General features: G+C 34.4%; 1 long non-coding RNA gene across 3 annotated transcripts; it reads right to left on the bottom strand.

Moving 5' to 3' along the window:
• Positions 1–36,769: 36,769 nt before the first annotated feature.
• Positions 36,770–59,738, bottom strand: LOC144366949 (uncharacterized). 3 transcript variants are annotated; one of them, XR_013426163.1, is made up of 3 exons: positions 59,611–59,738; positions 49,584–49,748; positions 36,770–36,873 (listed from the first exon to the last, which is right to left on the bottom strand). It is a non-coding gene; the product is annotated as an uncharacterized LOC144366949 (long non-coding RNA). The 3 variants fall into 3 exon arrangements; XR_013426162.1 differs by lacking the exon at positions 36,770–36,873 and adding an exon at positions 45,844–47,636; XR_013426161.1 differs by lacking the exon at positions 36,770–36,873 and having other exon boundaries at positions 48,582–49,748.
• Between the last annotated feature and the right edge of the window lie 12,351 nt (positions 59,739–72,089).

Here is a 72,089-nt window from a genome sequence, read left to right as displayed (position 1 = left end):
AAATAAATGAGGGCACACACTGAATTTGGCTTGTCTTTGTCTGTGGCATTACTGGGCTTAGATTATGGATTCTATGCTTGAACCCCTATGGCTTTTTACTCATATATTTAGACTACAAGTCATCTGAAAGGAGGACCACTCTTTTACATGTTAGTGCAATATCATTCTCTGATTTTACATGCTTACTACAGTAAAATCAAGGATGTTGTGAAAATTACAATATGGCAAATCATGCAAGAATGAAGAGTTTGGACATAATTAAAAAATATTATCAAATAAAATTGTAAATCATCTCATTAATGAGGTAGTTGAGCCTCTCTTTTTAGGAGGTTACTGGTGATTGAACTCAGGGACACTCTACTACTGAGCCACATCCCCAGCCCTATTTTACTTAGAGAGAGAACTCACTGAGTTGCTTAATGTCTTACTGTTGCTGAGATTGGCTTTGAACCTGTGAGTCTCACTGGGATTATAGGTGCACCACAATGCCCAGAGATAATTGAGCCCTTTGAGGAAATATTATATAATAGTTGGACAGCAGACACATGATAATTTGGGTGTCTGGAAGAAGCTTAAAGATTTGCCTAGGAGCCATCTATTTCCAGCAAAGTTATCATGAAAAGCATTGAAGGGTTGCTCCAGTCACTGATTCATACAGCAGCTCTGGCCATGCTTCATAACCAGCTGGTTGTGTTCCTATTTGGCTATATGACAAAATAAGTAGGACAGAAGGATGAATATGCAATATTGTGAGAAAACTCCACTATTCAATTGAATAATTGAAGCAAAAGTGGTTAAAAAAATAACCAGATTTTCTATCCATTTATGACTTATCTCTCAAGTGGAATATCACAAATGTATTTAGAGAATAGAACGGATAGATAAAACTTCCCACATAAATGTACCAATTGTCAAATTGTGTAATGTGAGACATACTCAAGAGATTGCATTACAAATTTAAATTATACAATTTTTTTTTGTGTGTGTATATTTAGAAAATGAGTACCAAGAGGCTGGACTTCTAGCTATGGCCAAGTGAGGATATTGGTAGGCCTTAAATATAAAGCTGAATAAAATTTGAAAAATAATAACCATTTTAATTCTCTTGGATTTGATCAAGGCATAAACCAAGTAAGAAGGTTTTTTGGTTGATAAACTGCTGTTTGGGGGAAAAAAAAAACTGCAGGAATGTATGATACCTAAATTTCATTCTGGAGCTCCCAGAATAAATCAAATGCCAGGTGAGAAAAATCATCATCTTTGCATGATTAAAGGGGCCTGTTTGACAAGCAGGAATGAGCAATGCCTATGTCCAGCATCAGTGCATGAAACTCTTCAGGGGCAACAGAAGGATGGAATGATCAGCTCATTCCACTAGCTGACAATGTCGTCATGATTGGAGAAACCATACTACTTTACACTTAAGCAATATAGAGGAATGAAGGACCGATCTGTAGATAAACTCCTTCGTGCTCAGTGTCTGTCCATATGTGTGCAAAAGGTATAAAGGACCCAGAATAAACTAATGTCCAGTGATGATTGCAAAATAGCATCAATATTAAGTAAGCTCTGTCATTTAAATGCAGATCCACTAAAGTAAGCTGGAAGGAATATTGTCTAGAGTTTTAGACACAAATTCTTTGTGGTCATTGGCTGACTATTAAATCAAGTGAAAGGAAGAGAAACCATAATAAAATTAGGCTTACATACAATAGCAAAAATTATTAAAGAAAAAAAATATCCAGACAGACATCAGGAATGTGCATAGCAGTAGAATCTGAATCCATAGACTTAGCATAGGACAATTCACTAAAAATACATCGAAAAATAAAAATAAAAGAAAGAGAGAAAATGAGTCTTGAGAATCAATAAAAATATTTTACCTTAAATACTCAGTTTTCAAACAAGGATATTATGTAAAAAACAGGAAGATTTCAGCCATACTCAGAAAAATAAGAATACTTTATGGAAATCATCCTTGTTCACACAGAGTTCAAATAAGCTACTGTCAGTACATTCAAAGAAAAAGAAAAAAAAAGGTAAAGAAATAAAGAAAAGTTTGCTAACAATGTATCAATAAATATAAATTTTTAATAGGGTATGCAAATTATAAATGCTACTAAAGTTGAGATGTGAAAGAAATTTAAAATTATAATAGCTAAAAGGAAAACTGATAAAAGTTATTTTAAAATTTGTCATTTCAGAAAAGATTTGGTGAATGTGAATAAAAATCAATAAAAATTGACCAAATGAAGTACAGAGAAATTTACCAACAGGAGTTCAGAGAAAAAAAGAGTTTGAGAAAAAACTAAACAAAATCAGAGACCTGTAACACACTATAAAATGTTCTATTATAATTGCACAAGGAGTCCCAAAAGGTGAGAAAAGAGAAAAAGGATACTTTTTAAAATTCAAATATTTCAAATTTCTTAAAGTTAATTTACTAATTGCTAATATGCATGTGAAATTATATTCAACATCACTAATTATTAGTGAAATTTTTAAAAATCACAATTAGATATCATTACACACTACTAGAATGCTTATGAAAACAAACCAAAATAAAAATCATTGTGATTTATAAAAAGATGTAAGGAAACTTCAACCATCCAATTCCAGTGAGTAGAATATGAAATGGCGCATTCATTTGAGAATATTTTTTATTTTTTTTTTAAATGTTAAATAAAAACTTACCTTACAACTAAACATATGCCCACTCAAAGCAGGTACAGAAAATTTCAGAATAGAATTTTGAACCAGAGTTGTACAAGTGAACACAATACAAATTCTATCATCTCAGGAGTGAAAAAACAAAATGTAGTATATTTACACAATGAAATTGTCTTTGGCAAATTAAAAGAAATCACTTACCAAAACCAGATGACTTGGAAGAATCTGAAGAATATTCTGAGTGAAAGCCGAAAATACAAGACACTTTATATGACTAAAGAAAGCAAAGCTTTTGTTGTCTAAGACCAGGAGAAGGAGGGATTGACTGCAAGTTAATTCAAGAAAACATTTTGAATGAAAAATATTTTAACCCTGAATAATGTTGATAGTTGCACAAATACATTAGCTTATAAAAATCATTGAACTGCACACTTGTGATATAAGTTATATAGAAATAAAGCTATATAAAACTTCTAACAGTATTGTAACAGTAATAAAGAGTTTGAAGCATAAGGGTGTCCAGATTTGGGAGGACAACATTGATACCGCAGACTTGAATTTCCTCTGTCGGCTGCAACATGTGGGACATGCATACGCAATGCTGAATTGTGAATTCTTTCACTGCTGTTAGACAAAGAAGGTGAGGGCTTTTGAGAGGCTTTTAACCTCCACCCAGTGCAGATGAAAAAAAGAATATGTCTATTCGAGAGGAAATATTGTGAACTTTCTCCAGGAGTAACAGAACTTTGCTCATGAAATTGCATACAGTATATTATATACATCAACACAATTTCCCTTAAAAAGACACAACAGAAATTTGTTCTATCTTATAAATGGCTCTCAGTGCTTCTGAACTTGATGCATGTTAATTATAGAAAACTGAATTAAAAGTAAATGTCAGAGTTCATTGTAGCATTATTCTTCTCAACCAAATTAGAAGGTGTAATGAAAAGATAAAAATGTGTGCCTACTTAATAGAGCAGAAAATATTCTAACTTGATGATAGTTTTTCTAAAGAGTATTCAAACCATTGCATACAAGGTGTGCATTATTAGGCTTTTCTCATCTTTCCACCTAGACTGCTGGAGCCTACACAGCAAGCTTGTTCTGTCAAACTGCAACATTGCTTCACACAGACATACTGTATTTTCTACTAGGAGTGACTCCATGTTCTGATTCAGAAAGAAGGTATCCTCCAAAAGCTCAAGTGTGAAATGATGAAAGAATTTTCAGTAGTGACATGATTAGATCATGAGAGTTGTACCTAATCAGTGGGTCAACCCACTGATGTGCTTAACTGGATAGTAACTGTAGGCAGGGATAGTGTGGCTGGAGGAGGTAGGTCATGGGGAAGTGCCTTTCGGGTGTACATCTTGTCCCTGGTGAGCAGAGCTCCGTTGGCTGCATGGCTGTCTTGGCCTCAGCTGTTTCCCCCCACCTTACCCTTCCACCCTGACACTCTGTCTCACCTGAGGCCCAGAGCAATGATGTCAGTCATTTCTAGACTGAGACTTCTGAAACTGTGAGCCAAAACAAACTTCTTCTCCTCTATATTGCTCTCGTAAGATCTTTTTGTCATAATGACAAAAATCATGACTAAGAACTACACTTTATTTTTATTTATTTTTATTTTATTTTTTTATTGGTTGTTCACAACATTACAAAGCTCTTGACATATCATATTTCAAGAACTACACTTTAGATTCCTTGTTGTATAAAATAATCTTATTTATGAAGATTCTTCTGGTAGATTTCCACAGATGAACAAAAATATTTCAACCAGAAAATTTCAGGAATAGAAATTTATTAAATAGGCTAAGTAGATGCAGTTCAGGGAAATAAAAGTAAAAATAGAATATATGAGTCGGAATATGTTTATATAACTCCCTCAGGAAACACTTATTAACAATTTTTTTAAAAATATTTTTTAGTTCTTGATAGACTTTTATTTTATTTATTTATATGAGGTGCTGAGAATTGAGCCCAGTGCCTCACACATGCCAGGCAATACGCACTATCATTGAGCCCAAGTCCTAGCACCTGTTAATAATTTTAATGTCACCCAACTTCCTAAATAACTCTTGATGTGCTGGTGAGGTATAGATGCTCCATGAAGCTCATGCTTATTTAACAAAGGTGAAGCAAATACACTGCCACCTGATATGAAGCTGAGATAAAGAATAAGCTGATGGAAAGCTATCCAGCTGTGATAGTTACTCACTGTGCTACAGTGTAACAACAACCAGGCTGCCTGAGCTCCAACAGCAGAAACAACAGTTCCCTGAGACCCAGGTGTGTACAGTGATTGCAGAGCAGATATGAGTCACGCTGTGGAATTCATACAGGCAAAAATCTGTGGGATCACTGTGCATGGGAGATGGAAACTTCATTGTTACAAAAGAATTCAATATTAAATGATCAAAACTGCCCTTCAGAAAAACTTAAAAAGTCATAAATATTATTTTAATGATTGACATCTCACTATGTTAATAAAAAATAAATAATTATTTTTTGTTTTTGTTTTTTGTTCTACCACTGTCTGATGTTTCCTCTATAGTGGGCTTAATCACCCAAATTTTTGCTCTCCAAGGTTCCCAAGCAAATGAAAGGAAAAAGGAAATATCCCCAGGGGTGGTTTCATGGGCCATCTAGGTGGTGGTGTTTATGACATCAACATTTCAGAGGTCAGACAGTCATGTGGCCACCCAAAAGAAAGGGAGATTGCAATGGGTGTCAACTTGTGTGTCTACAAAGGTAAGAGAAAGAACATTTTCAGATAGAACTACCTTAAAAACATGTTGTGTTTGAGAAATAGATATATAAAAATATTTGAAAGTTTAATCCTATATTTTTCTATAATTTTAGAATATAATTATGAGTCACATCAACACCTAAAGTTAGAAATTAATGTCAGAGGCTCTTTAACATCTTGTAGCTCTGAATTCATCTTGATATGCAGATAAACAACTCATTCCCAGGTCAGCCTTGGGTTCCTTCTTGAATATGTTCTCTAAATTTCCCAGTTTAGTATCAATAGTCCATAAAACTAGTCTACCAGTTTCATCTCACCTCTGTCTACCATTGGAGCAGAGAGACTTGACTCCTTCTGAGTTCTTTATTTCTCTTGCATGTTTTTTGTTTATTATAATTTCCTTTTCTAAGTAATGCTTTCACTCAGTGCTAAATTGGTGTCTGGGCAGAAGCAATTATCTTTCAAAACTTCTCAAAAGTTCATGTAAGTCCTTCGAATAAATTATTTTATCCATGTTTATATTTACAAGGATATGCTATTACCCTAATAAAAAATAGCTTTTCATTCACTGACACTCTTAAAAGATTTAAACTACAAAACAGATTTACTTAATATGTAGCGAAGTCCACAAAGAAAAATCATACCACTTCTATAGTTGTGCATAACAATGAAATAATGCTATTTTGAAATTTAAACCGTGTTCCTCCAAATATATAGAATAAAATATATTTGAAAGGAATAAAATTATTTTTATAGAGAGAAATAATTTTTTAAATTCTTATAAGACCCATGAAGAAAAAATTGTCAACTTGTTAATTAATATAGTATTCAAACTATTGAATATTTCTCAAAAATCAAATCCAGTATCATCAAATATTTCAATTGTACATTGGCAAGTGTTTTTTAAATTCTAATGTGGCTACTGGCTGGTACCGGCATCTAATAAATCATATTATATTATATAATTTTTTTCATAATGAATTTTAGGTGATTAGTTCACATGACAACAGCTTCAGTCTTCAATACTTCCAATATGACATAGTAAATAAAATAGAAGTCTAAAAGCTACCAATTCAATAATGTGTCATACATTTATTCTTATTATTGTGTATTTTTATCAGTAAAATAAAATTTACATTACATTTTATGAGAAGTAATTTGTAATATTTTGCATATTAATTTTCAAAACAATAAAATTAGACATTACTTAAGTAATTATACTCATTAGATTTTACCTGTTGAATAACATCCCAAGGTGTACATCTTAAATTTGATGAGGCAAACTTGTCCTTGAATATTTATTCTCAAGTTTAATGAAGCTTCAAATATATTTACTATTCTGCTTTAACACCTGACTTTATATTATTGAGCCTACTAATAAACTTGTATACTCTATAAAATAAACCTTGTCATCTATTGTTTCAAACCTCAGAGGTATGATTTAATTAGCTGTCTATTCACATTATTGTTCAATGTCTCCTACTTAGCCAAAATATAATTTATAACTTAAGTAAAAGAAATATTTAATTTTCCCTTAGAAACTGATATAACTCTTCCTTCCTAATATATTTTATTACATACCTGCTTATGACTCAGACTTATTTATAAGACTGGAAACTCTATATGTCATAATATTTAAAATAGTGAATAATGAGTAAAAAGATACTGATTTTTGTTTTTGATCTATATGATATGAATTTTATGCTATTTTATCAAATTATTTAACCTTATCAAGATAATTTCTTGTTATATAATTAATTGGTAATGATATGCACCTGCAGGAGATTTGGTGAGGAATAATTAGAAACTTCTTATAACAAGATTCTGTAAATTTCAAGGATTCATCCAATTTAATAATCACTACATTTGTAATCGTGTAATGATTGTGGTCTGTACTCAGCATTAGTGAAGTGAATTCCAGCCTGCCTGCCTGTTTTTTGATAAAGTTTTATTGGAACGCAGTCATGCATATTGCTTACACATTGTTCACAGTGGCTTTCCTGCACTTACACTATCATTCTCCCATCCTATGTAAATCACAAGCCTTTAATTATATAATATATAATACTGGTTTCCTATAAAGTTAGACAATTTTAAAACTTCAATAGGAAATAATTATATACTTTTAAAAGTAATATCAAATATTTAAGTTGCTGAATATTATAGCTAGACCAAGTAACTTCAAAAACAGCTTGTCTCCGTAATATAAAGCTATAATTAGACATTCAATTATACATACATTAAAATATTTTATGATCTTTCTGTAAATGAGAAAATAATTACTTTTTTAATTGTACTGTAAGATGTCTTTGCAAATTATAATATCTACACTGGGGATTAAAATTAATATTAGTTCCAAACCATTTAGCAAATTATAAATTAAAAGTCTTGCACTTGTCTAGCTATATACCTGATTGGAGGATTTATTATTAATACATGTTTTCTTTTAAACAAACTAAAACAATAAGATTCAGGATTTACAGTGACATACTAACTGCTTTTCAATAAAATGTTAACTTAGAAGCATGGACTGAAATTTCAGGAGTTCTAGAGTCATAAAATCATGAACATTTATTTACAAAAATAATATCAAGCCATAAATAACTTGTTTTAATTTCAGACCCAACATTCTGAATAACTCAAAGTGCATATGTTCTGAACATTTTATGAATATAAAAAAGATTTGGAAATTACCATAGTAATATTTTGGACATCAGAGCTCATGGATATTGGTATAAATTCCAGGTAACAGGGCTAATTCATGGCATCACAAGGATTCTAAACAGATATACACTGTGGGTTGAAACCCAGGTTTTATTAATTGTCCTGAACACTAAAAGTGGTTTATCACCAGTGCTTTGAAGATCAGAGGGGATAGAGTTAATTAATTGTTTTGGATCAGCATGCAATTTCAGTCCACACAAGGAAAAGAATTAGTATTAACGATGATGATGGACAGGCATCTTGTCCCAGGTCAAGCAAGATGCAGTGCCTCCTTCTCTAGATGCCATCTAAGAGTTGTACAGGCAGACCCATAAACCAGTGTTCCCTGCATATTGAAGAATGGCCTTGTGTGGTGATCCATAGCTACTTGTGAATGTAGCTGTTACACAAAGTGGTGCTTATTATTGCTATGAGTCATTGAAGTATTTTCCCCAGGAGTTATTATGACTTATTCAGCTAATTATTTCACATTTGCTCTTCATTTTTAGTTTGTAGTTAATTTTATCTTGTAGCACTGTTTCTGTAATAATTATCATGGACATTTTAAAGACACTTTTAACACTTTTCATCTACTACATGACTGATGGGAATGACAGACTCTCCTGTGGATTGCCCTTTTTGTTATATTCTCCTTTTAATTACTCCTAATAAATTCTCTCTTTGGGTAGGTAATATAGCAGCATTTCTGAACAAATCAATTCTCCAAAACTGAATACATGAGATTGCCCTGTTTTTTATTTGATGCTAAGATATATCTAGTTAAGTTAAATTCAGATTGTTAATGATCCATTTAAAAGCTATAACTGAGTTGCCATCTATAGCATAATGTATATTGCAGAATATAGAATTATATATCATGGTGTACATATAAGCTTTCTGCTGTAAAAAAGAAACTAACACGAAAGTTTGCAACTGTGCCATCCAATGAATTATTTAAAAAGTGAGTCACTTTACACACAATGAATATCACCAGATTCAAAAAGCTCCAGCTTTTAGTATGCCTAATTTGAAACTCTTCCTACTCCCCAAAGAAAATTACTATCTTAACTTCTAAACTAATATACAATCATTGGCTTTTTTGAAATTTATTTTTTATGTAAATGAAATTGCTACATATGTTTTCCCTTGTCTTTTTTCAGGTGATATTATTTCATTGTAATTCAAAGACATAAGTTAGTAACTTAGGATTTTTTTAAATGAAAGTGTCTAGATCCAGATTTGAAGCCCTGTCTGGTGATTGGTCACTTACCCTTCTTGAGCAGTGAAGTCTACTGTCCAGCCATTTCCCTAATTAGCGTCTTTTACTCTGGGTCATGATGGACCTTCCATAATCACCCCAGGGCCAGGTTCCACATTTCTAGGTGCAACTCCTATACGCCAAACTCTGCTGCATTTATTTAAATTAAACTAACCATTAGAATCTCAGGAAACCTCTCTAACCCCACCCACTTGCCACAGGTGAGCTGCTCCTGCAGCTCCAACTCACTGTTACCTCGTCCCAGGTACAACCCCGTGTGGCCCTGCCTGTTGACTTCTTTCATTGGGGATCATAAGCAATAAAAAGTTCTTCCTTTCACCCACCCAGAGTCTTGTGTGTTATGCCTCACTATCAAAAGAATCATTAGATCTCATAAAACAATATGATCCTGTATAGAAAGAGTCTAATCATTTGTCCTTAGTATTCATTTTTAAGAATGCACTAAAACATCTGTATATGCTTCGGCTGTTGTTATTTGGAACAATCATAAACAACTTTGTCATGGGTGTGCTTGTCCATAACATCTTGTTGTATATGTATATATTTCTCTGTACATAGCCTTAGTAGCAAACTTGCTACATACTTTCTCAAGTGGGTTTTTAACCTATTGTCAGTCATGGAAGCAGAAGATGGGAGTTTTATTGCTCTATATTATCTTGTATTAATAATTTCAGCAACTCTCAGGGGTAGCTATTAGGACCTCATGTTGGATTTAATTCACATTCCCCTGATGATTAAAGTGATTGTGCTCCTTTTCATAGGTTTATATTAAATTGCATATAATTCATAAAGTTCCAGTCCCAGTCTGTCAGCCATTTTTCTTTAGGGTTTGTGGCTTTTCTTTTCTGTGTGTATGAGAGATATGACTTCTCTTGTGATTTATTTGTTCTTCATATGTTAAGTCTGTAATTGGGCACATATGTTACAGTTATGTTCTCCCCATCAATGGCTAACATCCACCTTTTCATTCTCCCATGAGCATTAATGAAAGAAACTCTTCATTTTAATGTTAGAAAATTTATCACTTTTTCCTTCCATACTTTCATGACCTCATTTGAAATAAATTTTCTTCCTTTAAAGGCATGAAAATATCCTCATATATTACCCTCTAGGATTTTGTTATTTGGATTCATGCATTCAGACTATAAAACCTAGGAATTACTTTTTGTCCACCATGCTGTCTGTAAGACATAGCTATAGTCTCTTTCTTTCCTTCACCCTTGTTCAAGCTCAACTGATGCAGCACCATTGTGGAAAACACCTTTCCTCTACTTCTGTGGAATAAAGACTTTATGATAAATTGAATGTGTTCATTTGTGTCTTTTAATTTTTTTCTGATCTCCCTTAATCAATAGCTGTTCATATTTGTGGCATAATAATACATTCTATCCAATCAATAGATGAAGTTAGAAGGATTGCATTTTTATAATCTTGAGTCCTAAAAACTGGTAAAAATTGGAACAATTTTCAATTTGTTACTGGCATGTAAAATACAATTAAATTGTGTTGATCTTGTATTGGAAAAGGAGCTCACTTTGCCAAATATTATGATTTTCCTTTGGATGCTTTAGAATATTCTACATGTAATGACACATGGTCTGGAAATAATGATAGTTTTAGCTATTCTTACTAATCAATTTTTCTTTTACCTTTTTAACTTTATGTTACATAGAACTTCTAGATGAAAGTGAAGGCCCTTACTAGGAAGCTACATACCCTAGTCAAGGATGGTGACATTATCTACAAGCACAATAAACAATTTTAACATTAATGTTTAGCTCGGTGTAAGATTTTCTGTATGTCTCATTTATGAAATAGATATTGAATATTATGAAACACTTTTATCTATATGTTGTAATGAGCATTTTTGATCTTGTTTCTCAAATTTGATTGTTAATTTTTGATAGTATAAAATTTGCACTCCTCAAACAAACACAATAAGTCTTCATTTTCCTTTTCTATGTTACTATATTGGTTTGATGTAATTTTGTGAGAATTTTACATTGAGGAGTATATTTTAAAATTTTATTTTCTGCCACATGTCACATTTTTACTGATTCAACAAAGCATTTAAATAAATATTTTAAAAGAAAATTTCACAAATAGGTGTGTGATATTGCTGTTTTTAATTTTAGGAAAAGACACTAACATCTTTGATCTCCTTTGGGCTTCAATATGAAGTCTTCTTTCGTGGGAAGATTTTGAAAATTAAATTTTAATTCATCTCCTACTCATAGGATAAAACATACATCAAATTACTAATATTTTCTTGTGTTCATTGTGATAAATCACATTAAGCCAGGATTTGATAAATTGCTCACTTCACTGAAAGTGTGAAGAAGAGATGTTAACTTTTAATCTGTTCATAATGTGTAAAGCATATATAATGACAGCTCCCTTTTTACTCATAATACTGGTTAAAACATGCTCTAACTTGATTTTTCCATTAGTATGTTTATTATTTTTTATCAATTTATTCATGTTTTTAAAAACTAAAATTTATTATTTTATACACTACACTGTCTATGTTTTCTATTTTGTTGATTTTTGCTCTCTGCTTTATTGTCTAGTTCACTTTCTCCCCAGGCACCTGGAATGGCCTCTTAAAATTTTCTTTTTCACCTCTAATCTCTCTGTCTTAAATTGATCATGTGTCCACTTATGTTTACCATCCACACTGTTTTCAAAATGTAAATGCAATACAAACACCAGTAGTGCACACTTCATTGTCTGGCTACTGGCTGTCCACTGAACTTTCTCATCATGGATGGCCATTCTTGTACCTGCTGAACCATCCAGCTCCCTCCACATCCTGTTAGTCAAGCACCACTTACTTACCATCATGTAAAAAGATGCCTTGCCCTTCACAGCTGCGAAGCCCTTTTCTGCCCTCTATTTAATACATGTTCTTACTCTTGTCTCCTCCCAGCCTTCCCTGATTTCCATACCTGCAGTTACAATACTAATCCACTCTGCCACTGTCCTTCAGTTTCTTTCCTAAATTTCCCAGGAGGAACTGAATTTTATTGATCTCATTGCTATGACTGGATGCATATCCCTTCAGAGTTTAGGAGTTGACAGGTGGGACTTGAAGAAGTAAGCAGACTTTAGGGCAATCTTCCAGTGAATGAGATCAAGGTGCTTACTAGGAAGCTACATACCCTAGTCAAGCTTCCCCTCTGGCCTTATCTTTAACCCCGCGAGGACATGCTCCTTCCTGGAGAATAGGGCTATCACCAGACTATAGAAACTAGTGATGCCTTGATTTTGGACTTCTCAGTCTGAGAAGTGTAAGAAAATAAATTTCCATTCTTTATAAATTATCCAATCTCAGGCATTTTGTAGTATCAACACAAATGACTAAGACAATACCTCTACTTCTTAACAAAGACCCAGGGAGATAGGTCAGGCTCCCTAAACACCTGTGAAAGGAAGTAAAAAATGAACAATATAAAAAAAAAGGAGCTAGAATACCGGAAAATACTGGCATTTCATTACTTTTAATTATTCCATAATTCATAAAATACTATTTTTTAAAAGTTTATAATATTCTCATAACTTTTAAAATAGGTGGGAATTAACCAATTTTATGATTAGGTTTTTTAAAATTACATTTCAAATAGTGTCTTTCCTGAGGATATGTAATAATATATTTTAATTCTTAGAGTAACTGATCCTCAAAATAATGTTGTTTGGCTGTTTCAAGTTCTGTGAAATATTTTCCTTATTAGTACAGTTTGATTTTATAGGGATTTTAGATATATTTTACTTCTTTCTCATATTTTAACTATGTACACTCAAAACAGGGCTTTGTAATCAGTCAAACAAGTTTTCGGGGTTAAATATATGTCCATAACTATTTACAAACATTGTGACTTATTATTGACTATTAACTATTTCATTCAAGCTTGCAATTCAACAGAGATTGTCCTGGACTGATTATATAAAAATAATTTATTAGACTTAAAACTAGAATGTTTATTGTAGGAAACCACAAACACTCCATAAATCCAAACTAACAGATATCTTAACTTTTCAATAATAATGTCAGTCACAAGGTTATGATTTATGTCATAATCTGATGATTGACTAAGAATACCACAAAATATTATAGGAGTTTAACTCATTATTTATAGACACTGTTTTCTGCTTATTACTTTTCTGTGTGTCATTTTTGTTTGTTTGTTTTGCTTTAAAGACCTCCATCTTTCATTTACTGAATTATGGTCCATACCATTTTATATAAGCACATCCAGGAATCAAAGTCATTTTTAAATACTAAATTGTAATTATGTCATCTTTAATTTTTACCAAAAAGCTTGTATTTAAGTTCACTGTCCTATTTTCTATGTGCTCCATTATCTATCAAATATTATGTCCCTTTACAAGAGCAATAATAATTCATTCAGTCTGTTTTTACTTTTCCATTATAATTAGTGTGCACTTCCTTCTCACTGTCCATTTCACTTTTATTTAATATCAAGACATGAAATTATCAGCATAATTTAGGACTCAAACCAAAAGATTTATTTAAAAAATAGGTTATGCATGAGTACTTTTAATTTAGAATCCAATTCCATGTTTATTTTCTTTTATGTAAAAAAAAAACAGGAAAGGTGTAAAGAACTAGTAAGGGCACAGAGGGATTTAAAATGAAATGAAGAAATGCTACACTTAATTTTTAAAAATCATAATAAACATCTCTGATGTTTTTCTGCAATTAAATATAAGTTATGTGTGATTATGACTTGAAAATACCCAGGAGAGAAATTTTTTATGTATATTTTGTTAATTTAGAGAGATTGACAGTAAGAGAAACAAAGGTAATGTACTTGTAATGATAAAATATGTATGTATATGTTGTATAACTTACATGTGTGATACACATGTATTTATTATAATTTTATAATATATAATATGTATTGTACATAAAATAAACATGGATAAGATACTCCATACACATTCACTTGTGTACAAAATGTACAATGCATTCCTACAATTTTGAAATATTCAGGAACTCTTGATTCTTTTCCCTGTTTTCTGACAGATTTTTAAGACTTTCTAAAGGTCTTGAAACTTTGGGTCCACTTAACTTTGACTACTTCGTCTCTCAGATGCTGTGATGGATGCCCAAGTTCTCACTGCTGCTGAGTGTCCCCCATGGACACTGAGAAGAGGCCACGTGCTCCAAGGCTCTGGGAACACACTAAACTCATAGACACATCTGCAATCTATCCTCATGTAACTCTCTGACTCACTCACTGTCCAGGCCCAGAAATTATTCTATTGTTATCTCGCTCCCTAAAGATTTTCAAGAAGCATCTTTCTGAGTATTTCACCTCCCGATAACCAGGAAATACCAAAACAAATCAAACCAAAACAGCTCTCTAATCAGCCTGTACTTTCCCACCAAGCGGCATGTGACATAGACTCTGTGCAGAGGGCCCTGTTCATTCATATTCTAGGTTACAAAGAAATGCCTAGGTTTTATTTTAAATGCAAAACCATGAGTTTAGAACTATGATTTATGTTATGAGTTCAATAAAGATCTGTTTATATACTTTATTGTGTGCATTTTCTTGGTTAAATTTGTGTGTTTTTCCCTGTGACAGTAAGTCTTAACCTCGTCATCTAATATTAAAAGTTAGAACCCTATGAAGTATAAAGTATCAAAGAATAAAAAAATAGTTAAAGATAAATCAATTTAGATGATAAATATATTTCTAATCATTCAAATATTTTCATGGGAAAAATTATGATCGTGTCCATCCTTTTTTATTATACTCTACTTTTATTACTCTTTACCAGTAAAAGTGAACATTCCATAAACTCAGATACAAATCCCTTAAGCTCATCTTGATTTTTGCCCATTCCAGGATTTTCCCTAGACACCCCTTATCTGTCCTAAGTGCTCTTTTCATTCTCTATGTAGACCCAGTACATTATTTGTAGAAAATAGAAGTCTATGTTCCTGAATGTTGTATTCATAGTTTCCATCATTCTACCACCCTCACACCAACCAAATTCTCTTTCTCATTACTATCTATCATATCTTGGAAAACTCACAGCCATTTTAACTTTTTCAATGAAAACATCATGGCTATAATGTTCTATAATAATATAATATAATGTACTCTTCTATAAAAGAGATTATTTTTTTATTTATTTAATACAATATATTTGTGCATTTATATATTGATATGCTATGGGTTCTAGCAGACTAAATAACTTTGAAGTTGAGAGAATGTCTTGGTTAGTGTTATATAAATAAGACAAAGAACATAGCAGATCTAATGTAGATAAAATAAAATGTGTGCTAAATTTTAAAACATGAATGGCTTCTCTTGGATTAGTTAACTTTTGTGGCTATTTCCTCCTAAAAAGTGATACAAATAATAGAATATTATGGTTTTTAAATTTTGTTATATATCTTTTAAGATTAATGCACATGAGTCAAATGATGATGAATAAGTGGTTATAAAACAGTGAGTCTCTAACTGGAATTAATTGGCTTAACTCTTAGAATGTTAAGAATGCATGTCCTTGGGGATTGTCCCTGAAAGAAATGTAATTACTGATTATAATACAAAAAAATCAGAAGATGAGGGCATGTCTAAAAATCGCATACAAATTGCTTCATTGCACATACAATCTAAAAAAAAAATGTTGCTTAACAATCTTTGTATTTATTGCTCATTGAAATGTCCTGTATTTTATTTCTTTGTTAAAAACGCAATATGCTATTTTTATAGAAAACTAATACCTGAGATTTCTGGTAATCTCCAACTGGAGGCAAAACTGTAATGAGAACTTTGTAGGCATAGTATCAAAGTAGCTGGGCTTACAGAGTTCAGAATTCCTGGATCTCAAGGGCTTCATGGATTCTAATTATCTTCTCATAGTTCATTCTTCTTAATGTGATCTCTCTCTCCTCCTCAACATCTCTCCTTTTCTGTCTATTTTTTCTTCTTTAATTTTAGATGGGCTCAAAATTCTTATGAGAAAAATTTTCACAGGAACATAAATGAGAGTGTAGAACATGAGAATATTAATAGGAAAGACTAAACAGGACTGACACCTGAAATTTCAGCTTTAATTGTTCACTGAAAGTAAATCAGCATCGGGTATTGTCTCAGCCCTTCATAATACTGAGCAGAAAAAATACAAACAATAAATGGATCAATAAAACATAAACAGTAAAACTATTATCTGTCTCTGAAAATTAAATTTTTATGAAAATGAGTTATTTTAACTAGGAGATGTGTATAAATAAACTATAGATTTTAATGCACTTAAATATTTTTTGTATCATTTAGCCACTTTGAAATCTCTTCTGCTATTTCCTTTTCCTATATTGCACACTCCATATGAATGATATCACAATTTTCCTTCATTAAATCTCATTCTTTTTCTCAGTTCTACATATTATTTTTTCAATGGTAACTAACAGGGCTATCCATGCATAATGGTCTGTATCATGATTTCCAGAGCTTTTTTCCATTTGGAAGGAAGGTATATAGCTTGCAGTGTTTTCATAATGTTGTAAATTCACAACCACTGCCTTGAAGAGAAAACAACAGACTTCCCCTTATGCTTTTAAATTTATGCCATTACAGTGGACTACGGCTCCATGGGAAAAATCTATTGCCCAAAAATTTACTGGAACTTTATTTTCTAAAAATCTCCAGGGATGAAAGTGACTAATTCTGTGCCCAGTGTGTAGATATATTTAGAGGTGGTGGGTTCCTGTGATGCTGCCTGTAGGGGAAGGAAACTGCCTTCAGATTGGCAGACTGGATGGTGAAGCAGGAATTTGCAAAAGGAGACCAGCTCCTAGTGTTCCGCCACCCATGAAGCACTACCAACACTGTGTCTTCAGCCTCCCGCTCAGGCCTAATATCTCAATTTTCCATGTGGACTTCTTACTCCTTAACTTTCATGAAGTGATACATGTTATTTTAAGGAAGTATATATTCCTTTCTTCAGACTCATATTTTTCCAGAATTATTTATATTCTTAATGATTTTAATATATTTTAAAATGTTAAGTATATTCCTTTATGTGTAACATGTTTTAGGGCTAGACCTAACAAAATAAGACATCATCTATCTAGAAAATAGTTGTTGTTTTTTTTTTAATGTGAAACTGCCCTGCTTATGCCAGACCTTATAGAACTATTGGAGTCTGGTTAAGAGAGAGAGAGAGAGAGAGAGAGAGAGAGAGAGAGAGAGAGAGAGAGAGAGAGAGAACCAATAACACTTACATAAAAGAGAGAAATGCAATGAATTGTTAATAGAAGGTTGCAGGGGATGGATAAGCAAAGGGGGAGTCAAGAGAGTCAAGTAAGAACCAAGAGAAGTCCTGCCCAGAACAGGAACCTGTAGCTGCTCCAGGCATGGGCCTTAGCAGCCCCCAACTGCTCCTGCGCTGGTGAGGTGCTCTCATTACTTAGGTCAACCTCTGGGAAGGTGGGAACTTCACAAGCAGCTAAGTCGCTTTAAAGACTATAGAGCTAACATTACAATCTGCTGTCACCAGAGAAACCATCAGCTACTACCATGGCCCTTGTGCTTGACACTCACGTCTTGTCACATCCTGCACCATGGGATGAAGGATGGGCTTGTACCATACGCACATTTACATTTCCTTGCTTGTGCACATGTTAGTTCCCATCTATAATCTTTTTCCAAACCTCATTTGCATGCAACGCTTTCACAATTTTCACTTTTCTTTCCTCTTTGCAATACTTCTGTCATCCCAGCGGATGAGATAAACAGTCCTTCCTGAGGCTACCGCTTGCTGACTGGCCACGTGACTTGACTCCTCTCTTTCTTCTGCAGGAAGCTGCTTCTCTTTCTGCTTCCTCCCCATGTTGTGACACAGCCAGGAGGCCTTCACCAGGACACTGGTGTCATGCTATTCAAACCTTTCAGTAACCAGGACTGTGAGTCGAATAAACCTCAGGTGACTCTTGAGTATTTTGTTGTAGCAATATAAAACACACTAGGACAATTTGTCTTTGCATTCTAGTCTTTTCTGGGGAAAAAAAATCACATTTTCCACTATCTTAATGATCTCATGTTAACAGGAACAAACGAGAAAAAAAAATGAACACATTAGAAGCCCAAAAAAGATACATGTGCTTCACAAGGTAGAAGATGACCCCTAAAATGTTTTCTGTACCAAATCTATATATTAAAGTGTATTTTCCAAAGAACACATGCTAAATTCTACAATAGTAATTGTGCTTATATAATGACTCCTAAGCCAGTTATAGTTGACTGAAAATTATAAATCATACCTTTGGTTATAGTACATTATACAACAAAAATCACAATGTTTAAAGACTTCTTTCTTCTAATTATTTTTCCAGTACTGAGGATTGAGCCCAAGGGCTCTCTTACCACTGAACCGCCCTGCTATCCTTTTTATTTATTTTGAGGCAGGGTATAGCTAATTTTCTCAGGCTGGACTTGAAATTTGATCCTCCTGCCTTAGCTTCCTGAGTAGCTGGTGTCTCAGGTGTGCACACCACACCCAGCCACAGAGATGTTCATTAGAATATTTAATGAGAAAAAAGCAGATCTCTAGAATATCTGTGATACAGTAGTTCTCCAATGAAGAGTATGAAAAATTACATTGGAAATGAACTATATTATTAAGCAAATAAGTACAAGTTTCTAACTTGAAATTCTGCAAGTAAAATATGACTATGTGATTCCAAAGAGAACATAAGAAAAGAAAATCTTCTACCCATTACTCAAATGGTTTTTGCACAATCCATTTAGATCATAAGGGAAAATATTGCCTTAAGAAAAAAATGAGCCTTACCAGAAAATCAAACACGTTAATGCTAGAAAGTACAGATTTTTTTTATTTTAATTTTGAAGTACTTTAATCTCCAATTGTGTGGCTTTTATTGTTTTGTGCTGGTTTTTAAGTGTCTCTCACTTGAGTTTCCTGACTCACTGCCTTGTGATATTCTCTCTGGAATCTCAAGGATCACTTTAGGCTGTTTTGACAGACCAAGTAAAAGAAGCCCCGTGGTCATTATTGGGACTATTCCTAGAAGGGACCAATGTGAAGATACTCTTTGGCTGCCAGTTGTCTGCACCTATTTTGCCTGTTTGAGGTTGTTTGCTTAGGAACTCTCTAATTCACTTTTTAACATCTCTGATTTTATTCTAACCATCTTCAAAGTTATAGGGATAAGATACTGTTTATACCAAAGTGCTAAATTTACTCTCCTAGCTTGCAGATTGATTACTTTGGTTCATTTTGACCTTATAAAGGGGGGTAAGATTCTGTTAAACACATCAGTCTCTATCCTGTTGTATTTATTTGTTTGGTCATATTCATGAAGTTGTGAAAGTTGGATTCACTATCTCAGGGTCTATCTATGTTTCTTATTGAATCAGAAATTAAATCCCAATGTATATTTTTACGGAATTTATTTTCTGTAAGTTAGTTCTTCCCTCCCTTTGAAACTACAGAAAATTTAACTAAGAGTATTTAGAGTGGAAGTCACTCCTTTCTCAATTAGAAACATTTCTTCTACACAAATGAAAAGGCAAAAAAATTCCAATTTTTTTATCACTCTGCATACAGGAAATGAGTTGTAATGATACTAAGGAGACTTAATTCAATGGACTAATCAACAAAGGCTTATAATTCTCATTAGCAACTGCTGAATCAGCTTCATTAGTGATGACATGGGAGCAAACCATGTTTGATTGTCTTATATTTATACTTACAAGTACATAGAAAAAAAAGAACAGTGTTTTTTAATGTGCTAATAACTCATTCATTGTATTTCTTCTGAGTGTCTTTTATTTTATTCTTTACAAATAAGCATGTTTTTAAGTTATTTTGTCTTCTTTGTGATAAAAGAATGACATTCTCTAGACAACATTCATATAGCTGACATACAAACAAATGCTTTGACATTTGATAATTTAGAAGAAAACATGCAATCAGGGAGGTTTACTTAGAGTCAATTTTTAACAAGTATGCAAGTAGAATTTAAAACATTTTCATAATTAACAACATCCTCATAAATCGTAAATTGGCAATTTATGTCAAAAAATCCTCATCTTGTGACACATTAGGTCAGGTTTGTCTGCTCTAAGTTATCATAGATATTTGACTCATACAAGCTGTTAATTACACAAATATTGGTGCTAATGTCTCTGTTTTATTTTATTTCTGGGCATATGAAATGCTGAAAATAACCTTTTATATGTCCAAGTGATTGGGATAGACTAGCTAACAACATTCAGAGCCTTTCTGGATGGTAGGTTTTCCGTTACTGTAACAAATGCTTCAGATAAATTAACAACAAAAGAATACATTTATTCCATTTATTCTGGCAGCTGGAGTTGCACTTCACAACTAGGCAGCCCCAGGTTGAAGGGCTTGTAGTAAGGCAACACCTGGCAGGAAATATACGGTGGAGCTCACCCTCTGACTGGGAATTGAAAGAGAAAGAGGAGGATACCGGCATCCCACAGTCCTCTCCACGGGCACCCCTCATGTTCTAAGACCTATCAGGATCCAATACTTCATAGCTCCACCATCTCCCAAAAGCTCCAAGCTGCAGACCAAGCCTTTAATACCTGGGCCTTTGAGGGCCACTCCAGGAGAACTACAGCATTTACATAACAGAGAATTCTCTGAGAGGAAGGAGAACATATTAAAGTATATAAAATATTATAGGGTAGAAAACCTGAATTTATCACTGATAACTAAGACTGAAGTTTGTATATTTAGAGTTTGGTCATATAAGTAACAAAATATTAATCCCATTAAAAATAAAATACTTTGAATTAGGAAAAGTGAGTGTCATCTATGGTATGAAATTATTCTTGCCAAAGTTCCACATTTGAATTTTCTATATACATTAAAGTGGCAATTCTATAGATAAATCATATTTCTGAATTTAAATTTTGTTGTTATGTCCTTATTTGAATTTAAAAAGAAATATGTATAGCTCTATAATATTATCTTTGAATAACTCTCTTGATTTCACACTGTGTTGCTGAAAACCCCTTTTTCAAATGCAAAACAAGTTAAGTACATATAATAACAATGTATATAATGTTAAATCACTAAATCTATATGTGTACTTCTCTATATAATTGATCATCTATATTTCTAAGATTTACTCCTGCATATTTATCGAGCTATCATACTTTAAATTAAAACCGGTTATTAATGCTTTCTTTCAACTTCCTTTCCCAATTCCATGCTAAAAATAAAAATTTTATTCTAATTCAAAAGTTTTTTTTAATTACTTTGTTTTTATAATTTACACATGATAAAAGCAGACATTTTAAGTGCTCAGTAGTTTTGGCAAATGTGTATATCCATGCAACTACTAACAAAACAAATAATTATAGATATACAACAGGTATTTTACATATAATAAATATAACATGAATATGGCATTAATGATTTGTTATAGTTATGTGTTTATGAGATAGTCCTACATATATATTTTTAACCTGCACTTCAGTGAGTATACAGGATAATGCCCACACTCCCTGAATTTCATCAACCCTTTCCTTTGGAGTAAAATCATTCACCAATCATTGTCTTCTATCTGTTCTCTGTTGCCATGGATTTGCTTCCTGTGGAATGTCAAACAGATGGAATTACAGAGTATATAATCTTTTGACACTGGTTTCTTTCAATAGGGGTATCTTCAATATTTATATAGGTTGTTCTGTGTATAAATATCCATTTTCTCCTAGAGCTGTATAGCATTTCATTATGTGGATAAAGTCTAATTTGCTTGTCCATTGATCCATTGAAGAACTCTGGGTTGCTTCTCATCTGGGGAGTTAGTAAGCTGTATGAATAAATATTTGTGCACAAATTTGTGTCTGAACATAAATTTTCATTTCTCTGTGGTAAATACCTTGGAAGTGAAATTGCTGGACCTTACTATAAGAATCTGTTTGTGTAAAAAGATGCCAAACTAAATCCCAGAATCATACCATTTTGCATATCCATGAGCCATGTAGGATAATTCCAGTTATTTTTCCCTCTTTACTGTTATTTGTAATTATCACTTGAATTAATTTAACCATCAATATACCTTTGTCATTAACATATACATACACCCTGTTGGGACTTGAATATTCATTTTCCTGATGGTTAATAAATTTTGTTTGTTATATCCTTATTAGGCATTGCACATTTCTTTATGAAGTGTCTTTGCCAACAGTTTGCCTGATTTTTATGGAGTTCTTTTGCCTTATTACATTGTTTTCTTTTTGTTATTGTTGTTCTAATTAGTTATACATGACAGTAGTAGAATGCACTTTGAGACATCATATATAAATGGAATATAATTTCTCACTCTTCTGGTTGTGCATGATGTAGAATCACCCCAGTTCTGTGTATGTGTGTGTGTGTGTGTTTGTGTGTGTGTATACATATATACATGTATATATATATATATATATATATATATATATACATATATATATATTAATAATGTATGATTCATTCCTCTATTCTTCTTACCCCATCTTCCCTCCTCTCCCTTCATTCCCCTCTACCTAATCCAAAGTAACTCTACCTTAGCCGCACCCTTATTGTGAATTAGCATCTGCATATTAGATGCAGCCTTTCTTTATTTGACATTGGCTTATTTCCCTTAGCATGATATGCTACAGCTCCATTCATTTACCAACAAATAGCACAATTTCATTCTTCTTTAAGGCTGAGCAATATTTCATTGTGTATATATACCACATGTTTTGATCCATTCACCTGTTGAAGTGCACTTAGGATGGTTCCAAAATTTAGGTGTTATGAGTTGAGCTGATATAAACATTGATGTAGCTGCATCACTGTAACATACTGATTTTAAGTCCTTTGGATATAAACAGAGAATTGTGATAGCTGGGTCAAATTGTGGTTCTATTCCAAGTTTTCTGAGGAATCACCATACATCTTTCCACAGTGGCTACAACAACTTGCAGTTCTGCCAGAAATGTATGAGTGTTCCTTTTCCCCCACATCCTTGCCAACAATTATTATTGCTTGTATTCTTCATAATTGCCATTTTGACTGGAATGAGATGAAATCTTAGTTTTGATTTTCTTTTCTCTAATTGCTAGAGATGTTGAACATCTCTTTATATATTTGTTATCAATTGTATTTCCTCTTCTGTGAAGTGCCTGTTTAGTTCCTCAGCCCATATATTGATTGGATTAATCCTTTTGTGTGTGTGTGTGTTAAGTTTTTGTATATTATATCCTGGAGATTGATGCTCTATCTGAGGTGCATGTGGTAAAGATTTTCTTCCATTCTGTAGGCTCTGTCTTCATATTATTGATTGTTTCCTTTGCTGATAAGAAGCTTTATAGTTTGAATCTATCCCATTTGTTGATTCTTGATATTATTTCTTGTGCTTTAGGAGTCTTATTAAGGAAGTCAGATCCTGGGCCAACATGGTGAAGATTTGGGCCTACTTTTATTAGGTGCAAGGTCACTGTTTTAATGCCTAAGTCCTTGATCCACTTTGATTTGAGTTTCATGCAGGGTGAAAGACATGAGTTTAATGGATTTCCAATCTTCCCAGCATCATTTGTTGAATAGGCTACTCTTTCTCCAGTGAATGTTTTTGGCACCTTTGTCTAATACAAAATAACTGCATTTATATGTTTTTTTTTTCTCTGTGTCTTCTATTTTATCTGTGTGTCTTGTTTTGATGCTAATACTATGCTGGTTTTGTTATTATGGCTCTGAGTTTTAATAGTTATTTATATATTCTAGATTTAACTCTTTTTGTCCAATATGTGATTTGCAAACATTTTTCCCAGTCTGTAGTTCATATTTTCCACTTCTTTATGTTCCTCAGTCTGTTTCTGAGTATCCATTCTGCAGAGATTCCGATAGATAGATGTTTTGTGTGTGTTCTCCAGAAATTTTATTATATTCAATGGTAGAGAAGATGGAATACAGTATGATTAAACCATCTTACTTGAAACTAGAAGGCTATTGCCCATGCAGACTGAGCAGGGTGGAGACTGTTTAGCACTCTGTCTAACAGTGATCCTACCCCTCTTGCTGGATAAGGGTCTTCAGAGTTCTCTGTGGACACTACCCCAAGGCTTATTTTCTCTGCTTGCAGACACCATGGACATTCCAACTGTGATTTCCTGGGGACTAAATGTGGCTTAGATATTTAGCCATACACTCCTACATCTTTAGAATCTGTAAATGTCTGGGGTAGGTATCAATTTGTATTTGGAAATCCTCAAGTCTTTAATTTTATTTCATAGTCACACAACTACAAAAACTTTTCTAATTATGTTGACTGTCAGAAGCCAACCACCAAGGAAATGTCCCCAGGGAGAAAGCAAGTGCAGGTGGCCAGTGTCAATTCCCCTTCCCTGTAGGGCTCAGCTCACTCCCACTTCTCCTAGCCCTGTTTCTAGAGGCTCGGTTTCTGTTAAGCAGTCCCCAGATCTTGAGAATTTTGACTATGATTTATCATTTTAGTCTCCTGCCCCTTTTAGCTTTAAGATACAGAAAAAAAGATGGTTTAAAACCAATCATCCATGTATTGAGGGCCCTAATGTCTTCATTTTGTTATATTTGCCCCCTGTGACTCATAAAATCTCTGCTGGACTCTCTGTTCCTTTAGCAGCTCTGCACCTGTGTCTAGCTTAGAATCTCAACATCTGGAACTTGTTCAGAACTGAGAAATGGTCTCACAGTCAGATTCAGTAAAACAAACAAACAAGCAAAAAAACACCTTTCTTCAGTGGAATTTTATTCCATCTAGTCTTTATTAAAACATTCAAGTTCACAATTTAATAATTCAGTCAGTTTTTGTAGCTATTCTCAGAGGAAAAATTGGTAGGTTATAAACTACCAAGATACAGAAGTCCTGATTCCTATTTCACTAAATACAGCCTCAGAAACTGAAACAAAAAAAGACAGAGAATCAAATTCAAGGTTGCAAAGGAAAACTGTGAAGTAAGCTAAAATTCAGACCAAGTGAAGAGTGATTGAAAGCCTGTCTTTCTGTCCATCAGCAGTAAAAATGGGCTTTTAAATATTCAAAATGTCTTTCTAAAAATGGCTTTAAAGCCATAAAGAGTACAATATATTCTATGTTAATAATTGGAAGAATATAAAGTTTTATACTACCTAATGTTTACTTTTGTGGAGAAATTTATTGACCCTCTAAGTTCTTATTAATCTTCACTCTTTAATATTTTGTCATTTTAACCATACTTTAATATGTATAAAAGCCAACTAACTCATTATACAGTTATCCTTCAGGAGATGTATTGAGTTAGAAAAATAAAACCCATAGCTAGTCAATATTAAATAAAATTTAATAGATAAAAAACAAATAGAAGAATGTATGCTGAAACTACACTTTAAGTGCCCAAGTTGTGCAATGAGTCAAATTTGCTCTTCTCCTATATAAACAGGTGTTGATACTTGGAAATTTCTTTTGGAAAAAGTCTTGGCAAACAAAGAGAAACTCCCATCATTTTTTTCAGCATTTCTTATTAAGAAGCAAAGAGCATTCTCATGGCAATTCCTGGTCCCCTCACCAGATAGAGATTTGAGTAAGTAAGGTCTAGTTATTTTAACTAAAGAGGCAAACTTTGTAGTTACTGCCTGGGGAGTATGACTAGCTGAACTGTTATATGAGTATGGAAATCCTGCCCTCTGCTGAATACCTATGACCACTACCCAGATCTTCAAATTCCAGCAGTCATCCTGGTACAAGTTGGAGAAACAAAATTGGAAACACAATTGAACTGATTATATTGTCAATGATATTTCTCTTTTCCAATCAAAATAGTGTATATGCATCTCAAATTTGAGACTCACAGAAGCCCTGGAAGTTGTCCATGGTATATAAATATGATGTTTTTTTTCTAAATCATAGTTGTTAAAACTTAATTGAGCAGGGAGATGATCACTACAAAAATGAAAAAAAGAAAACAGCTTTAATTTTCCACAGTTAGTTCCTTCTTAAGAACATACAAAGTCATTAACTATGCTAATAAATATCAAATATAGCTGTCAAAAATAAAACATAAATATATGTTAATTTATTTCTTACATACTTTTAAAATAGTGAATTATTGCTATCATAAACATGTTGAGATTTAATTCTTTCACACAATTTGCTCACCAAAAAATGCATACATAATTAATAGCAGGTGACCATTATACAAATTCATATAAGCTTCAGTTAAGTTGTTAATTAAATAATATTGATGGCTTTTTATATATAATATTTTATTAAATGGACATAAAAATAAATAAAATAGCTAACTTTTCCTTCTCTTCAAATATCAGAAAGAATTGGAGAGACAGACCTGATTTTAAATATATATATATATATATATATATATATATATATATATATACTTTTAATTAATTTTGCATAAAAACAAATCAACATATAATAATTGTTAAGTAAATTACTGATTAAGAAAAGATATCATATAACTATTTTAGTAACAAAATGAAAACTATAATACATATTTCCAAATTTCTACATTTTTATCACATTATATTTTGAAAGCATTATTTTTATATTTATATAACTATACATATTGCATTTACATTAACATTTCTTATGACAGCAATGATTTTTCTTTTAACTATCCCAGGCTGTTCAATTTGTTTCAAATTTAATTGCAGATGCTACAATCCATTTCATGCGCAGCATGAGATCAGAACACTAGAGGAAGAGAATTCCATGGGGATCCTTTGCCTATCCTTGCAGAGACTTTGTCACTCTTGAGTGAAAGTTAACAGGTGACTTGTTGACAATCTTTAAATATAATTCTTCATAAGAGGTCTCATTCATGCACAAGACACTTAAAATTTTTGGAAGTTAATTCAAGTTAAATAAGAAAAAATTTCCCCTGAATCGGGGCAGCCCAAAAGATTCATATCTTGGCAAACTGCTTACACCTTGGAAAGTTTCTTGCTTAGTTCTTTAGTTCTCTGTTTTGGATTAACGTTCCCCACAGGCCAATGTGTTAAAATCTTTGCTCCAATTCCTGATACTGATTAGAGGTTTTAGAGCCTTCATTAGGCTTGTCTGGCATTATATCCTTGAAGGGGACTGTGGGACCTGTTCTCTTCCTCTTCCTGGCTACCATGGGGTAAAAAGCTACTGACACTGTGTGGTCTCACCATGATTTATTGCCTCACCACAGACCCAGAAACAACAGTCCAATTTCTATTGTATGAAGTTTCTGAAGCTTTTCTCCTTATAAGTTGACTATCATGGGTATTTTGTCATAGTAAGAGAAAACTAACTAACACAGTCCCTAGTAAATCAAGCAAGAACTTGATTTTAAACCATCCTACTACTTCCCTGACTCACATTCATTATTGAGTGCACAGTACCAACTACCATAGTGGTGGCCCCGAAAATGATCAAGACTTAGTGCATGGTAAAGAAAGTGGCTTTCTCAATGTGGATTAGACATCTGTGGCATGCATTCAGCTCCACCCAGCTCCTGTCACATCATGTCAGGGTCTTGTTTATTATCAAGAGTTTGAGGGAGTCTTGAAGCCAGCCCTGCCCTTGTCCACAGATATCTCCATTGTCAGGCAGTACACCTCACTTGCATCTAATTGATCTATAATAATGCAGACTATTTTTATTTCAGACATAGGAAAAATCAATTAGATATGTGTATGTTTCTCTCTCAATTACTAGCTTTAGAATCCACAAATCATATTTGTGGTATACCTTAGTTATTTGTTTGTTTGTTTTTGTTTATTTTTTGCCAATATCTGCTTCTGATTTTCTTCTAACTAAATGGTAGATTATTCTCTACCCTCCATCTAACCCTGAAGCAATCTGTGACTGTGTGATAGACTTTGGCAAGAAAAAAGATAGCTTCATTTAGGGTTCAAAGCCTGACATTACTGGACCTTGATGTTCTATTGCTGTTGTCTTCTATCATGGTGATCTCTAAAACCTTGTATTGATGTAGCATTTCCATGTATAATTTGCTGCAGTGAGCTTGACACAAGATGGACATGTGGTATGAATGAAAAATAAGTTATTGTATTTAAAGCTGCTGAGAAATTAGAATTTATGAATGCAGCATAACTTAACTCTATTGATATAATGCAGCCTACAAATCTCTGACACAGAGGTTTTATCTTGCATGAGATTATTGCATTTGAAAGACGGGATTATATCGCCTATCCCTTTAGCTCATTGTTGTGGTTTTGGAATATATACAACACATAGACCCTGAAACTTGATGACCAAAAAAGTTTGTTTTAATTGTAGAAATCAGTGTTACATCTCAAAATTTAAAATAAATGTTTCAAGTTTATCTCCTAGTTATTATTTTATATTGTTGCATAATTTTCTGGATTGAAATTAGAATAACAGCAAAATTTATATTAAAAATAGAAATAGCGTGAAGTTAAGGCAGTAGTATTGAGTTACAATTTCTGTAACAAAGTGTTTCCTGCAACAATGATAAGAGAGTAATAACACTTTACCAAGGACAAAGGAGTCATGTTACATGTGCTGTCCTGTTTAACCTTTATTATCACTCTTATTATTTTATATATTAAGGAACAGATCTGAATGATATAGCTTTCTACAAGTTTATAATGTCAGAATGATTTCCAAATTTATTTTGCAAGTAAATTTTAAGCAATATCTTAAGCTACAGTAATAGCACTACTAAATAAAAGAGAAGTTTTCTAATGATTATTATGTGATTTTTAGATATTGGGAAAATCTTCTTCCTCAAGTACTGATTTTATAACTACTTTTGATAAAACTCAAAGACTTCTAATGGCATATTTATGTGGTGAAAGCCAATGTTCTCATGTCTTTTGCCAATAGTTCACTTCATTTTTCTTCTTTTGTAAAAGCCTAAAATCAAAGTGCATATGTTGACACTTTCAGTTGCAATAACAAAAACTCCAAGATTAGCTGAAATAATAAACTAATATGTTACTACATATATGACAATATCCAGATGTAGTATGTGCTCGGCATTAGTTGAATAATATTAACATTTTATTTTTCTTCTCTCTGACATGCAATTATTTGCTTCCTTTAGTCTATTTCTCTTAATTCATATAAAATAGAACTGGATTGTAATAATTCTAATCATTCTAATCAGCCCACTTTTCTGGAAACGTGGGCTGAGCTCAGAAGAGGTGTTTCAGAGCTGCTGGATATCATGACAACACTTTTGATAAAAGGCTGTTAGAAAAGCCACCATTGTAGACTAATCAAGCATCTGAAATGCATTTTATTAAAATGATAATCTTACTTGGAGTCAGAAAAAATATTTTATACAAATCTGTGTCTCCTTGAGCCTAAGTATCCAATGATGACATGGGACATGGGACCCTGATAAATTAGCATTCATCTTGAGATAGTTATCATATAGGTCAAATGATCGCACATGTATAAAAATCCTTGGCGAATGAAATAAGGATATACAAATGAAAGCCAGTGTGAGAGTTCTTATTATCATTATTAATGAAACCTAAAATTAAAATATGCTGAGAAATAGGATCAGAGTATGAGCAAATTCCCATAAATAAGAAGTTGTTTTACTACTCACATTAGGGTGTTTCCAAAATAAATAAAAGTTAACCTGTAACTTCATTCACTACAAAGTTAGATTTTGAATATTCTTGACATTTCTCTAGAATTTAACATTTTCTTGGAAGAATTAATAATGAAACATAAGTATTTTGCATGAAAGTTCAAACTGGAAAATGACTCATTATTTGAATGAATAACCATCAAAATAAACTTTCTTTTGACAAATTATGTCATGCATATTGGAAACTGATGACCAAACCAGATACACTTATTTACTTATTCATTTTAATTTTATGTTTTAAAAAATATTTTCCCCTCATGGGATTAAAACATGGCATAAGTTTTCACTATAAAAACTTTAGGTGAGATGCAAAAATCAATAATAGAAATAATAATAGACATTTGAGTATATGAGAACAGACTCAAATATCAAATTTAATGCTTCAAGACTCCCGCTATTATTTTTACTTTCCACTTGGGTTTACATTTTTTGGTGAGGGTATACTGAAAAGTAAGCTGTAATATTTGAATACAATTGTATATACAATTCACAAAAAAAAACATTAAATAAAAGAATTTCAGGAAAAATACAGGTTAAAATTTCATGCTTTTTAATAGTCTGTGCTGGTTAATAATAATGACTAATAGTTATCAAGATTCTTCAGGACTTTTTTTTTTCTAGTCTTTGCTTATATTTTTACAAAATTTTATAGAAAAAATATGTAAACTTTGTAATATTTTAAAAATTTAAGACACAAAGATGAATGCTGTTTGATTTTAATTATATAATTTCATTTTGACGAAAAATTAACTTTAAAATTTACATGGGCATGTAGTTTATAGAAAAATATTTTTTCAACAAAATTTTCAAGCTAATGTTTAGAGTTTGATAATATTTATTTTAATATTAATTAGAGTTAGTATAAATTTTATTTGTAAAATTAGTATGGATCTTCCTCTACTGATTTAAGAAAGATATATTTTATGTTGAGTGATATTAAAACATAATATATAATTTCAAAATATATAAAAATATATAAAAATAATATATAATTTCTGGGATTTGGTAGGGCACAATGGTGCATTCTTTTAATCCCAAAGACTCAGGGGGCTAAGACAGGAGAATCTGAAGTTTTAAGCCAGTTTGTGCAATATAGTGAGACTCTCAACAACTTGGCAAGACAACGTCTCAAAATAATAATAATAATAATTAATTTTTTTTAAAAAAAGGAACTGGAGATCTAGTTCAATAATAAAGCACCTAGGGTTTAATCTCTAGCATCCCAAAATACGCTGGGGTTTGACTTATTTTATGTTGGTTGAAGTTGCAAGTTTCATTCTTTATTAATAGTTTGTGTTAATATATAATTTCTTCTGAAGAATTGTATCATACCTAAGTAAGAAAAATATGTCATGTTCATCACATCTAATAATAGCTCTGCTCAATATGGCTTTAGTTGAATAGGAGCCATTTCACTTATGAATATATTGAAAATTATAAACCAGTCAATAAATTTTTAAAAGTACAAGAATAAACATCAAGTTTAAAGATTCAAAATGAGTTGACTAAAGTTTCTAAGTATACTTTCCTCAAAGGCCACAGACATTTTAAAGTGCATAAATTATATATGAAGTATATATTTTATAATAAAAACTTACTCTATTTTCTGGTTTAGGAACATCTTTACTATTTTAACATGAATTTTTGCCAGTTCAAAATCAATTTTGGGGTTTTCAGAAGTTGAATTACTTGGCCACTTTGATGGAGCTTGTGTGAATAGTATATAGACATTTTATATCTAAATGAAGTTTGTGAGAATGTCAATATTTGAGCACCTACTTTGTTCAGATTCATATGGAGAAACATGGAATATTTTGTACATTTATAATTTCTCAATTGAGAAACATTTAGAATCAACTAGAATAAGTTAATGAATATTTCACAAAAAAATAATTGTTGTCTTACCCTAATATCTATTCAGAGTTATAATCATGGAAAGAGAAAAAGATATAGTGAATTGAATGGGTGTTACACATGAGATAAGATATTAAAATCAAGTAGCTTTTATCCCCTAAGAGTTGAAGGCTTGTGAAATCTGGGTTTGTTGCTTGTTAGGATAAACATTTTTCTTGTCTAGTGGAAACAGTAGCAGGTTTTTATAGCACGGTGCCTTACTAACTGCAGGTCTCCTGTGAGGTTGGAAGACAATCACTTTAAATTTGAAACCTACAAACAAAAGTGTTGTGGTTTTTTTTTTTTTTTTTTAGTTCTTATTAGCAGATTACTTCCTTTCAGTGAGATAAACAATTTGTAACTTGACTGAAATGAATTTAATATGCCCTAAAACCAGGAGTACTTGCAAAACAATTTATTTAGAATTAGTACTAAATGGACTAAAGAATCATAAAAACTGTTTTTTACTATTTTTTAATTGGTAAAAACTTCTAAAAAAATCATTATAGTTATACTTTCTGATTAGTTCATTGTTTTTCTGACTTCAGTATTGTATGTAATAGAAGTGAGTACTTTCAGAGGAATATTTAACCAGAAATGCTGATGAAAGTCTAAATTTTATTTCTATTACTTCAAACCTCTGTCACACAGTAGCTCAAATATGTTTCAAGGAGTTCTGTTTAAGTTTAAATGGGCATAATAGAACAAAAATACAAGCAAGAAAATCCTGTTTAACAAAACTGTTGAGCTCTCAAACTTAAAAAAAAAAAAAAACAAGTATCAACATGAGTGTGATTTAAACCACTTATTTACTCATTGACATTTTCAATGTTGCTTATCAAGACTATTAAATTGAAAAGGGGGAAAAAATAAAACCTCCCCTGCTAATAGTCACCTGTGGATGTTCTACAGTGAGATACAATTTTACTGTTAAACATCAGAAATACACATCATCAATGGAATCATTGCCTTTGGGATTCTCATTAGCAGCCACTATACGTGGTTTCTCTGTTCATGGACATTAATACATTAATGTTCATGTATGCCTTACTCAAAGAACAGTCACACAAAAAAATCTAATTTCACTTCACTTTAAGCAACCCTGGAGAATAACTTTTCACCCTATACTATGCTTCAATAAGGGACACAAGATATATTTAGTATAGTGCACAAAACTCATGCTTAAGATTGCATTAATACAAATACACTTGCTCCAATTTAGTTATATAGTTCCAGGAATTTTCAAATGTTGGTTGACACACTATGAATAAACAGTTTGGTTTTAAACATTCAGTAGACTATATTCTAGAGTCCTTGAATTGCTGAAGAAAATATAGGCAATTCATCATTTTGGAAACTTTATTAATGATCTGCAAGGAGGGAGATCTTTTTATTTGTCCCAACACACAGACGCGTAGCTCTTTGTAGGCAGTGCAGGGTTTGTGTATTCACAGACAAGATTATTGCAGGTGGAGGCGCATAACCAAGGGGACAATGCTACTCAGTCTGTATTGCCATAAGCTGCAGTAGTCCATGACTATGGTGAAAGGAAGGAGAGGAACTGAAAATTAAGATTAATTATTTTAATTTGCCTAAGAAGTTGAGTAATGGATATTATCACTGGAAGGATTTAAAAATTGTAATTTTATTATGAAGAACTAAAAGATATCATGTAAATGTCCATGTTGGTTGTTCATTTGTATGTTGGTGGCAGAGCTTTGAAATGTCCTTAATTTTTACATGATTAAATATTCTTCTGTCCACTAAAAAACTGCACCCTTGCAAGACAGCTCTCCTCCATGATGTATCCCATCCTCAGCCTCCTGTTGCATCAATCACAATCTCCAAATTCCTGAGAGGCTTCTCTTTGTCTGCAAGCTTCAGAAGGCCTGAACCTCATCTTCATTTCCAGGTAAAATGCGTAGGGTAGTGGGAGCATAGAGTCTCCTTTTCCTTCTTACAAACATCATTTCATTTATACTCAACTGCAGTTGACCATAATTTTCTCATATGACTAAGCATAGCTTCCAGTTGGCTGAGATTTGAGAACACTCTTTTGGACAAGTCTACATTTCATCAGTAATCACAATGTTTACTATCGGGGGAATTGGGGCAATAACAGTCTTGTCATCTGTCCAAAAATAACTTAGTAAATAAACAAATTAATTGATAAACTTCAGAACCCCTCTAGGCATTTTAGGTTTTTCATATCAACATAATTTGGTAAAAGGAGTTGATATACAGTGCCCACAGCCTGAAAACAGAAAAGATAGAGAAGAGTGTCTATAGATTAGATTTCAGGAAACAGTATCACTGCTATGGCTGAAGGGGAAAAGAACAGAGAAGGTAGAATTCCAGAATCCAGGAGCAAAAATGAAGGGCATCCTCCTCAGGAATGTATGAGATTCCATATTTTGAGAGTCAAACCAGGGTTATTGGAGAAAGGTCCATTTAGGCAACAGCTGGAAACTTAGAGGACAATCAACTTATAGAAATGTCCATGAATGGAAAGATACAGGAATACAATAAGAAAAAGTTACAATTTCTCCTGGCCTCCTAATAAAACAATAGCAAGGGAATTTTGGGAACACAGAGTCCTAGTCTATATTACAGAACAGTGGACTGATTCTGACCAGCAGAATGTTACAGAAAACAAGATGCTATTACTGGTTTTCCAAAAATTGGGGAAACAATAGCTACTATATTAGTTTCTGGTTTTCTGATCATATTCATCCAGTACAATCAGGATCCCACTCTTGACGATTCCATGAATTGAAAACTAAATTTTGAAATGAACTACTGCTCTTTAGAATCATAGAACAAAGGGGAAGATGAAAATATAGTAGGTTGACAGATGAAAGAAAGACAAAGCTAGATGGATGGATCAAGAAAGAAAGAAGATAACCAGAGTAACCCTATGGTTGTTGGACTCAGTCCTAATTAAATAAGATCTTCTTTCTTCCATGAGTCACCCCATGTTTCCTTTGTTCTCATCTAGTGCCTTTACCGTCCAGAGTTCTTCATCTAAAGAGATAACCAAAACTTTATCTCAACATATTCTAGATTTCAAAGCAGCTCTGTCTATTTATTGGCACACAGTGTGTTTTCCATGAACTTCTACCATTGGCCATAAAAGTACTAAGAAATTACTAGTTTGTCTTAAGACATAGCTCTTACTGCTCCCATTGTGTCTTATTCATCCAAATAGTCCCCCTGGCACCTGGGATCACTCATCACAGTCAGTACGGACACCTACTTCCTTGCCCATAGTTTCAGTGGAGTGAAGAGCCTCAAATTATAAAGTTCAGTGCTGAGATTTAAGCCAATGGAACCATTATTTTCCCCATCCTCTCCCTTGGCCACCTCGATGTCTACTCCTGACAATGGTAACCAGAAATGACCCATTGCTAGACAGAAGCCAGACTCCTAGTGTCTTAGTCTGTCTTCTGTTGCTATAACAGAAAACCACACACTGGGTTATTTATGATAAAAAGGAGTTTATTTAGTGTATGGTTCTGAAGGCAGTGTATGGATAGAAGGCAGAGAGCATGGTATTGCTGAGTGGCAAGGCCATCATACTGAGTCATAATATGGTGGAAGAGGAGAAAAGACACTGTGTGTGTGTGAAGGGAGAAGTGTGTGGAGTGGCCACCCATGCTCCAGGTCAATAAACCACTCTCCAGACAGTGACACCAGTCCATTCCCTCAGGCCTGCCTCCACGATGCAGTCACCACCCAGACCTGCTTCCCAACACGGCCACACTGAGGACCAGGCCTAAGACATAGGAATTCGAGGGACACATGGACACCATAGCACTGGCCACCGATCAAGGACAGGAAGTGCTTGTGACAGAAGAAAATTACCCACAAAAGAAAGCATTCTAAGATTCTAAGCACTGCCACTACAGTACCCTGAACATGGGTACAGAATCACCACGACTGTCCTATTTTAAAACAGACACCTCAAGTGACATTGGATCTAATCACGTGTGAAAATTAACTGGAAGAGAATGTTCTGGGCCTTCTCTAGCTTGAGGTCTCACTGAACACTCAAAGTTTGATGAGTTCTGCAGCAAACAGGGCCTTGGAAGTACACAGGAATGTGCATGTGGTGTCCCGATATTCGTCATGCTCACCACACATTCCACCTGTGTCTTGGCTGTTTTTTAAGTTGTACTTTTGTCTCTACTGGTAAAAGCAAATTGTTTCTCATGGTTCTTGTGAGTAGTATAGCAAAATGTGATCAGATTTCTGGGGCTGTGGTGAATTATACCTTCAATTGGAGTCACTGCCTGATTAAATTTATCCATAATTCCCACTCTTCATCTATGATTCACCAACCTCCTTCCTAAGCCAAAGAGGCAATCAATAAGGGAATGTGTCATCTTTGCATTTTCAAGTCTTTGATATTGGCGCCAATCCCTGAAATTCCAAAAACGTAATCTATTATACATTGCTTACTAGTCTGGTAAGAAGAAGTTTCTGGGATTTCCATTGACTCATCCTCAAAAAATAGTCTCACTACATGGGCTAAGTGAATGATGTAGTTTTCATCTGTTGCTGAGTAGGCCTGTAAAATCTTATTTTTTGTAACTGGAAAAAGAAATCAAAATATGTTTCTGAACACGTGGGCATTTGTGAGGCAACTCACACTGAAGCTCTATATATCATATGACATTAGGATTTCACTGAGAGTGTGTACCATAATAAAGGTTCAGAACTTAAGATATGGAGCAAATTCCTGAAAGACACATATTTTCCCTTTAAATACACAGCTTAAGAAATAATGTGTGCCTTTAAGAAAAGCTTCAAGTATGCTGAACAAGATGTCTTGCTGTTTAATTAAAGCACAAAAAAAGAAAAGGCAAGGTATCTTTTCTCCTTCCTGATGTCTTCTGATCTCCTTCTCCTGCTTCTCCCTGGCAAAAAAAATCAACAGCTTTGTTGAGAAAAAGGATGCTCAGAAATCCAAAGCTCCCAGCTCCACAATTAGAGAGCAGAGCACAGACTGGTGACTGATGTACAATAGAAAAATTACCAGCAAAACCGAGCGACTAGTCATCTCTGTCATAATGAGAAGTTAATAGAATAAAATTTGAGATATAACTAGGAATAAATTCACGTTTTCTGTAGGTATTTATATATTTGTATTTAAATCATTTTCTGGTGTGATAGATAGCCCATGATCCAAATAGACCCTATAGGGTGTTAGCAGCTCTGGAACAGACAAACCCCAGTTTCGTGGCATAAAAAAACAATTGGTATTGGTTACTAATCTATATGTAAGCCATGTAGTTCTCTGAGTCTTGGCTGGGTTTCATCTTGTGTCTTTGATGAGCTACAAGTTTAGTAGGTTGCCCTGAAGATGTTGCCTGTGTCCCACATCTGTGACCACAGGGGCATCTGGGGGTTTATTCCACATGTTTGCTTGATGTTTATCTTGCTAGTTCAGGCTTCACAAGGTCTTGGTTTGTTTCTAAGTCAGTGACCCAAAGCATTCAAGATTTTAATGATGACTAATACAGAACCTGACAGAGCATCCGTTTCTGTACATTTTCTTGGTCAAAGCAAATTAAAACCAGAGTGTGAAGATGAGGCATATGGAAACAAACTCTGTTTTTTGATGCAAGAAGCTGAACAAGGATGTGAAGAAAACACATTGGATAATCAGTCTCCAGTGACGCCCTGCTCTTGGTGTAGGTCTCTGTCAATTCTTTTCACACATTGTGTCAAAGTTGGTCTCTGAGACAAATAGACTATGACAAAAGTGATGGCATGTCACTTTTGAGGCTAAATCTTAAAAGACAGTGTAGCTATTGACTTGCCCTCTCTTGGTTTATTTGCTCAGAGGCCCATGAGGTGAGGAACTGAATTGTCCTATCAACAAATTTGGAAGCAACTCCTCAATCAAGTTATGTTTTCAGAGGTGGCAGCTCCAGTCAACATCTCAACTACAAGCCAGAATTTTACACTTAAACTGCTCACACATTCCCTCCTTGGAAAGTATGCAATTGCATGTGTCTTTCCAAGTTACTAAATTAGTGGGGAATCCACATGTATGCATTAGTGTGCTGAATGTGGTCCTCATTCCTGTCAATAGCACATGGTTGTAATATTGCTTTGAACTGGTCAGAATTTTTAAATTAGATGAGACTGACTATTAGTAGTTAAAAGTGAGCAGAATCACAAGCTCATGATACCAATCAGGTGGTGGGAGGAAGGATTCAGCATTGTACAACTAAGAATGTTGATTAGAAGAAGTGGGAAGGAAAGCTTCAGTATAATCTTAGCAATTTGGTTGCTTTCAGTAACCTATCATTCTAGAAAGTGTTATTAGTCATGTTTCTATTGATTCTACACTACAGCATTGACTATAATAGAGAAAAATAAGAAACAACCAAGATTTACAATCGTGGTGACTTTGGACTTGAATGAAATTAATCCCTCCTCATATTCTAAAGATGAAATTAATTGGGGAAAGAACCCAAAATTACACCACTTACTTCCAGAATTTTTATTAGAATTTCCCTGGTGTGTCTTTCTATTAAATGATGTTTACAATAATATTTTTTAAAATTTATCAATGCTTTCATCACTCTTCAAAATCTTAGAATTGGTTTGTGGCCTATCCTAATTCATAGTTTTCTTTTTTTAATTGTAACCATTCATGTCTTCATACATGTATTTGGGATAATGATGTCCATCTCATACCACCGACTTTCCTACCCCCATTTCCCCGCTTTCTACTCCCTACCCTTTGCCCTCCCTAATGTTCCTCCATTCCTCCCATACTCCCCCCATCCCCATTATGGATCAGCATTCTCATATTAGAGAAACCATTTGGCCTTTGGTTTATTGAGATTGTCTTTACTTACCATAATCTTCTCCAACTCCATCCACTTTTCTACAAATGTGATGATTTTATTCTCTTTTAATGCTGAGTAATGTTCCATTGTGTATATACATCACATTTTCTTTATCCATTCATCTACTGAAGGGCATCAAGGTTAGTTCCACAGTTTAGCTATTGTGAATTGTGCTGCTATAAATGTTGACGTGGCTATGTCCCTGTGGTATGCTGTTTTTAAGTCCTTTGGGCATAAAGAGAGAAATGGGATGGCTGGGTCAAATGGTGGTTCCATTCCAAGTTTGCCAAGGAATCTCCATACTGCTTTCCACATTTGCTGCACCCTTTTTCAGTCCCACTAGCAATGCATGAGTGTGCCTTTTCCCCAAGATTCTCACTAATACTTATTGTTGTTTGTATTCTTAATAGCTGCCATTCTGAGTGGAGTGAGATGTTAGAGTACTTTTGAGTTGCATTTCTCTAATTGCTAGAGATGTTGAACACTTTTTCATATATGCGTTGATCAATTTTATATCATCTTCTGAGAAGTGTCTGTTCACTTCCTTGGACTATTTATTGATTGGGTTATTTGTGTTTTTGGTGTTAAAGATTTTTGAGTTCTTTATATATCCTGGAGATTAGTGCTCTGATATGAGTGTAAAGGTTTGCTCCCATTCTGTAGGCTCTCTATTCATCTCACTGATTGTGTCTTTGCTGAGAAGAAGCTTTTTAGTTTGAATTCATCCCATTTATTGATTCTTGATTTAAATTTTTATGTCACAGAAGTCTTATTAAGGAAGTTGGGGCCTAATCCAACATGATGGAGATTTGGGTCTACTTTTTCTTCTATTAGTCACAGGATCTCTGGTTTAATTCTTGATCCACTTTGACTTGAGTTTTGTGCATGGTGAGGGATAGGGGTTTAATTTCATTTTGTTGCATATGGATTTCTAGTTTTCCCAGTACCATTTGTTGAAGAGGCTATCTTTTATCCAATATATGTTTTGGCATCTTTGTCTAATATAACATAACTGTAATTATGTGGGTTAGTCTCTGCATCCTCTATTCTTTGCCATTGTTCTACAAGTCTATTTTGGTGCCAATACCATGTGTTTTTTTGTTACTATTGCTCTGTAGTATAGATTAAAGTCTAGTATAGCAAGGTCACCTGCTTCACTCTTCTTGCTAAAGATTGCTTTAGTTATTCTGGGTCTCTTATTTTTCCAGATGAATTTCATGATTGCGTTTTCTATTTCTATGAGGATTGTCATTGGAATTTTGAATGGAATTCATTAAAGGGAGATGTTTCCATCTTCTTAAGTCTTCTTTAATTTCTTTCTCTAGTGTTCTGTAGTTTATGTTGTAGAGTCTTTCACCTCTTTTATTAAGTTGATTCAAAAGTATTTTATTTTATTTTGAGGCTATCATAATCGGAGTAGTTTTCTAGATTTTCTTTCAGAGGATTTGTCACTGATGTACAGAAATGCCTTTGATTTATGCGTGTTGATTTTATATCCTACTACTTTGCTGAATTCATTTATTGGTTCTAGTATTTTCTGGTGGAAATTTTTGGGTATTCTAGGTTTAGGATGAAATAATTAGCAAATAGTAATACAATTATTTCTTCCTTTTCTTTCTGTATCCCTCTATTTTCTTTCATCTCTCTAATTGCTCTGGTTAGTGTTTCAAGAACTATGTTAAATAGAACTGGTGAAAGTGGGCATCCCTATCTTGTTCCAGTTTTTAGAAAGAATACTTTCAAATTTTCTCCATTTAGAATACTGTTGGCCTGGGGCTTAGCCTAGACAGCTTTTAAAATGTTGAAATATGCTTCTGTTATCTTTAGATTTTCTAGTGTTTTGGACATGAAGCGGTGCTATATTTTTTCGAATGCTTTTTATGCATCTATTGAGATGATCCTATGATTCTTATTTTAAGTCTATTGATGTGATGAATTATATTTATTGATTTCCATATGTTGAACCAAACTTGCATCCCTAGGATGAACCCCAATTCATCATGGTATACTCTCTTTTTTTATATATTTTTGCTTTTGATTTGCCAGATTTTATTGAAAATTTTTGCATCTATGTTCATTAGAGATATTGGTCTGAAATTTTCTTTCTTTGATGTGTCTTTGCCTGGTTTTGAAATTAGGGTGATATTGGCCTTGTAGAATGCATTTGAAAGTGTTCCCTCTTTTTCTATTTCATGAAATAATTTGAGGAGTAGTGGTACTAGTTCTTTTTTTTTTTTTTTCTTGTTTTTTAAGGTCTTGCAAAACTCAGCTGTGTATCCATCCAGTCCTGGGCTTTTCTTAGTTGGTGAACTTCTGATAGCATCTTCTATTTAATTTCTTGAAATTGATCTGTTTAACCTGTGTATATCATCCTGATTCAGTTTGGGCAACTTATATGACTCTAGAAATTTGTTGATGCCTTTGATATTTTTTATTTTATTGGAGCACAAATTTTCAAAGTAATTTCTAGTTATCTTCTATATTTCTATAGTGTCCATTTTGTGATATTTCCTTTTTCTTCACGGAAATTAATATTTTGAGTTTTCCATCTTCTTCTCTTCATTACACGGCTAAAGGTTTATCAATTTTATTTATTTTTTCAAAGAACCAACTTTTTGTTTTGTCAACTTTTGTAATTGTTTCTTTAATTTCTATTTCATAGAGTTCAACTCTGATTCTTGTTATTTCCTCTCTTCTACTGCTTTTGGTGTTGATTTGTTCTGTTTTCTAGAGCTTTGAGATGTAATGCTACATCATTTATTCATTGACTTTTTCTTCTTTTAAGGACTTAACTCCATTCTTCTTAATACTGACCTCCTAATGTCCCAGAGAATTCAATATGTTATTTTAGTATACTCATTTATCTCTAAGAAATTTTAAATCTCCTCTTTCATGTCTTTTGTGTCCCATTGTTCATTCAGTAGCTTATTATTTAGTATCAGGTGTTGGAGTAGTTTTAATTTTTATTTTATTATTTATTTCTAATTTTATTCCATTATGATCTGATAGAATGCAAAGTAGGTAGCTCTATAGTTTTGTATTTGCTAAGAGTTGATTTATGGCAAAATAAACGGTCTATTTGAGAAAAGGATCTATGTGTTACTGAGAATAAAGTATATTGACTCATTAATTGATGAAATATCATATATATATATATATAAGTTTAAATTATTGATTATATTATTGAAGTCTTTTTAAAATTTTTTTAACATTTATTTATTCGTTGTAACTAAACACAATATCTTCATTTTATTTATCTATTTTAATATGGTGCTAAAGATCAAACCCAGGGCCTTGAATGTGCTATGCTTGTGCTCTAGCGCTGAGCCACAATCCCAGCCCCAATTATATTATTGAGTTCTAAAGTTTCTTTGTTCAGCTTTTGCTTGAAAGATCTATCTAATAGTGAAACATGTGTGTTTAAGTCACCCAGAATTATTGTGTTGTGGTCAATTTGACTCTTGAACTTGAGAATTTTTCTGTTTGTTTGTTTGTTTTTTAAAAAAATTCGATGCTCCATTGTTTGGAGAATACATATTTATAATTGTTATATTTTGTTGATGTATGGTTCCTTTAAGAACTATGATATGTCATTTTTTATCCCTTTTGATTAACATTGGCTTGAAGTCTACTTTTTTGATATGAAGATGGCACCTCTGCTTGTTTCCATGGTTTATGGGAATGGTATGATTTTTTCCCAAGCTTTCACCTTCAGTCTGTGGATGTCTTTTCCTTAGATGAGTCTCCTGAAAGCAGAATTTTGCTGGGTCTTTTTTAAAAATCCAATCTGCCAGTCTATGTCTTTTGATTGGTGAGTTTAGGCCACTAATATTCAGGGTTATTATTGATACCTGATTTGTATTCCTGGTCATTTTTGTATTTAATTTGACTTGTTTTCTTCCTTGATTATTTTTTTTCTTTAGTGTCATACCTCCCTTTGCTGATTTTCATTGTTGTTTTTCATTTCCTCCTCATGGAATACTTTGCCGAAGATGTTCTGTAGTTCAGGCTTTCTAGTTGTAAACTCTTTTAACTTTTGTTTATCATGGGAAGTTTTTATTTCATCATCAAATCTACAGCTCAATTTTACTGGATATAAGATTATTTGTTTGGATTAGTTTTATCTCAGGGCTTGGTATATGTTGTTTCAGGATCTTCTAGCTTTCAGGGTTGACAAATCTGTAGATATCCTAATTGGTTTCATCTTATATGTAATGTGATTCCTCTCTCTTGTGGCTTTTGAAATTCTCTTCTTATTCTGTATGCTAGGCATTTTTATTTCAATGTGCCTTGGTGTGGATTTGCTGTGATTTTTATACATTTGGCATTCTATAAAGCTCTTGTATTTGATTTTTCAATTCATTCTTTATGTTTGAAAATTTTTTCTGATATTATTTCATTGAATAGACTTTTTATTCCTTTGGTTTAGAACTCTATTTCTTTCTCTATATCAATAATTATTAAATATGGTCTTTTTATGTTATCCCATAATTCTTGATTGTTCTGTTCATACTTTCTTACCATTTTCACTGCATAGTCAACATTCTTTTTAACATTATATATTTTGTCTTCATTTTCTGAGGTTCTATTTTCCAAGTCATCTAATCTGTTGGTGATGCTTTCTATTGAGCTTTTAATTTAGTTTATTGTTTCTTTCACTTTAAGAATTTCTGTTTGATTTGTTTTTCACAACCTCTATCTCCTTATTGAAGTAATCATTTGCTTCCTGTATTTGCTTATGTAGCTCTTTATCAAAATGATCCTTTGCTATCTGTATCTGATCTCTTCTATTATCCTTTAATTTGTAGAACATTTTAAATATGAACATCTTTAATTCCTTATCTGTTATTTCTTCTGTTGTGATGGCCATGGATTCTAATAATGTAGTATTTTGATTTGTTTGGGGAATTTTCTTCACTTGTTTTTTATGTTGTGTGTCTTCCCTTCTAGCACTGCAGATCTGAAGCATTATTGTTTTTACTCTATAGGTTTATAGTGTCCCTACAGGGCTCCAATTCCTCTCTTTTGAGGGGGAGAACAATGTAAACAGATCCCAATACAAATAATATTCACATTTAAACCAAATAGCTGCTATTAAGATGACTATAGTTGTGTCACAATATACAGAAATGGTGAGTTCATTTACTATCTACAATATGCACAGTAGATTTGCAAAAAGGTATACAGTTTCTGATGGTGGACAAAGAATCAAAGGTGAGGTTTAGGATGTGATGTTGAGAGTGTAGAACGTGAGGATGAGACTATAGAGTTGTTAGATCCTAGGAAATGTGAAAGAGGTATCTACATCAGTTGATTAGTGGCAGAAGAAGAGAGGAAGTAATTTGAGTGAGAAAAGGAAGTGGGAAGACTAAACAGAGTACAAACAAACAAACATAAAGCTTAAAAAAATTTAAAAATTTAAAAACAGGAGATAAAAAAAATATACAGAACAACTGTACTATACTGCTCAGATATCTCAGTTCTCAATAGCCTAATTCATGAAAGTACCTGGTTTCACAAATACTGGGTATGTGAGGGAGGTACAAGAGAGAGGGACGAAAGAAAAAATCTCAATGGTAGATACAAGGACGTTTCATTGGAGATCAGTATTTTTCCTGCTTCCCTTCTCATCCAATAGGTGGGGTTGGTTGTTGTTTTCTGGTATCTCCACCTTCAGGATGGTGAAGGTTACCAGGGTGAGAGGGTTGGTCTCGGGTGCAGAGCTCTTGGAAGCAGGGTATAGCACCTGCAGGTCCTGATGGGGGACTGCACCCCAAGGATCTCCTGTGGGTCCTGCTCTTGTGATGAGGGTGCCTTGTCTTATCTACTTATATTACCTGTAGACCTCATAATTCCTGGTCTCTAATTTAGTCTCTAAACTCTATCTCACTCCCCTCTCCCTTTCTACTTTCCAATCAGGAACCTTTCTCTCCAGAGATCTTGTATGCTGTGCTCTGGGTTCACATACTTTTTGTGGAGAGCTGTTTTATATTGGGCAGTCACTATGCTGGCTACAGGGGGTGGATGGGACGTTGGGGGTGCTGGTAACTATTGGTACCTGCCCAACCAGTGTTCCAAACTGGGAGTTGGCGCAACTAAAGATGGCAATAAAGGTGTCCCAAGAAAGAGGAGGGTACTTTCAGCAATGGTGTGTCTGGTGGGGTGGGGCTGGGTGGTGGTGTTGGGTGATGTGTTCAGAGATGCAGCTTTGTGGCATGCAGTATTATAGCTGGTGGCTTTCTCCAGACCCTGTGCTATGTCCCAGGAGCTGACAGTCTACCAAGAGGGAGGACAATGGCAGTGTCTGCAGAGTCTCAAGATGGAGGCAACTGAGGGAGCCCACACTGGTAGTTGGGAGTCCACAAAGGAGTGGCAGCTGAATTTCCTGCCTGGGTGGGCGGCCAGGATCCCTGTGCAGGTGCTGATGCTGGTGATCCTGCTTAGGCACTCAGGGGTCCTGTGTAGCCAGGATTCCTGTACTGATGCTGAGACCTGGAGATCTGCATGGGCACCACAGCCATGATTCCTGTGCAGGAGCAGCTGTCGGGATTTCTCTAATCACTATCAAAGAAACAGTATTCCCACTCTTGAATCCCAGGTCAAGGAGTGACCCAGAATGCAGCTTCCCTCTCGCCTGCCATCTTGGATCCCCCAAGTTCATAGTTTAACAAACAAGTTTTTGCTTTTGAAGTCATCACATGTATGGGAACTCAAGTCCTCCTGTTTTGATATTCAACAATTTTCAAATGCATGCGTATAGACTCTTCCTCTGCTCAAACAAAAATATCTCCAAATTTTGAGACATTACTTGTGGACACTGAAAATATTTCATATGCAACTCTCTGAAAATTTTAGTTTTATGCTGAAATGATGTATTTCAAATTCAATACCTGAATATACAAACAAATGTCAGGAAATTATTCTCTTCTTCTACTCCTCTTTTACCTGACCCCCCCCCCCAGAAAAGAGGGAAAACAAAACAACAAGACAGAAGGATAAAAAATAATCAAAAAATGCCAAAAATAAAAACAACAGAAACAATTTTTACTTTCTCTGAAATATCGCTTATCTTAGATTTGCACAAGTGTGAGGCAGAGCATCCCCCTGAAGCAAAGCTCATGCATAGAGCACTGACTGTTCATTATCAGTGATATCCTTTCTTGTTTAAAAATAGACAAATAAATTGAATCTAAGAGAGGTTTAGTGCCAGGATAAGTGACAAGTGACGGCAGTTTGAATGGGGCCCTGATGTTTCTTTCCTTCAATATTTCCAGGAATGTCTAGAGAGTAGCCCCATCTGTTTTCCATCCTATTTCTTATTATCAATATTTGTTAATGTAAGTGTCACTAACAGAAACTGGCCAAAGGGAGTTCACATTCCAAGTTTTTCTTGATTCCTGGCAGTGAGGAGCCCTGACAACAGGGCAGATGGGTCTCCTATTGCTCATATGGCATCACTTCTGCTCCTGGTTGACTGGCAGCAAAGATGCTCTCCCTAGACCATGTCCACCTGCAGAAAACCAAAGCACAACCTGCTATTGGCGCTTCCCACAGTGTTACAGGCTTTGAGTCTCTTTAAGATTTCAAATAAATGTGTCTATGAAGGACTGATTGACCGTGGCAGCCAAAGTCTGGGCCTAGAATTTTGTCATTTATTTCTTAAAAGAGAATACTATTGAAATACAAAACAAAATTAAATATTGAGGTGAAATCAGTTATTTAAGCCTCTTACCCCAGTAGGCATGAAGTATGTAAGCAACACATTCATGATTTACTGCTCTATTTTTTAAAAAAAGCAACTTGAGATAAGGAAAATGATGAGCAGCATTAGAAAAGGGGGAAATATAAGAAAATACAAGTGAAGAAAATGAAAGTAGGAGGTGAAAGATTTAAAAGAAAGTATCAATAGTGGAGATATAGGGCAAAGGAAGTAAATATAATGAAAGAACGATACATATTAAGTAATGAAGAAAAAGTCAAAGAGCAACTCAAGACTAAAAGAAAAATGGAAACATAATTAGTAAGTTCTAAGCTATCAAAGCAAGTTGCTCTTCACGTATAATTTTTTTGAATTAAACTTTATGTTGCAGCATAATTTCACACTGCATTTTCATCAATGAATGATCTAATTAACCTCATTTTCCTGCTGTTCAAATTGCCTAATTTGTAAATCTTCAAAGGAGCCCTTTACAAATTATATTTTGTCAAAATTTAGGCTTCCTAAAAAACGCCTCAATGCTATAATGTTTAATCCTTACTCATTTTGGAATATTTTCAAACATCAACAACAGATTACACTAAAATATACTTTGCACAAGTTTATGACCCACTGGAGTCTCTATGTCCGGTTTCTGATCATTTGGAAGTGTGGATTAGTTTTTGCTTTAGGCCTCAGGATAAAGTTCCTCCTGCTAGAGCTGTTTAAATAAGTGGTACTTTTATAATGCACACATCATATTGGGGGGCGGATTTTCATATTGAACAGTTCACCTGACTGGGATGAAATTATCTCATATTCCATGGGTCAAAACAACAATAGAAAAAGAAAGAGAAGATTTATTGGCTCTATTATAATCACTCCATAATATCAATTTTTAAAATAAAAAAAATAAAGAATTATTTATTGTAACCTGAGTTTCTTAAGATTTCTTATTGGAAAAAGAAAAAAAAAAGAACAAAAACAAAATAAATACCAACAGAGCTCTTTTAAGCAGTTAAATCCAGACAAGAATCTAGCTGCAAAGTAGAGGTCTTGAGATCCTGCTAGTTTTGGGGAGAAGGACATTTTGGCTTTCCTCTCATATTCATTTCAGCACCTGGAAAAGGGAAATCTTATTTGAAAATAAAAGATAAAAATAAAAACAGCTCACTATAGTGCTTCCCCAAGGAAGTTATGAGTTAGATATAGCAAATTAGAGCAAGTGCTGAGTCCTTGTGGTTATTCCTTTCAACATGCAAAACAATTTTCCTCTTTCAAATGAGTTTAGTTTAAAATGCCTTTGAGATGATTCATAGTTCACTGACAGCTGTTTACCTTCAAACCCACCTCAGATAATTTACCCATGTCTCTGGTCGCATTTGAATTCTGCATAAACATGCTCAGTAAATTCTCCTGGTAACAAGTTAAAGGTTAGATTGTCTTTTGGCAATGAATTGCCAACCAGGTAGAAAACAGGAAAAGAAGTTGCATACACTTGCAAGAATAAAATTAAAGACTGAAACTTTTAATTGCCCTCCAGGTGTATTTATTGTTATTGGCTCAATTGTAATTAAGTGGTATAAATTGCATGTTACTATGAGGTACCTAAAATTATGTAATTTGCCTTTTTCATTTTCTTCATGTTTGTGAAATTTCTGAGGTCATAATAGGAGCTCCTTTGAAATTATCTTTGCTTCCTCTCAAAGAGGAACCAGTCCTTGTCTTGAGAGACTCCATTTTTTCCCCTCTAACCTATTCTCTTTATAAGTTGTTTCTTCTTCCCAGCCTCCTGCAGGTAATCATGCCATAGTAGGAATGGTGACTGACTGTCCCTCATTGGCACCAGCAGACTCCAAAGAAGCAGACCCAAGAGCCAACAGCTTGGCTGACGTTGCTGTGTCTCTTGGTTTTCCCTCTGTCCTTGTGTACATTCCTGAAGCCAGGCTCAGTTAAGGGAAGACAGTGTCCTCTGTCTTCCTGATACGGCCACACCAAAAGGAACTCCTGGCACGCTCCACCACCATTTCTCAGTCTCTGCTAATTGGACTCTGAAGAGAGCAGGTGACTCAATATTTATTTATTTATTTATTTTTTGGAACCCCAGAGTCAGGCCTCTGACCTAAACCATATTTAAAAATCAAAATTAAGAACACATTATGATGAACATTTTTTTCAGAGTGGTGGATAGAATATAATGTCACATATTACAACTTAGAAAATATTATAACACTCATTCTTTCCAAATTCTTTGAATCAATTTGACTATACAAGTTCGTTCCTGTTTTGAAATAAAAAGACATATGATGCTGGGAAGTTCTTCATATTGATGTCTGCTATGGTAACTTACAACCAGAAACTCCAGCATACTCCAAACTTCACAGCGTGCTGTTTTTACAATACCTCTTGTTTGTATCATGGATGCTCGAGTTCAAGCACCCAGCTTTACTTTATTTCTTTCAGGTTTAAAATGCGTTCTCATATTTTTAATTTCCACCCAAGGTAAGCACTGGTGAAGGTGTATTTCCCGAATGTCCTTTTGGATTCAGGCTGCTGGACACTCTCTCTGGAGTACCAGGACTGGTCTTTGGCAGTGCTGTCCTTGATAGAGTCCCTCAAGCCCCTCCCTTTTGCTCATGTTGTAATTTGCACATGGAATATTTCCCCAAGTCTCCTTTGTCTCCAGCTGCAGGTTGTATTGGGAGGGAGTAGAAACTATATAGGTGGGTCTGCTGGAGGAAGTAGATCACTGGGCCTTGTCCTTGAAGGGTCCTGGTGTCCCCAGCCCCTCTCTCTTCTGCATTCTCCTGTCCTTACCAGCTGTTCTAAGCTAAACAGCTTTCCTCCACTTTGCCCTTCTCCAGGATACTCTGTCTCACCACAGGCCTTAGAGCAATAGACCATGGACTGAAACCCCTGAAAACCTGAGCCAAAATAAACCTTTACATCTTGGCTTTTTTCTCAGGTATTTTGTCTCAGAGCTGGAAAGCAGACTATTACAGCCGTCATTGTGAATTGTGAAGAGAAGACCCACCAAAAGGTGAGGATGTTACCTTCCAAATCTTACATTCACAAATCCCTGAACATTTGATCCTTTTGTAAGGTGTCTCTTTGGTCATTAGTTCTGTTCCTTGCTGTGAGGTTTAACTTGTAAGCTCTGTCTGTTTTCAGAAAACACAGGAACTATTGCAGGGTGTTGAGGTCCATTCTAATATTCTGGCCCTGGGGGGAGCTGGGGAGAAGGATACAAAAACATTGAATGAGGAAGACTCTGCTTAGTGCCCAAGTCTCTCTTCCTTTCTCCCTCTAAAAGCCCTTTGCATCCCTGAGGACTCTGAGAAAGACTTTGTGACAAAAATCCCACTTTCTTCTGGAAAAGACAGCTTTTCGTCTATGATTGCGTTCCTAGCCTCAGTCCTTTGTCTCTCAGTATAACAGGCTGCTCACGGTGCATGCAGTCAGGTTTTTTATTTTATTAACACTAAGATCTGAATTTACTCCCCTACCACTTTTTAAAATCTTTGATGAGGTTCAGTGTCAGATAGGTTCCAGGACATGGATCTTCTAGTCATAGAAAAACATAAAAGATTACTATCTTTTTTGAATTCTTTAAATATTTTACAGCAATATTAAATGGACATAGTTCTGATGCAGGTTTTCACTGTTTGAATGTTGGGTCATTGATGTTAACAATTGAATCTCAGTTATCTGTGAGTTTTGTCATTAGAAAGTATGTGACACACAGAAGAGGTGAATACTGGAAGAAATCTATATTATCTGCAGAAACTATTGACTTGGCAAATGCTCTATGATTGAACTACACTGCAACTGATCATTGATAAAAGAGAAAAGAAAATTCAGTGGAAAAAGATATGAGCTTTCAACAAATGGTGATGGACGTATTATCATATTCATATTGGCAAAACAACAGAAATATCTACATCAATCTCATTCTTTCCCCCCAAATTAACTCAAAGTCAATCACATACATAAATGTAGAACTCAAAATTATGAAACTGTTATGATAGCTATTTAGATACACCACCAAAACACCATGAGATATGAGCACATATTCCTAAAATGGCTAAAATCCAGAAGACTGACAACACTAAATACTGGTGAGGATGTGGACAATAAGAACTCCTTCTCCCTGCTGTTTGGAATGCAAAGTGGCACAGCCTGGGTGGAAGAGAATTTTGCAGCTTCTTCCAAGCTAAACAAAGACTTACCTTACAGTTAAAGCAATTGCATATCTAAATATCCACACTGAGTTGAAAACTAAGCTCCACTCAAACACTTGCCCATGAGTGTTTATAGCAACTTTATTCAAGTCACCCAAAACTGGATGGGATAAAGATGTCTTTCAATATCTGAGTAAATAAAGAAATGGTACTAATTCCATATGATGAAATACTTTTCAATGACAAATTGAACTTTCTGTGCATATTGCTGATGAAAGAAACCAGTCTGAAAAGGCTGTGGTTTATGATTTCAAATATGTCACACCTGGAAAATATAAAACTGGAAGAAAATGAAAGACAAAATGGCTGTTGTCAGGTTTAGGTGTGACAGGAAAAGATGAGAAGATGTGGAACACAGCATTTTTAGAGAAGGAAAGTAAATGGGTATTGTCCCGACCGGCAGGACACATCCGCAGGACACATCAATGTGGGCAGGGAACCTAGATGGGAGGAATGAAGGGACAAGAGACAAGAAAGGTGACAGCAAGACAAAAGTTCTGATCAAGCTGCAAACTTTTATTGTTCACACAGGGGTATTTATATGCTGGGGATGGGGAAGGTCTCTAATCAGCAATTGCTGGATGTGGGTGGTAAAACTGCCAGCTGCAAGATGTCTGATGATCCTGATAACCACAGGATGTTCCAGGGAGATAGGTAGCTGCAGGATGCCTCCCAGGCAGGATGTCTCCCAGGGGGCTGTCAGGCTAATCTTTGAAGGAGAATTTCCTTCTAGTCCCCAACAGGTATGATTGGGTAAAGGTGGATATTTGATTTTATGCATTGGTCAAATTTCCTAGAACTGTTCAACATAAAGAGTGAAAACTAAACTATGGATATCAGTTAATAAAATGTCAATATTGATTCATCAATTCTAGTTAGTTCATCCCATGTACCACACTAATGAAAAATTTTAATAATAGAAAGAAAGGGAAGAGGAGTTTATCAAAACTCTTTACTTTCTGTGTAAGTATTTTATAAACTCCAGATGGCCAAATAATCAACAGTTAAAAGTTATTATTGACAAAACTGAAAAAAAGGGTGATATTTTCTTCAAGTACAGAACAGATAAATACCTTGTGGCTCATCCATTCCATGAAATGATATTCAGCAATTTAATAGACTGTGTTCCTGTTGCATATAACAATATGGATAAACTCCAAATTCATTTTGATAAGTGTAAGAATCCTGACCAAAAGCCTACATAATGTAGGATTCCATTCAGACGATATTTTGAAAAAGACAAAACTTACAGATAGAAAATAGAGAAGCAGTTTCAGATATTAGAAGAAGGGGTAGACTATAGAAAGGATGCCCAGGGAATTTTTGAGAGGTGGGTGTGTTCTACATAATACTTCAGTGATGGACACATGGCACTAAAAACTCATCAAAACCTACATAATTGTAAAATTGAAAAAAAAATTATCCAGTATGCCAGGGGGTTCCAAGATGGAACTGTGTTAAATTAATGTAGCTATATTACTACTGCATGGCTTCACTTCACAGGTAGTTGGTTGCTGGGATATAGCCACGGCCTTCTATAATTGTGGAAAGTAATGTATTGACTACAAATGCAAAACATTTCTACAAAATGTACAAAGACAAACACCATTTTCTAATTAACAGAACCCCTGACTCCTCACAAAAATGGTATTGTCTCTATCCAGGGGCAGGAGAAACACAAGGGGAACCTGGAGACCCTATCATGCCAGAAAAGAAGACAGTGATCAAAAAATAAAGGAAGGAAGAATGTCAAAGTGATGCATGTTAATCACAAAAAGTTCCAAGTCACTTGATTGCACCAATTTAATCAACACAATAAATGGTATGGGCTTGGATTACAAGTCAAGGTATAAAGTATGTGTGCATTATCTATAAATAGATTCAAACTAAAAAGAAGTAGGTTTACATAAAGGGTTTACTAAAAAATTGCTCTTGTTTTGTTGCTTAAAGAGTAGAATGTAGGAACAGGGAGCTGAACTAATAAGGAATACACTCACTTCTGAAATTTTGAAGATCATAGGGTGCTGTGTGGACCAACAGACTGCTGAATTTCATTTTAATGTGGCTCACACTTAGATGTCTCAATGGCTTTTTTTTTTTTTTTTTTAGTTCATTCTGAATGCAAATTCTTTCTTACAAAGTGGCTCAGTGCTCAGTGGCCTGGTGTCCAAAGATTCCACTGATGGTCAATTTTAAGGGTGAAGTAAAGGTTGCTAACAAGGGAGGACCCAACATAATTTTGTGTTTCCTGGGTCAGTTTCCCACCATAAGTTTGTGGACAAACTTTTTGATTCCTTTCTGCACCCTACCCCATCATCATCTTAGAGTAGTCAGAACTTTGCAATGTTTTCCTCACCAGGGATTGAATTAGTGTGTAGACAGAAAACTCATTGCTTATACTGGGTGAGGTGACCATAGTCTTCTGCATTTTTCTCCAGAACTATGTAAACTAGGTGGTTTCTGTCTAGTCACAAATATGATAGTCGTAATAATCTGTTGTGAATCAAAGGTTTTTCTTTTAAAAATTCAAGGACATAAAATGTATCTGTATAGATAACAATCAATACCCTGTTACAAAACAGCCTCAAATTTCTCTGTACCACTCATTTTTCTTCATCTGTTTCTTGTCTACTCTGTGATAAAGTATAATGAGCTCTATGCAAATGCATTTGTGTAACAGGGAATGAATATATTAAAAATGAAATACCTAATCAGAAGTATTGTATTATTTCCTGAGTCTCTTCCTCAAAGTCTTGGCTATGATATAACAAAATTGTGACACATGCTTTAAAGCATTCCTTTTAAATTAGCAAATTAAGATGTAATGCAAACATTTTAACATGTTCCATTACTCTTCATTTTGTTCAATACTGAAATCAGAATCCACAGAAGCAGAGGAGCAGCCTAGATTTAATATTGAAAATTATATTTCAAAATTAAATAATACAAAGCTAAAGTGGTAGCTATCTATATGTGCATGTTTTTTTTTTCTCACATGCATGCCAAATAAAGCCTGCAGAATTTTATGACTGTTTTTTTTTTTTTCAAGGGAGGTAACATATTTTATGGAGAAATGTGATTTGCAATCTTCTGTGAAGCACTGCCTCATGGAGCACTGTGCAAAGCATGTACAATGAAACCTTTGATGGTTTCATTGAATAGAATTATATGGCACAGTGAAACATAGCTCCTCTATATGAAATGTTTGTTCTATGCATGGCACAACTAAAGTGCCATAGCTGTGCAGGTAGTCTGCTAATGAAGACTGAAAAAGAAGAAGAAAGAAATTGGTGGACACAAGCAGTAATCAATCTTCATCTAATAGCTTTAACTCATGTTGTGTTAGTCACTACCTTTGAAGAATTGAAACAGTCGCATATTTTAGTTAAATGCCATATATCTAAGCATAAAAAATAAGTGTTCAGACAAGGTCAAATATAAATGAACAAAACCTGACATAAAGTGATGACCTTCTAATAAACACTAGTAAATACTTAACATATAGTAAATCATATTACATTTCAAGATTTCTCAAGTTTAAACTGAAGTTTTCTTATGTAATATTCTGCTTGATTTGGAAGTTTTAGTCCTTTATTTTTAAGAGGCAAATTAATATTCTACTTTTAATTATTTTTTTCTTGAAAGACTCAATATATCTGTATATTTCTAGTAATATAAATGTTATTTTAATATTATTTTAATCAATGATAAGGCATGTTATTTCACAAAGAGCTCTAATTTATTATTTTGTTGTTTCTTATTAGATTATAATCATAAATTGATTTTAAGTTACATTTCTAAATTAATCTAGGTAAGATTCTTTTCATTTAGTTGCATAAGCAATTAATTTTTTTCCACTATGTATTTGTTATTTTCAAATTATTTTATCTTTCAAGTAGGGAGTTAGGTTGTTTCATAATTTTAACTAATGTTTGACTTTTCATTGCTACAATAATAAACCTTTATTCTTTAATTGACATGTTAACTATGCATAGATAATACACATAGAGTTTCACCAAAATTCTAGTTCTAGATTTCGCATCTATATACAACAAAAACATAGATATTAAAAAGTTCTGAATAATAGCATTGTTCCTCATAACTAACACTGCTGTCCTAATTAGATGAGATATAAGCTTTGTTTTCATTGGCAGATGTAAGAATCGAGGTCGAAGTGAAAGTAAAATCCAAAGCAAGTAAAACAGAGTGTTCAAATATCAAGATTTATGATGTCTTTCAACCTCTGTAACTTTTGTATTTGCAAAATGAGATTTTACTCTTCTCAGGAGAAATCAAAAGAGCACAGCCTGAGGGGGAAAAATTGACTAAGAAACAAAGCAAAAAAGTTTATTTCATGAGACATTCATTTTTATTCTGCAATTTACACATATACAAAGACAAATTCACACATACATAAATACTTAATGACACCACTCTTTATTATGGCAAGAATCACAAGCAAATATCTCAATATCTTAGGTGCCAGTTTAATGTTGATTCAAATGAAATGCTGTGGTTTTCACTGGCTGCAGTGAAGTCGACGGCGTAAGAGTAAATGGTATGCTGAGAGCAATTATAAAAACTGGACAACAGAAATGAACAGTTGTTTAAAGGAACCAGAAAGCAATCAACACAGCTAGGACTTGAGGGAATAAGCTCTTGGAATGAAGGAAAACATGTTAATATGAGGCCGCCCATTCTGATTGAAAGGTTATAATGAGAGATGTGGAGTAGAATTTTCAGCAAACTCACTTGGCATGGGAGAGAAGAATTTGTTTTCAGAGTTACTAAATAATAAATAAAGAGCTAATATCAGGCAAAAGAGAATGGTGAGAAACAAAGTCCTCTATCTTGTGTGCAATTTCTTTATTTTGAAAAAATACTATAACACTATTTAGTAACATTTAACTTAAAAAAAGTAATGACATCTACTAAAATATCTCCTGAAAGTATTTGCATTATTTATCTAAACTTGATTTTAATTTGTAAAAAAAAAATCATTATTAATTTAGAGGCACAATACGATCAGTTAATACACACATATAGTGTGCAATATTGGAATTCCTGCAAGTTTCTATAAGGGAATTTGCTGATTCTTAAGTCCCAAATGCATGGAGAAGGAGGTGAAAAACTTCAAGTACAAATAACTTTGTAAAAGACTATGAGAGTATGAAAATTATGCCTTCTATAAAAATTGGTCATCAGTATTCAACAGAGATGACACCTAGTAAATAAATCCTGTGTTCAATGGAGATGTATGAAGGTCAATATCTAGGTGAAAGAGGGAAAAAGAAAGTGGTTGTCTCACCAGGGAAAATTGAAAATTGACTACTGAATCACTTGAAAGTCTGATGGGATCGAGATCATTTGCATATGCTCTGACAATTTCAGAAGAACATTAAATTTTCTGTGATAAAAATTAATATCATTAATATGAGAGAAATGTCAATTGTCTGGGAAAGGATTACAAATTCCTAGCACACCAGGCCACAGGAGCGAAGGAGAGACAACAGAAGAAAAGGGTAAGTAAGCAAGGCCAAAAAAATTGCTTAAAATGGAATTGTTAGACACAAAATCTCAAGTTCTTGTTTCAGAACTGATGATTCTATAATTAATGGTAAAAATACCATAAGGAAAAAGATACTGGAGAGGACATATTTTTTTTTAAATTATATCCCCATAAAATGTTTACTAATTATGATGAGATAAACAGCAACTTGGAGGTGAAGAAACTTGACAGACACCACCTTAATCAAGTATTCAAAGTTAATATCACAGTGATTTTATAATTCCTGGCATGATTTGCTAAGAAAAATACAACAACATTTCTAAAAAAAAATAAATTAGATAAAAAACGAGAAAGATCAATCTCCTGATGAGAAAACTTAACAAAGACAAAATGAGAGCCATGCAGGTGAGGAAAACTCTTCCAAATTGCCACAGTCCTAAAGGACCAGGGAACATCTAGGGATTAACTGAAATCATTGTATCAACATCTCACAGTCTTTATATAGATGTGGGAGATGTTAACATCAAGACATGCTCAAGAAAGAGAACTTCCTGTACACTTTTTTGCAACTTTTCTCAAGTCTAAAATAATTCCAAATAAAAAGTTGGAAAAGTGCTGAGAATAGGATAAAATACCACATTCTTGTGAATGTTTTATGTATACAAGTTTACTATGTAGTATGTAGACAAGGTTATTTTACTTTTGTGTATACAAGACATATTAGAGATGAAATAAATTCAGTATTAATCCTCCAATATGTTGGCTTTGGAAAGTAAACATTTTTGTCATCTTTCTCTCCACTCAACCTACATCTGGTTAAATAACTGCCATATAATTGGCCCAGAATGAAGATGTGTTTACTGACTGGTCAGTAAAATGATAAGATAAATGTCTTTTCTCCCTGTCAGACAGTCACAGCATTCTTTTGAAAATTCCCAATGCACTTGTGCAGCAATCCTAAAAGAACACTCCAGCATTCCTTGTCTCACCAAGGTACCACCTACTCCATCAGCATCATGATTGGATAGAGAGAATTGTCAGGGATACACCCAGCAGCTCTCTTATTTGATGAAATAATGCATCTCCATGATGAAAAGATTATTTCATTAAGGACATAGAATTCTAGGAAAGTTACTAATAACAGAGTTGACTTGTCATTTTTAATTAATAACTACTGAAATTAAAGGTGAAAAAAAAATAAAAGGATGGTGGGAATAAAACCTACTCCTTGTGAGAGAATAGAATGTATTACAGTCCTATAAAAAGAGCAAGAATTGAGGAAGAGTAAATCAATCAATAAATAAAGGCTTCTAATCTAGATTGAGACTGATCTCCATCAGTGTTCCTAAAATTAAAAAAAAAAAAAAAACACCAACAAAAAGTCTGGGAATCCATCACTTCCAGTGGAAGAGAAGATAAGTTGCTGGAGGGGGAACATAATAGTAGAGTAGTGGGAAAGAGGTAAGAATGGCAAGAATTGTGTAGATGAGCAGTTAGGTTAGGACATAGGTTGTAGGGCATATGTTAAAGGGCATAGGTCAGAGAATTTGAGGAGACCCTGTTGAATGACTCCCTGCAGTGTAGATGTGAGTAGCCTGCCCACAGGTGTGCAGTGAGACCTCTCACCCGTTATAGTTAGAAACCAGGCAATTGAACTAACAAAAACATTTCCCCCAACACACACACACACACACACACACACACACACACACACACACACACACACTCCACACCTTTCTTTTCAGTGTGGGAACATTTAAATTCACTCCTGCAAAAAGGAATGGTCTAGACTTCATCATGATCATACTCCATTGAATATTCCCTTTATGGAAAAGTCTGGAGGTATCTACTCACCACTGCAGATTGCACCTCTTTCTAAATTAGTATACATAGTGTCTGGGTCAGCTTTTATGCTTCTGGGACTAAAAGGCCTGACAAGAACAATTTTAGAGGAGTAAAAATTTATTTGGGGGGTCATTATATCAAAGTTCTCAGTCCTTAGAAGTGGACACTATTCCTTGGGCTCAGGGTGAGGCAGAACATCATGGTGGAAGAGTGTGGTGGATGAAAGCAGCTCACATGATGATCAGAAAGCAATCAATTCTCTTTTGAACCTTCTTGCACTGTCTCACAAAGCTTTTGGGAGACACATCACAGCCAAACCATAGCATAGATATGGCATACTCTTTTCAATAGCCATATGTTCTTATGGTCCACCAATGGAATCTATTTACTTAATATGGAAACTGAACTCTAGATCATGGGAAGAGACAATCAATCGTTATAAACAATTATCTATGGAGTCTGCTTAGATATGTTTCTACAATGAAAACAAGTTCATAAGTGATTGATAAATAGTGTAATTATATCAGTATAATGCAGTTATAAAATTTAGCAGGAGATAAATTCATTCATCACTTTGCTGGTACACTGGCTTGAGGAAAAATCATGGTTCAATCTTAAGGGTATAAGAGCAGCCACCTGCACTAGGATTTCCTCCCCAGAAAGGTATCCTGGAATGCAGAGTGGTCCTGCCAGGTTGCCTAAATCCCACAGTGAACCTTAATTAAACTGGGTGCTTCCAGCAATGGAGACTTAACATAGCTTTGGGGTTATCATCTGATCATTTTCTAAAGTGCCGAGGTTAAAAAAATATGCAATTACATAATTTTCCCATCAATTTCTCTCATTGTGTTTCATTATTTTCATTCTTTAAATTCAGTATCTGATTTTGGAGCGCATGTTTTTAAAATTTGTAGTATTACTTTCAAACAGAAACACATCAAATATCATATTCTATTAATTATTGAAATTGCATTCAATAGCAAATGGACAAAATATTTTCAATACAAAGTATGAATTTTATGCATTTAAGCTCCTACGTATTCTTAGCTATACTGAATTAAATAGTATTTGCTCACTTGGAATTTCCTCACCATCCGAATGATCAAAGTTTTCCATGTATTAATAGAGACAATTAACAATGTAGTAAGTTGTGATTACCTCACTATTTGCCTCTCTCTCTTGTATTGCTTTTGGAAGGCTTCTGCCTTTTTGCTTAAAACTTCAAATAATTCTAAATAACTCACCTTGTGGGAGGATATTTATACCCAGTGGCTCAAAGAAAACTTAGACTCTTTTACTCTCTTCTTATTTTTTTCCTCATTAGTAAACAGTTTTAAAGTGAAAGAAAAAAGAAGACCAAACAAAAAACCTGCGTTTAAGCAGTCTATGGATCTCTTAAGCTGATACATACAAATCTGAACTTACAGCCTTTGATCTCTGAACATGATACTTTTCCACTCATTATCTGATCATTAGCAATTAATTCAACAAATAAATACCTGAATTTTTATCATGTTGCCAATATTGCATTAGGTGCTGTGGAGAGAGAGTTGAGCATTTTTTCTCGTGCCTTTATAAATTTGCCATCTAGTAGAATATCTGTTCTCTGAGGAATCTGACATTTAAGCTGAGACCTGAAAGATGAGTAAATATTAACTAAGTGAAGGGCAGGAGCAGAAGAGAATTCTTTCCTGGCATCATGAGAAGCAGGTGCTGAAGCAGAACTTGTTATGGAATGCCAAAGAAGATGAAAGGTAGCTGCTGTCCCTGGGGTGTCAGGTCTAACCTAGAGAGTCACTAGGTGATCTGCAGAGACAAGCAGGAGTCAGAAGAAACTTGAAGTTACATCAATGATTTTGGACTTGATAAGTAACCTTTATTGCAATTAAGTATCAGTTGCCTAAGTCTTTGTTTCCACATTGTTTATTTAATCCATGTCCCAAAGAACTGAGAGACATAATTATTAACCACTAAAAATGGACTTAGGATGGTTAAGATCACATGCCTTCTAAGTAATGGAGCTAGAAACTGAAAACACAGGAATTGGAGCTAGAGCACTTGTTCTTTTACCCACTGGCCTCCCTGGCAGTGGAAACCCCTGGAATAAATTGTAAGCAGAGGAATAAGAGTAAATCCTATTATTGAATTACCCCCTTTTAGCTTGATGGCACCTTCACAGTTAAAATCACCATCTCCACTGAATCTTGTTAACTTTAAGTACAAAATATAATGAATCCACCATTATGTGGCTTCATGCACACAGGCAAGGGTCAATCTTCCGTGTGACTTACTGGTGTGATGTTCTAATGCCTGCTACTCCAGCCACCACTCCCAGTCTCACAGCCCCACTTAAAACTCTTCACCAGTTTGATGATCTCTTTAAAGAGGAAGGCTGTGCATGTCCTGTCAGGCTTAAACAACATGAGGTCCTTTCCCACAGTGCTACCTATAAAATCTATGTCTTCCATTCTCTTAGGAATTCTAGATAATCTGACTCCATCCCAGTTTTCTTCCACTCTCCCTCTCTCTCACTAAGCCCCAGACATATCAATCATTAGACATATTCCGGTCCTATCACATTGACCATGCTTGGACTATATCTGAAATGTAAGCCATCTCTCCCTGACCACCATGTTTTCCTACTGCCACACATTCATCTGTCAGGAAGTAACAGACAGTTACTTCCCAGGGTTATATTGTCATATCCAAGTTATATCTCAGTTTCCACTCCAAATTTTTGTTTTATTTTATTTTATCCTTAGGAAACCATTACTAAATTTAAACACACTAATAACTAAATTGCCTTTGTAGAATTCATTATCTAATGACCTATGTGTTTTTCCTATTCCTTTCTTGGAAAATCTCCATAAGAACAGAGGTTCCATACAAATTTGGTCTCTTCTTGACCATCACCATAAAGCACACTGTTTGGCACCAACTGCATACCATGTAAATTACTGATGATTATCCATCCTATTCTGCTTTTGGTCATCACACAGGAACTAGCTTCAAAATAAAGTTCTCTGAATTCTATGGAAAGCTTACAAGTGCTACATAAAAGGAGAAATAGCTGAAATGTCAGATTAACACTACCAAGTTTTGAAACATGAGCTTTCTCTGTCCTACCTGAATTTGCATTTGAATGTTGAAAGCATGTTACAGACCATGAGAACCATACTGGACTGGCTGGAAGGGGTGAGTAGGAGAAGGAATGTTAGCCTAGCCATTGCCAAGATCACTCCTTAGGGTTTTTCAGGAAAAAAGAAAAATCATAATTAAAATTACAATGTATAACAGAAGATCAATGACCCAAACACAAACAAATTTCACATGGATTATTTATAGATAGTCTTACCATGTGTTTATCAAGAAATATTATATAAATTAAGAAAATAAAATCCAGTTCTGTAAAAGAAAAGGCTTGAAAGGTCCCATTTTCCTATACCTGAAAACTATGTGTTCATGAGCAGCAGGGAACTTTGTTCTGGAAGGTGTTATTTCTGCCCTTTTTTATTGCCTGTTGCTAAAATGGCACCAGCTCAAAATAGTGAGATATTGTGCTGATAGTATTGCTATAAATACCTAGATTTATTGATAGAATTATGACACTGCAGAAGCTTTTCAATTAGTATTAGAGTCATTAACCAGGCAGGGAATATATGGATAGTGGCACTTTATTCAATTATACTTATAAAGATGTATTACTGCAGATGATAAGAAGTAATAGAAACACTTGTATATAACAGTACTTAAGTGAAATACCAATAAAATGTTCTTTTATTTTTTTCTCTCTCTCTCAAACAATACAGCTGATAGAATTTTGCTACTCCCTTGCTCCTAAATCTTGAGGGCTGGATCTGTTCCATGAATTCTCTAGGCTTCCTGCTTGAGTTGCAAGGAATTGAGTTTTGTGGTATTAAGAGACACATGCAGAACTCTTTGTGCCAGCTTTGTGTAGCTTGTCATTCCACGTCTGATTATCTGCTCAAGTACAAGCTCATCAAAAAGAGTTTGACTACTTTATCAAACATATCCTCAATGTCACTAATACCATTTACTCACTATCCCAGTGTTTTATACCCTTAGGTTATAAAAGGGTATAAAAAGATGTCATGACATGTGGCATCTGGCAGTTCTTACACTGGGTTGCAGAGCAGGGCTAGTGGTACACAGAATTCAGATGATTTGTTATGTCACACCATCTGGTAGTACCGAGATTAAAAAAATAGGTATGCTCGCTACATTTTGCCTATTATTAGTAGTAATAAAATAAATTTCTCAAAATTAGTATTTTTCATACAGAGAGAATATAATGGTGAAAATAATAAAGACATATTAAAGAAACTATGTAAGGTAACTACTCCAAGAGATTGCCATAGGAAACCTTACTTATAGGCTAATGGTAGAGATCTAATGGGTTCATTAGGCAGCAAATGCTGGGCTCCCATGTCTAGTAGACTAGAGTGCTGGTTCAGCTTAGCAGAAGAGTATTTATTGTACATATAGCAGATCAGGTACTTAGAAGGGGGAAAGAAGCATATTTTCCACGGACATCCATGCTCAGAAGCTGAGGACCGCTCTGTCGTCTTCAATGCAGGCCACTGCAGATCACTTGATTGTTATTCTATTGCCAGCATCAACCAGAAGTGGGAAAGAGAGAGCGCGTGCTGGTTTTGCTCACCTTCCACTGAAATTGGTCATACTGCTACAATTAAATACAAAATAAGACTGCAAATTTTAGTCTAACCATGTTCTTAAGGCAAAGAAAATATCTACTATTTTTGTGGTCAGTGAGGAGACTGTACTCCAGTAGAATAGCTTATTGGTGAGAGGGTGACAGCTGTGTAAAATCCCTGCTATGACAAAGAGCATGTTCTTGCCAAGCTCTATGGAACAAAAACTAAAGTATTATAACACACCGTCTGGTAATAGGGAGGCTGACAACCTCGCCTCCATCTTCCAGCCCAAGAGTGGCTACTAGCAAACTTCTCATAATCATGGATAATCAAGCGTACATAGCTTCCCATAGAAAATCGATTGGTGTCTTTAGAGTGAAAAGTGGAGTGTGAGCTGCTGAGGTGAGTGGGACAAAGGTTATTTGAGAGAGAAAACCAGCATTTTTTTTCCACGTTGACTGTGAGCTTCTGAAGGATGGCAACAAATAAAGCAAGTCAAACGCAACTTCCTTCATTTTATGAGTAGACACTGTTAATGGTTTGGGAAAGAAATAGAAAATAAGAATGATACCAGTTCTATCACATAATCCTGTAAATGGTGGAAAAGGAGAAAATTAGGAGGCACTAAAAAAACTTTTTTAAAGCTAACACTTAAAATGTAAGTATTGATTTTGATGCTACAGGGGAGCATGTTCAATAGTGTAAAGTGTTGGATGCATTGGGAGTGCCTAGAAAAGAGAGGAGATCTGTCAAAGTCTAGGACACCTAAAGTAATAGGAAGTGAGGGAGCATCACGATTGGGACAGAATATAGCGTGCATTCTGTTGGCTGTATGCAATATGAGCATAGTGGTTATTTGGGCAGCATGTTGAAAATTATAACTTAAACTCATTTGTTTTAGATTTTCATGCCAGAGACATACATTGTGTAGAAAATATATAATATTCTTTATGTGTTTATATATAAATAATGTCAAAGCAATTATTATATTAACAATGAATATATATGTGTGTATGTATGTATATATATATGTAAATATATATATATATATATATATATATATATATGTATATAGCCAAGGCAATCATTATATTAAACAATGATAGTAAAATTAACTGAAGGATTTAGTTACATTTAGGTAGTTGTACAAGATGAAAGCTGTACTTTGTTAATCTTGGAGGAGATATCCCAATGACCCAAGTCAGGGGCAGCCTGGAACAAACATTAATTATAGTATTTTGGTGACTGATCAATGACTACTGTGTGGATGCATTTAAGATGAAGATTTTTTTTTGAGAATTTGAATAACAAATTTAGTAAATAAAAGAGCCTAATATTTGCCTGATAGAGGATGTCCCAGCACTTTCAGCCTGGAATATGGTGATGGATTTTTCCTTAAGCAATACAAAAATGATGGGATTCCAAGAGTTTACTGCCCGCCCTCAAGGACGAAAGTGGCGCTTTATCTAATGCGAAATCCCAGGCCTCCATCTAATGCTGAATCCACTTTGCTTTCTTGTTTAAACACCACCTGGTAAGAAGGCATGATCCTGTGCACCTCCATCCTCTATTTAGTAGTATTTTGTTTAGCTTTCTCAAATCTATGTTTGTGAAACAGATTAGCCTGTAACATTGTTTTCTCACACTGTCTTCTGTTGGGTTTGTTACCTATTTTAAATTAATGAGAAATGTGTTTGGAGTCTTTTCTATTGCAAATATTCTGTCCTCCTCAGGAGTTTGTGTGAGATTGTATGTGGATTAATTTAAAGCAATCTTAAAATCGTCTTAGACTATTGCTTTTACTTAGAGCACAGATTTTAATTTACATTAAAGATCATATTAATAGTTACCTCTATGTCTTCCATAGTATGTGGAGGTAATTTTGTGTGTGTGCATATGTATATACTGTGACATAATTTAAATATAATACGCAAAGATGATTTTTCCAATATGTCAAAGGTATTATAATAAAAATTTTTAAAACTATTATTACCTTGTTACTATTTATTCTTTTTAGTTTAACTGTCTATTTTCTTAACCGATGTCTAATATCGTTCATACAGACTTCATCATTTTTGTAGTATCAATCTTCACAAAGCTTTGTCTTTTAGGAATCACTTTTTCTTTAAGAAGCCACTTGCTTCTTTCTCTTAGAATTATTTTGATTTTCTTCTCTTATTGTTATTATTGCATTACTGTTTTAATTTTAGTTTCATTGTATTGTCCTTTTTTTCTAACTTCTTACTGCATTTTTGTTTATTTGACTTAAAAAGCTGTAATTGTCTTTTATGTGATTTCAAATTCAAATACTTTTCCAAGCAATATTCTGGTTGAAAAATATAAGCAACAGAACATACATATATATATATATATATGCAAGTATATACATAAGTCTTTATCTATAGAGCTTATTCATTTCATTTCACTCCTTTTCTATACATTGAGATTTGAAAAGTGATCAGTTATCTTAAAAATGTGTTTTACACCTGTTTATATATTTAAATTATCTTTTAATAAATCATTCTTATTTAAAACCATTATGAAAAAATGTGGCATTCATAATACCAAACCCATTTTTTGCTTATTTTTGAGGTTATTTTTCATGTTACACAAATTTTCCTTAAAATGTACATTATCCTGAAGTTTATAGGGCAATGACCCACTTGTTTTCATTAAATCATGCTTATTAACTTCTAATCAATTATTTAGGTGAGCTTGGTCTCTGCTAAGATTATTTTTCATATCCAAAAAAACTCCAGTTAACATGCTTAACTTCAAGGAAGCACAAAAGAGAATTGTATTTGGTGACAAATATGAATGAATTTATTGTTTTATGTCCTATTTTATATCATTTTATTAGCCAATGTTTGTGATTTTTTTCATCATTCAATTACTGAAAAGGTAGCAGTAGACTCTCAATATTAGGACTGTTTCCCTCTACAAAACTATGATTTTTGAGCTGTTACATGTCTTAGCTTTGTATCTATTGAATCCATACTTGGAATCTGTTAAATTAAGATTGGATACTAGTAGTAAACTTTGTTGCCTCAAGAAAAATTGCTTCTTGATCTCTTGGTTAAAATTGAGGTTAGTAACTTATGTTGTTGTTTTTTCTTTTAATGTTGCATATTAACATTATCACTCCAAATTCTTTTTTTACAAATTTGTTAATTTTTGATATGGTTTCATCTGTACCTCAATTGCACCAAGATTTAGATTTTAAAAATAAAATTAAATTCAGTTTAGTTTGAATTACATGAGTTTATAGATATGAAAACCCAAAGTCTCTTGGGCGTAGCAGAGGTCTGCAGGGCGAAGATCATGAAGTTATTAGTCACAAATTCTTAGGGTTTATCCTTTTGTTCAAGGTTCATCATAGTTATCAATTTCAAGGCAGCTTTCACTTTGCATCTTGAAATATGCTTTAATCAGCACATTTGCTGCTTTGGTTAAGAGAGTCACTCAGGTTGCTTCAGTTGTGTTATGTTAGCTTTAAATCTATGTCTGTGAATATTAATTATTAATTTCTACAAGGTCATAATGTATTTTCAGGGTAGGTATTATTTATCCTTTATCTCTAAAAACATTAATGAAGTATTTTCCCTCATATGTGGGTACAGATGTGTCATCAATACATTTATCCTTTTGTCTTTAACACAATTCTCTCTTTATTAAAAAGACATTTTTTACTATATTAAACATGCCTAGTGTTTAATGTCTATGTGCTGAGATGCAAAACAAATGCTGAATGTATACAAAAAGACTTTCACCTTCATTTGGCCAGAAGTGCATTGGAGAGGACACACCTTTGGAACCAACATATAGAATTAAAAAGTAGTAATAAAAAAGGAAAATCACCTTGCATTGTGTATGTAAGAAAGTGTTGCCACAGATGATTTGTTTCGCAGAACTAGATTAAGCATTATATGCTCTGATTTTAATAGAACATAAGGATCCACAAATGTTTCTTCTTTGCCTTTGGGTACAACGATAGACCTTGTGATTAGAGGGGACTGGGAAAACCCAAAAAGGAAGGCACTTCTGTTCTTGGCTGTGATGAGTTATTTTCTGCTTCTATCTCAGAATTAACAGCATAGTATCTTCATTAGTCAATAGATGCAAGCCATTTCTGTGTGGGAAACGTAATGACACCCAGACTCTGGGAAAACTTTAGGAGTGCACTTGGAATTTCTAGTAGGTTTTTCCACTGCCCCACAAGCAGATTCCATGTAAACTTCTTCAGCACCCAGAGGTATCTTTCTAGATAGACTCAGTATCATAAACTAGCAAGAAGTCCTACAGCATTGCCAGCACCTGAATGCAAAGTTTTTTCCTCAGATTTCCATCCTGGAAACTCAGGAAATGTTTTTGACATCTAATGGCCCATAACCACGTTTCTCCCTAAAGTTTAAATCCCAGACATCTTCTAAATCTGTCCCTTCCTTGGCTCTAGAGGTTGTATATTACACCTTAAGTCTGTTATTCCTGTGTTTTCTAGCTTGGTTAACATTCTTTATAGTAATGTTTCTTATTCCAGTTAATGCAGCAGTTTCTGTCTCCCAGATGAAACTGCCTCATACCAAAGGACACTTTGCTGAGTCTACTAAAGCAGAGAGGTTGTCCACATTTTCCCTGGGTTGAAGCAGAAATAAGCCACACAGTTCAGTTGACCTTATGCAATACTTTGGAATACTTTTCTTTCTTTTTCTTCTGTTTTTGTTTTACTTCTTTTCTTTTCCCTCCTTCCTTCCTTCCTTTCTTTGCCTTCCTTCCTTCCTTCCTTCCCCTCCCTCCCTCCTCCCCCTCTCTTTCTTTCTTTCCCTCCCTCTTTCTTTTTCTCTCTCTCTCTTTCTTTCTTTTTTTCTGTCTTTCTTTCTTTCTACCAGGGATTGAATCCAGGGACAGTTAACCACAGAGTCACATTCCCAGCCCTTTTTATATTTTATTTTGACACCAGGTCTCAGTTAGTTGTTTAGGGCCTCACTTACTTGTTGAGGCTGACCTTGAACTTGCAATCCCCCAACCTCAGTATCCTGAGTTGCTAGGATTATAGGCTTGTGCCACCACACACAGGAAACCTTATGCAATTTTTATTTTGAAGTAACAGGGGTCATATTTGTCCTAATATCTAAAATAACTAGAATAGAGAATAATATATATGAAAGAACATATTTGAGCACATTGGGCAGCCAGCAGAAACAGGCATGAATCACACCTTGAGAGAGGGAACAACACCTGAAGCATATCCTGCATTAGTCCCAGATCACAGTATAAGGAGCTCCGAGGCACAGGAAGTGGGAATCCAAGCAGAGCCACTGCACACCTTAAGTCCAAGTGACTATTACAATCATCAAGGGAAAGCAACGTGGCTAGACCTGCAGGGCTCAGTTCCAAAGAGCACAGCTGCACACGCTCAACAAGTAAACACAAACCAACAGAAAAGATTTTCTTCTCACCCCTATTTCTCCCTCCCCGGCCGTGTTCTCCTTCTTCTTCTATTCTTGCTCTTCTTAATCCACCATCTCCTCATTTCCCCCTTTCTTATTCTTTCTCCTCCTTCTATTCTTCTCTTTCTTTGCTTGTTTTTCCTGTTCTTTCATTTGACTTTACCTTCTGCTTTTTCTTTCTTCTCCTCTTCATCCTCTTCCGTTCCTTCTTCCCATGGACAGGGTCCTGAATCCTGGGCTACAACGGTCTCCAGGTAACCCTGATGCACTGGCTGCCTCCATGAGTGACAGAGGGAAAGCAGCTGTTCCCTAACAGCAAAGTCTGCAAATATCTGTGGTTGGGAATGAGAGTCAGACACAGGATTTGGGCTTGAAACCAGACTCCTCAACTGTACCACTAGATCCTCTAGGACCGAAGCCCAAACTATAAGCCATCCCATCACAGAATCAAAATAGTTAGACTACAGGGGCTATAACTGCTCTGGCAAATCTGCTTGAGACAACATCTGACCACAGCAATGAATACAATAACTTCAAGCTGAATAATTAGGCTTGACTGGGAAAGCTAACACGGTAATTAGTCCCAGCCATTATCAAGACAGATAAAAGATGCCCCAAAGCCAATTAGTGTCTGTTCTAGAATCCAGGAGGACTTTCTCCTTATTGATTAATATAATTTCTCCCTTTCACACCTCCCCGCCATATTGACCAAAGGCATTTATTCTGCCATAGCATAACCCTAGCCAATTGTGGAACTTCACCTGATGCTTTGTGTGGGTTCTGAGGAGTGAGGTATGTCATGAGAGCCACAGAACACTCAAGTTACAACCTCAGGCCATTAGGATCCTGCTGGTGACACAGGTTCGGCATCTTAGAGCACCCCATCAGGATACGCATGAATTATCAGCTTAATGAACAGATTCTCCGTGATTCACCACAGGATTTTCAATGCAGTATGAAGAATTTGATTGCAAATGCTCTATGAGCATAGTCAGTTGCAAACAGTGTCACTCTTCCATGGCGGGAGCTCCTCAGCCTGCAGGGTGTGCACATGTGGAGTGTTCTCCGTGGGAACTTGAGGAGCTCCAGGCCCCCTGCTTCTCTTAATCAGCAATGGCAGGTGTGGTCCTAGTCTTCCCAGTCATTTTGGAATCAGGCTGTTCATGGGAGTTTGTAAAGGAATACAGGAAACTTCTCTTTAGAAACTGTTCCAGAAAATGAAAATCACTATGCCTTTTCTCCACCCCAGTCCCTAGCCTAGGGCAAGTCCCTCCTTGTGCATGGCTGAGTTTCTGTTTGTTCCCTCTTCCTCATTGATCACCTTAAGTGTCTTGTTCAATAATCAAAGATATATATATCTTTGATTATATATATATATATATATATATATATATTCCCCTATTCTTATCCAGGTCCTTTGCCTAAAAGGTTTGTAAGTAAGTGTGAGACTTTAAAAATTGTTACAGAATAAACTTTTCATGCAATGTATTCTGAAAGACATATCATCTTTAAGAATTAGTTAAGAGTTCAAAAAGTTTTAAATGGGCCTGCATAAGTTTTTGCTTTTTACTCCATGCTCTTCAAAGTCCACCTGTAGTTCCTATACATTTAAGTGTTTGTGGAAAGATTAAAGGAAATGGAATTCATGAAGATTTGGCTATCAATGATTGTCAAAGAAGGGTATAAACAGGAAGAAAGTGGCAACCACACAATCAAACACACAGAGCAGATTAGAAGTACCATGTTGGGGTAGAGGATTACCATGATTATGTCCCAAACTGATCCCCTAAAGTATGTAGTGCACCCTCTGAGGTTTTTCTAGTCCTCTTTCAGTGATCACTTAAACCTTCCAATTAATTGTTAAGTGAAAGCTAAGTTACCCCTGAGCTGGGAATTGTTAAAGAATAGGAAACATCTGTCAGACATTCCAGGAGTTAGCCCATCCATAAGTACATTTGGCTGCTAATTTATACCCATGAAGAGATGTTTTCTGCTTAGAAAACCTAAACAGGAAACATGTATAGACCTGCTGGTCCTGAGTAGCACAGCCTAAGTTAATAGAAGACAATGGGTAGGTAAGACCAACCAAGACTAATTGTCACCTACAGAGGAATCCAGTGGAACCCTCTAAATGGGGTGGGAGGCCAAATGCAGCCTATGCACCAAGAATTCCTGACCCCTTGCCTAAAGATATATGTCTATAGACAGTACTTGCCTCACATGTGTGAGGCACTGGGTTCAATCCTCAGCACCTCATTAAAAATAAATAAGTAAAATAAAGATGTGTCCATCTACAACTAAAAAATTTTTAAAAAATTAAAAAAGACATTGTGGTATTTCCATGTAATGAAATACTGCTCAGTATTGTAAATGACAGTATGGTTGATACCTGTACCAACTTGGTAAAATATTTGTGTTTAGTGAAATCACCCACATAAAAGTAAATAGGATGTAAAAGTTCATATACACGAAAAGTGTTATAAAAAAAGAAATGCAAACTTATATTGACAAAATTTTAGGTGTAGTTCTAATAATTGGGACATGAACACCCTTTGTGGAACATCAGAGGGGTGTGTCATACACTCTATCACAAATGTTTATCAGTTATACTGTGTTAGATCACTTTACTGTGGTGTAAGATGATCAGCTTAAAATTAGTAAGTGATTATTTGGGGGTAGAATTTCAGAGCTTTCAGTCCATGATTGCTTGACTCTCACCCTTAGGACCTGGGGCAGCAAGTACATCCTGGCGTAAGCTCATGCCTTAAAGGCCAGTTCACGTCTTGGTGACTGGGAAGCAAAGAGGGAGAAAGGAGAATAGGTCCCAATGTTCACTTCAAGGCACGCCTCCAGTGACCTCATTTCCTTCCACTGGGCCCACCTCCTAAAGGAACCTAAAGCTTCCACCTCTTCCCAGTAATGCCTTGGGCTAGTGACTAGGCCTATAAAACATGGGGTTTGGGGAAGCACTTATCTGGACAATAGCCCATTTGAAAACAATAATTGTTAAAATTTTTAATGATACGTTGGAAGGATTTTTTTAATCAAAATGCATTTCTTTGAGGAGAGACTGATCTCAGGAAGAGTAGCATTGCCATAAAATATTAACAAATAAAAGAAAAATGACTACTGCTTACTTATTCTCAGTCATATTTTTTTCTGTGTTTTTGTGACAGCACCTGGGTTTCTTTGTCTTTCAGATTTTCATTTTTATCTGGAGTGATGTGAATACAGTTCAAAATAGTAGTAAATAATGACAATTATGTATTCCAAAGAACATAAAATTATTACATTCTTAAATGATACTGTCTTGTAATAGGTTTTTTCAGTTTCTAGAGAAAAGCTAATACAAACAATTTATTTTTATGGGGTTGTGTGATTTTAATGCTTGGCTGCTTGAATGTGTGACTGATATTTCTCTTTACTCCAATAACCTGCTATAAACCAAATTTATCTCCTTCTGTGCTTCTTTAGAAATACACGAGACAAAACCTCAGAACATGAAATCATAATAAATAAACTGATTATATTTAGCAAGTTTAAACATTTTACTATCTGTATGCATTCACATATAAAAATATAGTGTACCCAATATCTTCACAAAATTTAGAGGGATATTACTACAAAAATTAACTGCAGTTTTTAAACCATGGTAAGTGTGCATTGTAATTTTTACCAATTTTTAATCAGTTAAATATTGTTACATTTTTTAATTTTTAAGAATGAACCAGGAGGATTTCTATTGGCTGCTTATTTTTCTTCTGTTCTCACCACCTTATTCATTTCCCCAAATATTATCTCTAAATGATTCTGATAAAGAATCTGAAAGATAGTAGTTATATGCACTTAAAATGA

This window comes from Ictidomys tridecemlineatus, chromosome 9, assembly GCF_052094955.1.
Source record: "Ictidomys tridecemlineatus isolate mIctTri1 chromosome 9, mIctTri1.hap1, whole genome shotgun sequence".
Taxonomy (NCBI): domain Eukaryota; kingdom Metazoa; phylum Chordata; class Mammalia; order Rodentia; family Sciuridae; genus Ictidomys; species Ictidomys tridecemlineatus.
The sequence above is the reverse complement of the archived record's forward strand: the minus strand, read 5'-3'. Positions and strand labels throughout refer to the sequence as shown.